This window comes from Fundulus heteroclitus, chromosome 5 (assembly GCF_011125445.2).
Source record: "Fundulus heteroclitus isolate FHET01 chromosome 5, MU-UCD_Fhet_4.1, whole genome shotgun sequence".
Lineage (NCBI taxonomy): Eukaryota > Metazoa > Chordata > Actinopteri > Cyprinodontiformes > Fundulidae > Fundulus > Fundulus heteroclitus.
Window position 1 is genome coordinate 8,489,138 of NC_046365.1, and position 61,763 is coordinate 8,550,900.

Below are 61,763 nucleotides of genomic sequence, written 5' to 3' on the forward strand. Positions count from 1 at the left end.
CTTAGGGAAGCATCAAAGACTAGATCAAGTAACTGGTCTACCAACTCCATGGAAGGCAATATACCTTAAGACATGACTCACATTTCTTGATTTCTGATTCTGATTGAAGTGGAACACCACAGCAAGGGTAGAGGAGATTTAAAAAAACAAAAAAAAACTCCAGTAAGATAGAAATCTAAATTTCTCCTCTTTAGGCTTTAAAAGGTAAAAAAAAAATCTAGTTTTTAACTATAGGTCATAAATTACATTTATTTAAGTCTTAGATACATACGCTTATTAATTTTCTGCTTCTTCCTTTTTTAAATATATTTTCTTTAAATTGTACTGATTACAATCATTAATTATGTTTTTGTTATTTTGGTTTCAAGTATTTGGATGTCATTTTATGCTAAGACAAACCTAGACCATTTATCTTACCTACAAACTCTTGAAAGAGTTCTGGTCCTAAGTTAATTGATTGTTTAGTAAATTACATCCTTCTTAAGGGGTAATATATTAGTTATTATTTATGTAAGCCGTTAATCCGATTTAAGTTATCTTTTGTAATTCATGTAGGTCTCCAATTTAAATAATGCGAGTCTCAAAAAGAAATCTCAAAAGGTCTTAAATTTAACCCTCAGTAACATGCAGGAACCCTGGCTCGCTTCCAGCTGGCGGTAAAATCAGGCAAAATCATTCGATCTGAGAATGACATCACCCCAACTTAGCTGAGTTCAAAAGTTCAACATTTGAAGACTAGTGGGATCTGCTAAATGAAATACTCAGTGACCAAGCTAACTACTATTAGCGATACAAGCTAACAGAGCAATGCAACATCTTCTCCAAAGAGAGTCGTAATAATGAATACAAAATTCAGTAATACGCCATCCAATCATCCAATGAGATTTTTTTACAGCAGCTATCTCTAAGTTTATACACGAGGCAGCCATGTTGGATTCTGAGGTCACAGTTGGCAAGAAACCTCCGACTTTCTTGCTCATAGTTCCAACTTGTAGGGACCTTTATGTCAATTTTTTTCAAACTTTAAGCTGGAAATTGTCAACATTTGTGTAAAAAGGAATGTATAATTTACATGGTATCCTTTAGCTAATTATGGAGGGAAATAGATAAGAATGTTTTCTTCTTTTTGTGCTGTTTTCATGAAATAACACAGTGTCTTAATGTAAAATGGTTTTAAAATGTCTATCGCATTTACATCTGTTGCACAATTTTGAACTTGGATGCATCTCTTTCTAGTCTCTTCATAGATTTTGTGTTCATTCCCATCTTGCCCAGCCATGATTCATATGTTAACATAAATCTGTAATCTCCTCTGGGTTAAGCAAAAAATAAAAGGTGTGCTTTTCACACTGTTCCTTATCTGAACTTCAGGGGCCTTTATTTTGAACTGGAATCGTGTGTGTGTGTGTGTATTTTTAGGTCAAACATTAACTCTAAGAGGATATGATTTGTGTTGACACATGCTCACGCTGCTACAACAACCTATTTATGTGGTGGATGGAAACAGACGGAAATGCTGATAACGTCTAGAGTCTGTAAATGTTCCCATGTGACGTTGCTTTGTCTTTGTCATCTGCAGATGCAGCTTTCACATGTAGCTCTTCTCAGTTCAAGTGTGGAAACGGCCGATGCGTCACCCGCAGGTGGATCTGTGACGGAACCGACGACTGTGGCGATGGGAGCGACGAACTGACAGCTGTGTGCTGTATGTGTAGTTTTTATAATCACCCCTGCTTTTAGCCACGATCTGAACTTAATTAGCAGAAAAGGATTTACAAAATGTACATCTCTGTATGTACACACAAATTTCAACCTTAATTCTTGATCCCTCCTCAGCGGCTAAAACCTGCATGGCATCCCAGTTCAACTGTGGGGCTCCATTAAACCAGTGTATACCAAAGAGCTGGCATTGTGACGGCAAAGCTGACTGCAGCAACGGGGCTGATGAGAAGAACTGCAGTAAGTAATCCCACCAGAATTGGCTCTTTTACCGGGTCGGTAACTGGAAATTCATACAGCAAAACGCAGCACAATCAATGGAGACTGAGATGTGAATTACAAATAAATAGTATTCTGAGACACAAGTAGAGAAATTCAAACTGAGGGTACTGAACAAAATGGTTATACTCTGAATCGCTATTGAACAATAAATATGCAGAGAGCGGTCCACAATCAATGGCAGCCCTGTGTTTAAAAATTTTAGAAAAAGCTATAAATTAAATTAAACTTTTAGCATTGAAGTATGACACCGCACTGAACATTTTACACAAATCCAACATTTACCAAAACCATAAATGAAGCATTTATTGCAATTCATGGCTTACATTGTTAAGTTAATGAGAGTGTCTACAGATTTTGAATCAATAATCCACGACGTCCTGTTTCACTGAGGTACAAACATGACATTAAATAGTGGCCTGTTTCTTTTAGCCACCCTTCAAAATGGATAGAACACGACGTTCAAGTAAGGCAGTTTATCTTCTAAATGAGGAAATGGCTACAAGCAAACAGCTCCTGTTCTAAACCTGCCCATATCTACAGACAGACCAATAATTACAAAACCTTCCTCCATGCACACAGTGAGAAGGATAAGGGTATAAAAGGGTTCTCTGAAGGCAAATTGGGGCAAAGAGTAGCATCTTGGGGTCACCATGCCTCCATAGCAACCATCCATCCATTGATTCATTGGTCAATCAGTAATCCATCCATCCATTCATCTTCTATACATGCAGGGAAGCTGGCCCCTGTCTCCAGCTGTCTCCATAGCAAGCATTTATATAAAAAAGAACATTTTACCCATTTTTCCAGGGGTGTCAACAATAGTGGGGGTGCTGTATGTGCTTATTTGTATGTGTAGTAGCAAGAAAATGTACTTTTTATAAGCTGAAATTATGATTTCAGAGTTTACAATGGGTTCAGATAAAATGTATGTTTTTGTAAGTGCAGTTGTACCATAAATCAATGTGTACACGTACTCAAATCCCATTAGCTATAATGTATAGCTAGACATAACCTAGAGATTTTCTCTGACTTGTTTGTTGGGATCCTGGTCATCACAATGTCTTCTCTTTGCGTCAACACAGCCCTAAAAGAATGCAAGGCCGAGGAGTTTCGCTGCAGCAACGGCCAGTGCGTATCCAAGGCCTTCGTTTGTGACAAAGAAAACGACTGCACTGACGGCTCAGACGAGGTGGCCTGTCCCAAGCCCACCTGCAGCCCTCGGAACTTCCAGTGCAACAACTCCGTGTGTGTGCCATTGATGTGGAAATGCGACGGGGACAGGGACTGTCTGGACGGGTCCGACGAGTGGCCGGAGAACTGTGAGGGGAAGCCGACAGAGAAGCCGCAGCCGCTGTGCCGTGCCGATGAGCTCCAGTGTGCGAACGGGGAATGTATTCCCGGCAAATGGCGGTGTGACGGCGCTCCGGATTGCCCGGATGGCTCTGACGAATACAACTGCAGTGAGTTGGGCCGCTGACAAAAAACAAGGACTGAACGGTACACTCAAAGTTTCTAAATAACCTGCGTCATTTTTCAGGCAGGCCGGCATGTGGTCGAGGCGAATTCCGGTGTGACAACGGCAGATGTATCGCCGAGAACCTGAAGTGTAACTCGGCGAACGACTGCGGAGACGAGAGCGATGAGAAGGGCTGCCAGAGAGGTGAGCCCCTCAATCAGCGGAGCTTCACACAGAGGCCGACGTTCTCTGCCCCAACGCCCCTGGAGTGTCCAAAGCTCTTTGCCCTGCAGTCTCACATGATCGCACTCCGTTCATGTTCCCAATTTCCTGTTCTGTTTCCACAGGTCACGTGTGCGAAGGCCCTGGCAACTTCACGTGCGGCGGCGGGGAGTGCATCAGCGCTGACAAAGTGTGCGACTCAAAGAGGGACTGCAGCGACGGGTCTGATGAACCACTTGAGTGTGGTGAGTTACCTTCTGGTTAAACAAACCTCTGCAGAAGGGACAACCGGCAGTAAAGTAGTGCTACCAATCAACTGCCACCAACAACTGCCCGACCCGACTTAAACCTGCCGTATTTTGGTCCACAGGCAGAAACGAGTGTTTAGCAGCAAACGGCGGCTGTTCCCATCAGTGCAATGACCTGAAGGTTGGCTACAGCTGCTCCTGCCCCGCTGGATACAGGCTTAAGAGTGACAACAAAACCTGTGAAGGTACGACAAGAAAGTGTGTTTTTGGAAGGCCCAGCCCAGAAACGGCAGGCAGCCTCTCTAGTGTAGCGTCGCTCCCACTGTGCTCACCTCTTGAACCTGCGTTTGCCCGTCTGCAGACATCGATGAGTGTGAGGTCCCAGACACCTGCAGTCAGATTTGCATCAACCTGGCCGGAAGTTACAAGTGTGACTGCGACGAGGGGTATAAGATCGATCCAGTGAGCAACACGTGCAAGGCTGAATCAGGTGACCACACAGTGCTCTGCCGCAATGCTTCATGCAACACACAAGATCTCCATAGCCCTGGCTGAAAGCTAAAACCGGTTCTCTTGTGTTCTCTGCAGGGACCGTGGCCACGCTCTTCTTCACCACCAAGCACGAGGTCAGGGAGCTCGCTGTGGACCGCAGCGAGTATGTCCAACTGATCCCGGAGCTGAAAAACGCTTTGGCTCTGGATCTGGACATGTTGCAGAAGAGGATCTACTGGTCGGACCGGTCTCTGAAGAAAATCTTCAGGTAAGACTTTATTTATTTGTGTGTGTGTGTTACACATTTTCAATTAATTTGGCCTTCTCTAAGTGCTCGCTGCTGCCTTCTTCACCACAGCTCAAATATAGAAAAGGCGGGCAATTCTGCTAATCACGTGGAGGTAATTCAAAGCGGGATTGAAGCCCCAGAAGGCCTTGCGGTGGATTGGATCCATGGCAACATCTACTGGACTGACAGCACCCTGAAGACCATCTCTGTGGCGACTACAGTGGGGGATAAGAGGAAGACCCTGATCAGTGAGAAACTTGGGAGGCCCAGAGCCATCACAGTCGACCCAGAAAACAAGTGAGCAAAATGGCCTTTGAATGTGCTACAGTTTGATTCATTTAAAATTCCAGCTTTTGTCTGATAAATCCTTTATTTTTTCGTTTTGTGTCCTCTCCAGCTTTATGTACTGGACCGACTGGGGCGAGGAGCCTAAGATCGAGAAGTGTGGACTGAACGGAGCCGGCCGTGTTGCCCTGGTGAAAGACAACATTCAATGGCCCAACGGCATCACCCTCGGTAAACATGGAAATCCTACTTCAAACAGAACATGTCATTTGCCTGTCTAATGAGTTTTGATCACCACATGTGTGCCCTCGCTCTCAACAGATATGGTCAGCCAGCGCCTGTACTGGGTCGACGCCAAGCTGCACGCCATCTTCAGCATCGACGTGAACGGAGGGTCCCGACACACGGTCATGGTCAGCGAGGAGAAGATCCGACATCCCTTCTCGCTGGCTGTCTTTGAGGTCGGTGAAGACACCAGTTGTCCTCAGTTAACACTCAGCTGACTTAACCTTGCGTGATTCACTTTACCGTTTTAAGCGCCTTCATTTTCTTCTACAGTAATCAGGATAGTTTGTCAATGGCTAAAGGGAGTAAACAAAGCGGTGTCGTTTGTCTTCTAAAACAGGAGAAGGTGTTTTGGACAGAAACCATCCGAGGTGTCGTTTCCAGCGCCAACCGCCTGACGGGAAAGGACATCAACGAGCTGGCGACTGATCTGCAGCATCCAGAAGACATCGTGCTTTACCACAACCTCAAGCAGCCAATCGGTGAGGATTCATTTCTACATTTATATGCACACACGCACAATGCTATAAAACCCTTGTTTTTATTTATGTCGCACCGGAGAAAACACAAATTTAGCTATTTTACGCGACCCAAATCCGATCTTTTTGCCTATAAGTGACCCGTATCCATGTTTTTCAAGGCTTGACGAGCCTTGAACCTTTTAACCCCCTAAAAATCTGATTACTGGTTCCATATGTGGTACTAATTTGAGTACATATCGGATATTTGTCAAAGCGTCCGCAGTCTGAACGATCATGCTGCATTTTATCCGCTCTTTACGTCACTCTCCTGGCTCTCACTACACATCCACACACAGCAGCAGATAGCGCTCCATAAAACACAGTTGTTAGTAGCTGTGCTGCTTTCTTTTTACCTTCTTCTTCTTGCTATGACGTGGTCTTCATTTCAGCAGCTCCAATTGCTCAATCACCTCATAATAACACAGACACTGGTGGCTGGTGTCTGTGCTTTTTTTTTATTTTTATTTTTTTTTAATCAAAGCTTTATTGAGCACTTCTTGTAACAATTACATCCACCATTACTTCCGTAAACAGTATGCTGCTGAGTGATGTTGCCTTGTTATCTGTGCATGTGGGTTGCAGTCTGACGGCGGTCACATTTGTTAAGTAGTATAAATGACCGCCTCCCAAAGAAAATTTGATTTAAGCAAAAAATTGGAATTGAGCATCAAGACCGGCAGTGTGGACGTAGCCTTTGACAGGTGTAGGTCATTCTGCTCCTTAGCCATTTCGAACATATGTTTTGGTTGTTTCATACCCTACTTACTAGGAGCAGGAACCGTCCGCCACATGACGTCAATTCATCGCCGCCTTTTGTCAAACTGTCAAAGAGGGGATTTGACTCTGAACTAACTTTAGTAGATAACAGGAAGGTTGATTTCTACAACAAAAGTGATGCTTTCATCCGTTTGAGCTTCCAAACTCTGTTAAACATGCTGGGTTTGAAAATGCTGCTAGCCTTTTGAAATCCAGGCAATAGAAATAGACCACATAGAAAATAACCACAGCAATCCTACAGTAATTGTCCTAATTGGGCTAATTGTTAAGACATGATGTTAACGGCAGCTTAAATTGTCACCGCTGTCATAATTGTTGCTTAAGATAAATAGAAAAACCCTGTTTTAATGCAAGCGCTCTCTCACACACCGTTCGATGTCCTTGTTGCTCTTAATTAAAAGTAATAAGGACCACTCACAGCTGGAAAAGCTTAAAACATTCTGACTACTAGGTCACTGATCAGTGTATCTCTGTGGAATATACCCCCTAAAGACGATTTCCTTTGAATGCTTTCTTTTAGGCATAAACTGGTGCAGAGAAGGCAACAGCATGAATGGAGGTTGTGAGTTCCTCTGCCTTCCCGCTCCTCTGCTCGGCGGGGGCTCTCCTAAGTACACCTGTGCCTGTCCAGACGACAAGGTCCTGGCCCCAGACATGAGGAAATGTGTGGCAGGTACGTTTCCTCTGCACAGACGTTTAAAAAGAGAGCCTTCAGATGTGTCTGAGGGTAACTCTTATCTTTTGATGTGTTCAGGTACGCCCCCTGCCAAGAACAGGACTGACCTACCTGCAATGGGCAAAACGACCCCCGGCCAACCAGCTACACCTAGAACCACCGGAGCTGCTGGGATGCCCAAAACGAGCTCGTCTGTCCAGTCCAAAGAGGCCACGGAGAATCCCGCTGGCACTGCTCAAGGTAAAGGAAAAAGGATTAAATGATCCAATATAAACTGACTGGAAATTATTATTATTATTTTTTGTTTTGCAAGCTGTTCAGAACCAAAGATTTGCTAAAAGCTAAGATGTTTCTTTTTTTCCCCAGACATATGTTTTTTAAGTTTAAAAGAAAGTATTTTCTTTCTGACAACCGTCAAAATAATACATTTTAGATCATGTTTTTTGTTTGTGATAAAATGGGAAAAAACGGCTATATAGAAATAATCTAAGATGTTTTTAAAAAAAAAAACTTTATTCTCACTTTTCCCTTTAGTGTTCCGACATGCCCTGATGCCCGAAGAAGCTCCCCCATCTCACCCTGTTGCTCTCTACGTTGTTCTGCCGCTCGGTACGTTCCGCCTGTCATCCCTCCCAGATTAAAGCCGCTCTCTTGAAGATTATTGCTTGGCAGTTTCTTAATTCCCTGTCTTCCTTGTCATCTAAAACAACGTGGCTGTGTTATTCTCTCTTCTTCTGCAGTGGTCATCGCTGGGCTGGTGTTTGGAGCGGTGCTGTTTTGGAGAAACTGGCACAGGAAGAACACCAACACCATCCACTTCGCCAACCCCGTGTACCAGAAGACCACCGAGGACGAGATGCACATCTGCAGGAACGGCTCGGACGGCTTCGTCTACCCTGAGGTAGCGGCACGTCGCTCTCCGTTAACCGCTCCTGCCATGCGGCTTTAAAACGTTGCAAATGAATCTGAGGAACCCTGTTGTCCTTGTTTTTGCAGAGGCAGGTGGTGAACATGGACGACACGGATATTCTATGATCTGAAGAACCTTAACTGGAAGTTTTCTGCTCCTCTGAAGAAACCCGACCGGCTGCTTCACCCCCCCCCCTCCCCCCGTGACCTCCGTCTGTGTTCTGTTCTCAGCACTGTGCCGTCCAAGCCTGCTAAAGAGCTTCTCTTAAACTCTAGCACGGCAAACACAAGCATGAGTACAGCCAGAACACTTTTCTGTCCTCCCTGAATGAAAAAGCAACGCACGGTGTCAGAAGATGACGCTAATCTGGGGGCTATGACTCTTTTGATGCTCGATAAACGTGCTCGGTAACACAAACAAGAACACTGAAATGGGTCCTCCTCATCTTGCCCCTCCACCATTTCATACTTTTGCAGTTATGGCTGGTACGCACCCGACTTTTGGGTTTAGGGAGGAGCTGTTTTCCACGGTACGCTTCCTTTTGAATGTATCAGTTTGTCAACGACCAATAGTTTCCTTTAAATCATTTATTTTCACAATCTACTCCTAGTTTCCTATAAGTAAGTTACAGTTAGCTTGTTGTCAGTTATTTTGGTTTGATCAGGGGACATAATTGTCATATTTAATTAAAGTCAACTGGTTTTATTGTCATTGAGAGCTAAATTAAACAATTAGTTTTCTAAAAGTAATTTACAATTCTTCAACAAATCCTGAAAAACGACACCAGTTTGTTTATGGGTAATAAACACAGGGACTAAAGGATAAAAATTAAAACGTATGGAAGCAAACTGGGGAAGTGGCGAACTGAACCACAGTTTACGGAAACTCCCAGATTACATTTATTCTATTTATCGTCCAATACCTTTTTATTACTGCACTGCACATCTGACTTGAAAGTGCTCAGCTGACAAGTCTTACCAATTCATGTGTGCCTTGTAACGATGCTCCAGTAGTTGGAAGAGATTTCTCAAAAGCCTTATCGATCCCTCTGCCTTCCAAACCGTGGCCTTTTCTCTCTTTCTCTTTCTCTCTCTCTCTGGGAAACAGGGTTGTGCTTTTTATTTGTCTCCCATGTCATACAGCCTGTTTTTTTGTGATCTGTAACATTCGTTTGCGGTATCGTTACGTTGCTGTTTTAGTCTCGTCCATTCTCCGAAATAAGTTGTGGCTCTTCGGAGCTGCAGGTGGTTTACATTTTGAAATGAAGAAGCTGCTGATTCTTTTGTGACACCAACCAAAGTGAAGAAAATGTTCTTTTTATTTTTATGAACTGATTGTAGCAGATTACCTTTTTTGCAACACTGTAAATAGCTGTTAATATTTTGTAAAATGTCTGCCTGCTCTGTTGTCCACTTGTGTAAATAGAATCAAGAATTATGTGACCAGTTATTTAATTTATTTATGGATGGTCTTGGATTGTTCCCAACTGGTTGTAAATGGAGTAAATATTATCTTTTAAATGGCGAAGTCTGACCTTAACACTGTGCGGCTATAATTTAACTCATGTCAGTGAAAACCTGGCCTGCTCGTTCGGTTTCGTGTATGAGTCACTGCAGCAGGGTCAGTGCTTTACTTTGCAACAGAGAGTGACTCTTTATGGCGTCGTGGCGAGAATGAAGAGACCTTCTGTTCCTCTTTCCATTGTTTGTTGTCTCTCTCTCTCACGACTCGGATTATTTATTGTGCTTCCTCCATTCTGTTTCTGTGATGTTCAGTTTGCATAGTGGGATCATTGCTGCATTCGAGTCGCCTTGGAAGTCAGAACTCTGATCTGGGAGGGGCCTTGAGCGCAACCCGTAAACCGGCTGGATTTACTGATTGTTTGACATTTAGCTAGCCCCATTCCGTGCTCTGAAACGCTAAAGCAAGTCCTCCTAAACAGAGCTGGTGCAGTACAAAAATGCAAATAAACAGTATATTCCTGAAACCTTTAGTGTTTTACATGCACAGCAGCCACACGAAATCTGAGCTGCTTGTGGACGTCCGACTTCCCAGGTCAGAATCTGTTTATCTATTTGTTTTTGTTTTTTTCCTGCTTGGAACTTGGAAACTGACTTCTAGGTATAACTCAAATTCAGTATAAGATTCCGTTTCCACCCCCAAAGCATCATGTTTCCCTTCGATGCAGAATGTACTTTGAAGTTTGTACGGCCGATGCACAGCAATCACCTTGTTCATGCACATTGCTCTGTTCACTTTTGTTTGAGGTGTTAATTTTGTTTTAAATAAAGAGTTGGAAAATCTACCTGTCTGTCTTGTAAATTAAACGACTGAGATCAGCTCAGGGTATTTCACAACAGACAGGGTGGTGTCTCCTGTCGTCATAGTCATCTCAGACAGTTCGTTTGTGCAACATGATTAGTCTGGCTTGAAAGTATTAGTCTCTGGTTAGTCAACAGGACTAGCTGTTTGTAACACACACACATACACTCAAAAAGACTGATATTCAAGTTAAGTCTTATTTTTGCAGTGACACATGCAGAGAAAGAAATACACATCTTTACATCTGTTAAAGACATGCAAAGGGGCTTCAGATAAATCCATCATTCATTGCAACAGCACAGTGTCACACTTAAAGGTTTAGACACGTTTAATTTGAGTATATGAAATCCTATGATAATTGTTTTTAATATAATTGCCACTGGCACAATCTTTTGCCAGTAGTACGGGGCCAATCCTAAAATATTTCACAAAGTTGGAGCATCAATGGAGATTGGGATGTTTGACCAGTCCTTCATACAGAATCACTTTAGAATGAGCCATTTCTGTGCTGATTTGGATGTTTTGGATCATTCTATTGATCACATGAGCGGTCAATAGTTCCTAGTAAAGCCCTTTTGATTCTTATTCGGTATCCCTTCCATGACCTCTAGAAGAAAAAACAGGCCCACAGTGTCACAGATCCTCCACCAGATAGCTAATAGTGAGCATAAGGTGCTTTTTCATATGTTTAGACTTGGTTTCATGCAGAATACACCTTTAGAGCAGGGATGTCAAACTCCAGTCCTCAAGGGCCCGTGTCCTGCAACTTTTAGATGTGTCTCTGGTCCAACACACGTGAGTCCAATAATCAGGTCATTATCAGGACTCTGGACAACTTAACTCCATTGAACACCTTAGAGCTCCTGTTCATTGACCTTTCATGGGGTCAAGAGTAAGAACTCTATCTTGGGGAGGAAAGGAGCTTCGGACTGCTTTCCCGATCCTGGACAGCCTTTAACTCCGCCGTCATTACGTGATGGAAATGCACATGGATGAGGAGAGTCAAAACCGGGCCTACAACCTTCTGAAAATGAACCACAAAGTGCGCGCTCTCTTCTCTCTGGACATTTTTTTTAATTTTTGTGAGGTGGCCTTTGTTTATATGTCATGTCATGATACGGAAAGGATTGTGGGATTCCTTTTAGCTCCTAAGCACCTGTAAGGTACATTGTGAGGTTCCTTGGCTAAATTAGCTGTGAAAGGACGCATACAGTCTCCTTTTCCTACCTCCTTCCTTGCTGACTGCAGTACTCAGACAGCATTTATCATGGCTGACAGACTTCTGCTTTGGCTAAAGAGTTCTTACCCAATAGAGATATTTGAATGGACCCCTGACTGTATGCTGACAAACTAATTCAGTCATTTTATTCAGGTGTGTCGACACCTTAAGAGTTGCAGGACGTTGGCTCTCGATGACTGGAGTTTGACGCCCCTGTCTTACAGAGTATATTGTATCTGTGAAAGTGGCAAGGGTCATGAGAATCTCTGTGGGCAATCCTCCCAAAACAAGCAGCCAGATCTGTTATCAGGGCATGTTTTATAATAACTTCACTGAAATCACACATCCACCACACTTGCCTTGATATGACGTGTATCATGACTCGGCACTATATAAATAAAATGTAATTGAAAATTTAATTGAATTAATAAACCTCTGGCATAAATGATGTCTGATGGAGGTGGCTTTCTGTAGCAGCCCTGATCTGAGTGCTCTGAAAGCAGGGAAGCAGAAGAAAAGGGTTTACCATCAGTTTATTCACAACAACAAAGTAGGAAATGAGGACATTTTAGCACTTCAATATCCAATCATTTATAAAGTGTCACTTTTGAGAGTTGCTGAGAAAGAATAATATAAAAAAAGGATTAAAATAACTTCTCCGTTATTTTATTTTTTTGCTCATTCTGTTACATGTGTTTTGTTCAAATGTTGTGACTTAGAATTCATCCCATTAAAGACATCTGGGGGGAGGGAGGCATTTATGCTATCATGACACGTATGAAGTTACTTTATAGAGATCAGTTACTTCTGACTTGTGCCCTGTGATGGATATGGACCATGTGATTAGCCACCCAGACATCCACTGAAAGAGTAGCACAAAAGCACCTTGAGGCAAAAAAGAAAAGCAAGAGTTATGTTTGGTGTAATTTGGAGAATATTTTGTGGGTCTTCTTTGCCCGTCAGATCGTTTGTTGGTGGGCATCCTGCTGTGTTATGTCCAGTTTAAAATGGACATAACACATCGTGCTCCGCGGCTGGCCAACGATGCAGATGTTGGTATTTGATTCAAAGCTCTTCGGATTGTTCATCATCTCGAGTTCAGTATCTAAAATACTGGGACTCAGAGAACCCAGACTGATTTGTGCTACATCAGAGACTCTAAAGCAAAGATGGTTAGTTGTTTTCTTAAAGAATACCGCTGCATCGGTCATGTGTCCCTTTTTAAGACATCTGGGCCTCAGATAGAGACATATAGACTAGTCTGGACTAATTGTTCTACACTGAATACAAGTGCTTTAAAACACGCCCTGTAGTTGGGCAACTCCTCAATCTGTTTAGGAAAGTTTCTTAATTCTACTTTAAAACATTATATGTGGGGGACAGGATGGGGAAAGAGTGATTTATTCCGGATGCATTCAAGCAAGATTCATCACTGTGGCATTCAAAAAGGAATAGTTCTCTTTATCTACAGCGTTGACAGCAGGAGGCTTTTACTTAAACAACAGATGGATGAAAAATGTCTTTGTGTCTTGGGTTTGTCCTTAAGAACAGGCTTTGTTTGGGGACATGTTGAGCCATCTGGAAAACTATGGAATGCTGCCTGTCCAGATCTGGTTCCACGTTCCTGGGCAAAAGACACCACACCCCCATTGGACCTGATTGAGGATGATGATACATCCCAGTTTCACCCACTTTGTGTTTTGTCACTAGCAATTTCGTTAACGTCTTAAGTAAAACCCGAGGTGTAAAGCTGGTTTCCCCATCACTGTCAGCACCCAAGAGGTTAAAGAAAGCTACCAGTGAGACTCAGGTGACAAATGACACCTGTGGCCTGGTGGCTGTCATCTGCATCCTCTCCTCATGATTTACATAGTGGATTGTTGGGTCTCCCATTGGCCAGGTGGCAAAAGCAGGGTGGAGCCTCATCTCACACCACCGATTCGTAGGCAAAGGGGAGTGTCCTTAGAAATTAACAGCGGGAGGAGACAGGGTGGAGGATGGAGGACTGATACTCCATTGTTAAACCCCTAACAACATAACAAAAGGCCCTAATGGAAAGTAACACTGATCCCATGTTTGCTCTCTTCAGGACAGCCTAAGGTCCCAGCAGGTGGGGAGAGACTGCTGCAAGAGACCAGAACACGCAACTGATAGGTGGCCAAAAAGAACAACAAAAAAAAGTTGCTCAGTTTCATACCCTGGGAACAGAAGGGTTGGTGTGTCTGTGAAGGCCACAGAGCTCATGAGAATCTTCGTAGGAAGTCCTCCCAAAACAAGTCATTAATCTGTTATCAGGGCCTGTTTCAGAATAACTTCACTGAAGTCTTTTTCACTCACGTCCCCCACACTGAGGTCCCGGTTTCTTCTTTTCACACAACAGTGATCGTACAAAATTGCAATGATCCCCTGAAGTCTAGATTCTGTTCAAACCTTCACTGAAATACTAAACAGAATCTCCACATTCAGCTTCATCTAAAGTATTTAATATTTCTTAAAAGAGGGGCCCGGGGTTTAATTAGCAGCTGATTTCTCTCCTATATCCTGCAAGATGAGGTTTGTACACTCTTGAAAAGTGCAGGGTCATTTCTTTAGCTAAAAATGCTTCCGTCATGCTGTTGGGCAGTTTAAAGAAAACCTTGGGTCCTACATTGTGTGATCCAGTTTATTTGGGTTTAGAGACAAGAAGGAGCCTCATCATCCCTCACACACTGGCATTCTGATTGATATAAAGACCTGTAGATTTGTTTCAAAATAGATTATACAGGTTTTAGCTTAGAAAGGGCACTTTATCACTACGTTAAATATATATTTTTGGAAGTAATAGTATTTCCTGTTTCCTATTAAATATTTATTGACCTGGTGATGGACTGGTGATCGATCTAGATTGGATCTCATCTTTTACCCTCAGCCTGCTGGGATCGCCAGCAGGCCAAACAAATGCAGCTACAGCCAAACAAATTGAGCTACAGGAAATTAGTCAATACGAAGATCTTATTAGAAGTTATCAACTATTTATTTGTTAAATTGAAGAATATGTTTTCTCACAATAACAAGGCCCTTGTTCTTTGCATTCCCCTTTTACTCTTCATATCAGTGTCATGAACCGTCATGTTTTTGCAGGACCAAAATGGCAACAGGATATTGGAAGTCACATAATGCAAATAAGTACTAAAATAATAACTCCAAAAACAAACTCACAAAAAAAAAAAAAAACATTGGGCATGGAAAAAAAAACTGCGCAACAGGGACCATGGAGCCAAGGAAGTAAAAGGGAGCAAGAAATAAAATGGAAGAAAGCACCAATGAGATATGAAAACCAGGGAGTTTAAAAACGGGGAAGAGGAAAGTGTGGAAAAAGTGAAGAAGAGTAGGTGAAGGTAATCAGGAGGTGAGGAACAGTGGAGACCAATGAAGGCATATGAACTGAGGGGAGGAAGGAACAGGAACTAAAGAAAAACACACATAGGAAATATAACAGGAAATATATTTTTTATTACCTGTAAGACTAAAAACAAAATCAACTAATGAACTAGAAGAGCAGCAGCTATAGAATATGAGCCGCAAAACTCAAATACTTAAGAGTGCACATGAGGAAATAACAAAAGAAAGCACGACCTGAGGAACATAATAACAGAGAAACATTCAAAAGAAATAACCAAAATAACATCAAAACCCAAACACTGGAGATCGCGACAGTGTTTGTCACGACTGTTAGAGACTTTGTGTCTTCTCTCCTTTTTTCTGCAGGAATAAATATAACAAATGTATTCACTGTATGTATAATGTATAACACATTGTAGGTGTTAAAGAACTTTTTTTTTAGTTTGGCATAAAATCACGATGTAGAAACCAAAAATAATGTGCATCCATACTAAACAATGATTGATTGAGGGTAATGTATGTGATTTATTCATTGAGTTTTCTTAAATGAGCTAAATTATTATCTTGTTCTTTTGTACATTGACAATAAAATATAGAAAACTGGCAGAAATATTATTATTGTTGTTGTTGTTATTTATTTATTTATTTGTTTATTTATTTATTTATTTTACCAGGAGAATGAGTTGGAACTCAGGACATTACTAGCCCTGCTTGTTCCACCATGTGACAGGAACTCTCCTTACAAACAGATAAAAATGCAGCTATCAGTGACAGCTTGGTGTGTTATTGGGAAATAGACATAGAAAAGTTTTCTCTAGTACCTGAGTCTCCCTGTTATTGCAGACATCAAGAACATGTGCTTCCACATGACCATGTTGGACCATAACTGCAGGATCTGGATAATGAGAAACACATGAAAGAATCACACTTATTAGTCAGGAGGCGTTAGGAAAATCCAAAACATGCATCTGTAACCAAAAGGTAAAACGGTGAAGAAAAATGGTCTGCCTGTACACCCAATGAGCATTTAGTATTTAAAACACAAAAAATAAATAAAGCTTTACAAAGTATTATAGAAATCTTTCAGATGAAGTCGGTGATCATGCCACGCAGTTTTTTTCCCAGTATAATAGCCTATGGCTTGTATCCAGTACAAGTACAACAACATAGTGTGTCATTTACAGCCCATGCAGATAAAAATATGACTCACAAGATAAACAGGGGTCTGATAAGGGAAGCCTGGCTCATATGGACAAAAGGAGTGGGACACAGGAAGCCACTGGTCTCCATCTGGACCGTTCAGTCCATTCTGTGGCACACATATTGTAAACCCGGCCAAATGCGTAATTTGATGGTAATTGCTCCACTACACACTACTGATAAGAAGCAGAGGCCAGGATCTGGTTTATAATAAACACAGAGAGGATACCAGAGGTTTATGGCTCAAGAAGAGCCTGAGCATGAGTAGAAAATGTTATGTTGAAGGCCAACCCCATATGTCAGGCTCAAAGATAAAAGGTACATTTTAGGCCAGATAGATAACCTTGTCTTTTAACAAGTAAAGTACATCTACTAATAGAATAAAAAGGATCTGTAAAGTCAATTTATGTGCTACAGATGTTTGCTGAATCTATTGGGCTGTTTATCAATGTCAGAATCACAAAGAGGAACTTTCGGGGTAAATTGATGCAAACTACTATAATTTTTAATTTTTCACTTTTACCTATGTCACAGGAAGACAATCTGAGGGACATCTTAAGAATTACCCAGAACATGAGCTGTTTCAATCTGCTAATTTTTTTTTAGCACAAATTACTTTAATGAGTAATGTCATTATATACATTTTCTTTCAACACATTCTATTTTTTTTTAATTAGATTTTGTGACAGCTATAGCATCATTTCAAACTTTCACTGGACTCATTGTCCTCCCTGACAGCGATCCACTGTCTCATGTCTTTTGTGCATCCCCATAGCTTGATGCTGCCAAAACTCTGTTTCACTGTAGGGATTAGGGCTAGACAATGTAGAAAAAAAGCACATCAATAAAATATAAATCAGATCGATCTATATTGATAATAATCACAAAAATTCAAAACATATATTTTAAGTGCAGCCTTGGCCATTTTATTGTGTTGCTTAGTGACCTATTTTTAAATAAAGGACACTGCCTTTAAACACAACCATTTATTCAACCAAGTTTTTACTGAAACTGTAAGTCTTAAAAAAAACAAGAAAAAAAAACAACAACTCGTGCTCTCTGAACTCTTTGAAGCTCAGTGAAGAAGTTTTCCTGGGTCTGTGTCTGTGATTGATTGGGAGGATGCAGTGACTGCAGTATTAACCTACAAGGTAGGCTAGAATGCAAAAGGAAGGAAAACTGTTGTTATATTGAACTTTTTGACCCCTTTTTTTCTGTTGAACCACACGTCTATCGATCAATATATATCGTTATTGAATTATTGTCCAACACTATTCGGGATTATGGGATAAGTATGCAGTGTTAGAGGTTTTTTTGCCTTTTACATGAAAGTTAAACGTTGATATTTGGTCTCATCCAATCCGAGTGCCTTCTTTTTGACGTGTGCTGTGTCTTCTACATGATTTGTGGTAAACTGTAAATGGTACATTTTATGACATTCTTTTATCAATGAGTTATTTTCTCACCACTCTGTTACAAAGGGAAAATTTTTGCAATTCACTGCTTCTCAGTGAAGGCAGACACTTTTCTTTTCTTTCCTCTCCTTTTCCCTCTCCCTCCCCTGCTTGCTTTGATCAATCTTTTTTGGAGCATTTTTCTTTTTACATATCTTCCAAATTGTTATGGATTATGAGATTACATAGACTGGGCTGCGAAGGGCAGTTACCATGGAAACAAGAGATAGGCAACGGACACTGGAGACACAGAGCCTGACATACTTGGACAGAATGACTGATTCGGGGAGGATGTGTCAGCTAGGACTGCATTATAGTATGATCTTCTCCACCAATGTGATGAAAGGAACACTGATATCATACTGTGCACGCCCCTTAATGGGTGTACACAATTGGTCCTACTTAATGTCTGTGTGAGTATGAATGGGCACTCTCTGGCATCCAGAAATCTACCAGTCTCAGATGATTTCTGTATGAGAGTCCAGTACTGAAGCTGTGAACATCTCTCTGCCTTTTAGATTAAATATGGTCAAATATAGATCCGGTTTTACGAATCTTTTTATTACTTCAGAAGACTACAATAGAAACACCACATTATTCAGGAAAAGAACTTGGGGTGACCGCAACCAGGTCAATTCTTAACAAAATTATAAATTATTGATCTGGTTAGCTGGACTCTCAACACAATTGATGAAATTTTCTCAGTGAGAAGACTGGGTGAAGGGGGAGCCCTTGTGCAGACGGGACATGTGCAGCTGGACACACGGTGGGAGGAGGATCGTATGTCTGTCCATTTTGTCAGTCGAGGATGTTGAAAATGTATTCAGAAATGGATTTATGATAACAGGATTTCTGCTTTTTTTTCTGCTTTTTGTAGCTGGTGGTTACCTGGAGTATAGAGAAATTGTGAAAACGCCGGCAGCTGTTTCAGCCCATGTCAAGGCTGCCTGAACTATGTGAGGGATATGTCCGCTACCAGCTCTCAGATTGAAATGCTGTGTAAGCAGAATTGCAGGCCAGCTGTGGTTTCTGAACTTGCTGGTGGGATTGGAACGATCTTGGAGAAAGCTGGAAGCTGGACCCTGGCAGAATTACCACAATTTTAGCTGTTTTGGAATCAAAGTACCAGTAAGACTTTAAGGGAGACATAAAAACAAGGGTCCGTCTGCCCAAAACAAATGTTGCTATCCAAACTGGCTCCCCTGCAATCTTAATTTCTCCTGGATGTTGTGTAAACAAGACGCTCTGACATCTGTGACCTTGAACAGAGCGCTACTGGACTGCCTGCTAACATTCCATCACCATCAAAGACTAATGGCTGCAAGTGTTATCTGGGACAGTTCACAGACAAACACACAGGCACACGCACGGTTACACTAAAACACACAGGCACACACACACACACACCACCTCTGCTGTCCTTTTCCCCTTACTATGGTGCTTTCTGTTTTAGCTGTAGTGTCAGACAGATTAGATCAGAGACCTCAAGCTTTTGCTTTATGAATATAAACAATTAAGCCTTGAATTTAATGTATGAAATAAGTCTAGTTGATGATTTATTAAGCTTATTCCTTTGTTTTTCCTATGTATGTCTGCAATGTTTTTCTGTTCATGTGCAGCACTTTGTTGCTGAAAGGTGCTGGATAAACAAACTTACCTACCTTACCTAATAGCTGTCCTCTCGACAGAGTATCCCATAGTCATGAGCTGTGGCTTTCTGCAGCTCCTCCAGAGTTAGGATGACCCTTGTGCGTGTTTTGTTGATTAATGCTCTCCTTGCACGGCCATGTCTTGGTAGGTTCACAGTGGTGCCAGCCTCTTTCTGTTTTCAAATGATGATGCTTGATGACATGATTATGAAGCTGTTTTATGACCAAAAGCTCTCTGCAACGCTATACCTCACCTGTCTGGTGTTTCCCTTGGCCTTTGGGGGGTTGGTGGCTGCACAACAGACTTCAATTTACTAACTGGATGAATCCTGGCAGCATTTAGTTGCACTTGATTTTATTTAAGTCAGTCTGACTAAAGGGGACTGAATACAAAAGTATGCTACTTTACTGAAAATGTTGGATACCATGCATCCTTTACTTCTGGTTCACTGTTATGCACATGTACTTGGTCTTCATTAGTCCATGCATAGAGTCAATTAAAGGCCTGATAAAACACACTCAAGTTCCCGGTTGCAATGTAACAAAATGTGGAATGTGAAAAAAAACGTGAATACATTTCTCGCAAGTCACTGCAGTCGTAAACACAGTAAACTCCTAGCACTAAATGCACCACGCTGTGTGATACAGCCGTTTTGTTTTGTGCATGTTCCTAAATAACCCCTATAGTTAAAACTTAAAAGCAACATCTGAAGGCAAAAAAGATACAAACTTTGGTATGCAATGTTTCAGAACAACCGATCAAAGACAATGTCTAAAATTTTTTGCAGATCTACCTGAGTCAGATAGCATGAAGTCAGAAGAACCACTTCCCCTCCCCTCTGTAATATGTGTACCTCTGCCTCCCTCTAGCGGTATTAGTGAGCATCACCGCCTCCTCAGCCAGCCGTCCTCTGCTCAGGTGAGCTGGTTAATGTTTCACCTGCACGAGACCACGTGACGGCGGCTTCAGGAAAAAGCCACGGTGGCCTCTGTGGTCCCACAGGACCGATGCTTTTTCTCGGGTTTTCATCGTGAAACTCAAGTCTGACGAGCCGAGCCGAGCCGAACTTTACTCTGAGTTGTTGTTGTGTTTTTTAATCCACCTCCCGAACTCTGTAAAGTCGAGTGCCTTGCGTACCGAGCGCCATGTCTGCCTCCGCAATATTTGTGTTGGATTTGAAAGGAAAGGTAAGCTCAGTGTTGGGGCTGATATGGACACTTTTAAGGGTCTTTCGACGGCAGGTTGGTGTTTTTTTTTTTCAACACGGGTCTAAAAGGTTTTTCCTCAAATCCACTGATTTTACTGCTGCCTTACCTGTAAAAGATTAATGGGGTCGTTAAAAATTAATGAAAACCTTGCGTCAGGCCTATTTAGTGGCCTTTTCTCGCTACTTCCGTATTGAGTTGAAGACCTAACGTGTGTAGCCTGAGAAGTGTGTAGCCTGAGAAGTGTCCAGCGGAGGTGAACCCGCGGCTGCTGGAGGCGCGTCAGCGTCACGGTCCTCCTTTCATGGTTTCAGACAGGTCTGCCTTTCTGTCACCAGGTGCACGTAACACGACACGCGTGTTACTACTCTCAATAACGGAACCGCATAATACTTTGTTTCATTTATTTTTGCTGAGAATATGACGGTGATAATAATAATAAAAAAATGGCAGTGGCTCAGATAAAGTCCAGGCTGCTTGGTGCTGGGCATGGGATCAGGTTGGTCGGTTTTGAATAAGCTTATCTCTGACATCTGCTCCCTGCAATGTGTTGGGCCTTTGTTCACAAAGCAATGGGGACATTTTGGTTCCTGTTTCATCCTTCCAGCAACATATCCTGTTCAATGCACAACTGGGTGTGTTTTCTAAAATGCATTTATTCCTTGCTTCTCCTTTTTTGTTTTGTTTTTTTGCATCTTGTGTTTGCAGCATTTTTAATTTAACCTCCTAAGACCTGACAATTTTGGTCCAAACACCTGAAAAATGGGCTAGAAAAAAAGTTCCTCTTCAAACATATATGTTTGGTCAATTGCTAAACCTCATTTACAGAGGTTTTAGACATCAAAAAGGCAATGTTTAGACAAACATTAAATTTTTGCAACCAATGAGTCTTACTTTTTACACTGGCATTTTTCTCTAGGTCCAATTTCATGTCTTCTATCGCTGAGCATGGGGAAGACACGGAGAAAGGAACAAAGATGTGCAGTTCTCCAACCTATTATATTAAAAGGTCCAAACCAGATTTCTGAATAATGTTGAAGGTCCAGAACAACTATGGATGAGCAAATCCCATTGGTTAAATTGGATTATAACTCACTAGCAAAACAAATTACACTTTATTCATATAACTGTTAAGTTTTTACTCTAAGCTGCTCTAATTTCTGTCAGTAAATTTTAGTGAGCACTCAAACGTTTATAAAAAAAAATTACTTAAAACTTGACAGTTGCTTTCTCATGTTTAGACAAATGCAAGTGGCTTATTTTACCTGTAAGACTAAAGACAGCACCGTGTCTATAAAAGTATCTTGAACTGAAGCAAGACACGGTGACACAAAACCCGGTGTCAAAATTTCAGCTTTCTCCCCCCGATGAGCTGGCTAAACCAGGACCCCATAAAACTCGTCTTTATTTTTCAAATTTAACTTTGTTATATCCCAAATTATGTTTTTATAATTCCATATATTACAATGTAAACACAATTTTAACCTCAGAAAATGTTTAATCATATGGTTGATATAATCATGTTAAATAGTTCAGTAGTAATTGCACATACCTATTGGGTATCTAATGTTTTTTTTTGTAAAACTCAAAATAAAAAAATAAAAAACCTGAGAGTTAAGCTCTTAAGTATTTTTGTTATAAAATAATATCCCATGATTCGAGTGAAGGTAATGAAACAGTCCTTTCTGAAACTCTTCAGATATTTACTTAAATCTCCCACTTTCAGTGTAAGACGTACAATAAGTTTGAATGTTTCCTAACTTGTGCAAAAAAACAACTGTCAGGATGTTTTTCCTTCAGTTTTTTTACAGCGACTAATGGTTCTCTTTGACATTTCTGAAAAGGCACATAACAAACTCAAAAGAGCATTTTTCTAGCGTCATAAGCAAAGCACATTACAAGTCCTGTAGTTATTAATAACCAGTGTTGTGCTGCTGCCAGGTCTCTGTGTGAGGGGAACTCAAGCCTAAACTTTCTACACCAGAGCCTGGGTCCGGATTGGCATGTCGTTCGGTACTGAAGAGTTTCACATGAACCAGTTGTGTCCAGACTTTTTGTTTGGCCATTCCAAATAGTCAAGTTGAAAGTACTTGTGGACCACAAGATTAGTCTTAACTAACAGGTGTCCGCTTCATTTGTTTACCCTCTGAAGTCAGAAAAAAATAAGTCATGAAGGAGAAAAATATCCTCTCCCAAAACTAGTTTGGTTAAAAACAAAACAGATTAATAATTTTTCTACTTTCATTCATGATGACTCTCAACCCGGGTTGAAACCGTCAAATAGCAATTTTTATGATTTTTAACCCCTTTAAAGCCCTTTTTGATGGCTTGATGTCACTGCTGTTTATGATCAAAAGCGCACAAAATAATGTACATCACATATCACAAATGTTTTGTTTTTTTATATTTGAAAAATTAATCAAAGTATCCTTTTCGGATTCATCATTAGTTTTTTAGTAGCATACAGTTTTAAAATCGCTCTCCTAGGGCAGTGATCCCTAACCTTTTCTGCACTTTGGACCTGTTTAATGTCAGACAATATTTTCATAGACCGGCCTTCAATGGTGTAGTGGATAAATGCATCAGAATAAAATGATGACCAGTAGAAAAAATGTAGTTTTCTAAATATAACAATATAAATTTACAAATCTAAAGTGCATGAAGAAACACAACTCATTATAATGCCGACTCAGCGGAAGCCCTGAGAGTTGTTTAATCTGCAACGAGACGGTCCCATCGGGGGGTGATGGGAGACAGCGACACCTGAAGTGTGATGCTTTTCTCTAGTTTACTTGTTAATTTTTACGTTCATTTCATTGCAACAATCCTGATGTACTTTTATGGTCGACATTGCACAGCCGCTCCTGGACATTCATGACAAATGTCTTTAGCGGCACACAGGATCGATTCTTCACCAGTAGAGAGTGGCTTCTTAGCCTTAGCAACACTGATAGCCACCAAATATGGCGCCACCAATGCATTTGTTCATGTGACCAACACATGCGTCAAAAGTAGGGTTGTCACGATACCAAAGTTTCAAACTTGATACTGATACTAAGAGAGATACTTGGCTCTCGATACCACTTTCAGTATCGCAATAATGCTTTTTAAAGGCACAATATTTTTTTTCTGGTTAAGAGCAGGGAATATGATTAGTAACGATATGACATACTTGCTTTTATTTTTTCTTAATCAGGGCTAGACTAACTCAGCCTTCGTGTAGAGCCCTAGTTCTCAGGAGCTGCTGTCCTGCATGATGTCTCTGCTCCACCACACCTCAGTCAGAGGATGCCTGACCTCCTCAGCAGCCATCAAGGCCTGCAGAGGCCTGTTGATCACCCATTTATCTGATTTATTTGTCTGAACGTGGCAGCGACATCCTGAGGACCGGGGTTGAATAACCCTGGTTTAGAGAAATATAGAATTTTAAGTGACACTTCTATGTTTGGCAAAACAGTAGACTAGATAACAGTATATGTTTTCCTATTCTTTTATGGAAGCGTGCAACTTTGATCCAGTCATGCAATTATTTTTTTTTATAATTGCTTATCTTTAGTGTGTAACTATCAATTTGCTGATGATACAAATACATTTCACTACTGGGGGACAAATGATTAATAATTCTGAACTAAAATAGTCTCAAAGCAAACATGGATCTGGCGCATACAAAACATTTTTTATGGCGTAAACAAAGATCTGGTCCATGCAAATATTTTCAGCAGTATCCCAGGCCCCTGAACAAGTTCTGCCTCTGTTAATTTTGCATAATATTTTCTTAAGTGAACTACAGCAGCAGGGTTGGTGGTTCTTGCTCCAATTGTCAGCCTCGCTCTGGCTCCACCATAATTTGAAGAATACCATCATCTTAAGTTGAAGACACAAATGTCCCGGACTCCCATTAAAACCGTAATTTATAACATCCAAACATAAACATGTGTTGCAGGATTTGAGGATTTATTTTTGATAAAAATAAAAAAAATAAATTAACTTTTTTTTTTTTTTTTTTTTACTAAGATACTATTGCATGTACTTTCAGTAATAAGTGCCAATAACTTCAAGTTATTATCAAGTAATATCTCAAAGGCTTTTCAAAGGAATGTGACTCTTGCTGTTAGACAAGCCTAAAACCAGCTTCTGGTATGATTTTTATCTCCTTTTATTAGTATGGAACCTCTCATTAGATTCATGGTTTGCTTTGAAGATCTTGCAGTAGATTTCCAGTTACCAAATCTTTGACATTTCAGTGGGTGGCTTGTTTTACCACGTAACAACCAAGGCAGTCGATCAGTAGGGAGGGAAAACATTTGCCGAATCACGAGAGGGAGTTGGGTCATGATTCAGGATAATGATGTGTGGTTACCCACCCTCCATTGCTATCCAGGCATTTAATTTTACCTGCTTGTAGTTCATCTAGCCCATTGTTTTTGCAAAGATTTTACATTGCCACCGATTTCCGTTAATAGTGGTCCTGATCTGGACCTGTCGACTGTAATGAAGGACAACGTATTGTGACCCACAACAAAATGACTACGAGGCGATGGAGAGGTGATCAGGACCGTGACTGATTACTTCTCTGGTTTATGCCGTTCTGTTCTCCCTGCTCAGGTGCTGATTTGTCGGAACTACAAAGGTGACGTGGACATGGCAGAGATCGACCACTTTATGCCTTTACTCATGCAGCATGAAGAGGACGGCCTTCTCAGTCCTGTGATGTCCCACGGCAATGTCCACTTTATGTGGATCAAGCACAGCAATCTCTACCGTATCCTTAGACTTACTGTTACACACATTTTATCGAACATGCTTGGCTTTTCCAATTTGGTACAACAATTTAACTGTGGGAGACCAACACAAATTCTACCTACATATGTAGCATAGCGGTTTTACTATCCCTAACTGTTAACAGGCAACAACGTAGATAGCATAATAATCCTTGACTTGCACGATTTACAGTTGTGGCTACCACCAATAAGAACTCAAACGCCTCGCTGGTGTACTCATTTCTTTACAAGATAGTTGAGGTAAGTGAGGCATGTAATGCAAATGAATTGTTTGAAAGAAAAAAAAAACGTTCTCTTTCACAAAGGTGGTAAGTTGGTAATCAAATTTGAGGTTTTAAATGTGAGTTCCAAACTTTGTGAAAAGTCTTTCACAAAGCTTCCAAAGTTTGCGTTGTGTGTGATTTCCGCAGGTCTTCACAGAATACTTCAAAGAGCTGGAAGAAGAGAGCATTCAGGATAATTTTGTTGTTGTTTATGAGCTGCTTGATGAACTGATGGACTTTGGGTTCCCCCAGACTACTGAAAGCAAGATCCTGCAAGAGTGAGAGTCCCATACATATTTACCCATAGATTAACTCAAAAAAAGGCTTTTGGATCATGATGTGGTTGCTTTGTTTTATTTATTTATTTATTTTTTTTGCAGATACATAACTCAAGAAGGCGCTAAGCTAGAAGTGACAAAGACCAAGGTCCCCACCACTGTCACCAACGCCGTTTCCTGGCGTTCAGAGGGCATCAAATACAAGAAGAACGAGGTTTTCATTGATGTCATTGAGTCCATCAATGTCCTGGTAAGATGAAGAATGGGGTGCACTAAGGTGGATGCAGTTTCTGTGAATCACACAGACTGTAAAGTGCATACGAACTGACTCAAAATTATAGTGGACTTCCATAATCAAACGGATCGTTGTGCAGTTATTTATAGATTTGTCTCTTATTGGCTGCTATACCAAAGCAGTTTGTCCAGGTCACTCATTGCAGTTTGTCCAGGTCACTCATTGAGGAGTGACCTGGACAAACTGTTTAAATTACTTATTTTTTAAACAAATTAAGCAGAAACATGGAAGCATAAACAAGACTATGCTACTAAAAAAATCTAATGAACATTAACTCCATGTCTGCCAAAGTTGTCCCAAATTTTACACATTACAACTTTAGTTTAAGTAACCATTTAATCTTCCTTTCCCAGTCATAAGCAAATCAAATTTTACCCAAGGGTCCAAAGAAATTAGCATGGCTGTTTATACCCTAATGTGTGTTGTGAATTTGATTTATTTTCATGGAAATATATTCTGCAGCTGCAAAAATAAATCTAATGACAGTAAATGTATTTTATTCACACAGGTGAACGCCAATGGCAGCGTAATGAGCAGCGACATCGTGGGGAGCATTAAACTGAAGACCATGCTGTCTGGGATGCCTGAGCTGCGCCTCGGCCTCAACGATCGCGTGCTTTTTGCCCTCACTGGACGTACGGTTGCACCCTTTAACATTATTTTAAATATACTTATAAATTCAACCCCCAAAAACAGTTGAGACAAGTTCTTTTCAGATTATTTTTAAACTTTCCGTAAGTTCTTGAGTTTAAGGCCGATGGACTTTTCTTATTTATTGAAGATACTTCACCTACTGTCTGACATTCATGCTAAACTGATAAAAAAACTGGTGAAACAAGAAAAGCACCCATGTTGCCATCTATTCAAGCTCTTAGATTGCCATATCTAAGAATCTATTCTATTATTTTAGATCTAAAGTTTTTACTGTAAATTAGTGACGTTAACTGTTGACGCTAAAACAAGGTGAAGCATATTCATTTTGTACATTAAATAGGAGCATCCAGTGTGGAAGTGCATTGACTGTGGTCTTTCAGGTGACAAGGGGAAAACGGTGGTGATGGAGGACGTGAAATTTCACCAGTGTGTCCGTCTCTCCCGCTTTGAAAGCGATCGGACAATCTCCTTCATTCCTCCAGACGGAGAGTCTGAGCTGATGTCCTACCGCATCAATACGCATGTATGACGCGCTTCAGCATATCTGTAGCAAGTACTTGTTACTCGTGTTCATTGGGCTACGTAGCCAGACATAAACTGCAGGAAAGTTGTAGCTTTGTTTCGTCAAACACTATTTTTGTCTTACAGGTGAAACCCCTGATATGGATTGAGTCTGTCATTGAGAAATTCTCTCACAGCAGAGTTGAGATCATGGTTAAGGTATTGTACAAAGGGTTGTGCCTCTCCTTTTGTATTATTCATGTTCCGCCACATTACATCCATAGACTGTTGTGTTTTATTGGGATTTTCTCTGGATCAGCAGAAAGTTGTCCCCAAAGGCAAAGTGGAAAGGAATTGATATTTATGTTTCTTTTTTTTTCTCTTTTTTTTACTAATGAAAAAAACAGGAAGTGGGTGGTGTATTGTTCATGCCCCTTCACTCTGATACGCGTAAATAAGATTCTGTGAAATCGGTTGCCTGAAGTCTAATTGGCCGATAGAGGATACTTGGAATTTAATCTTCATATAATTTCTGTGAAAGCTGCTGTTTGTTAGACCACAAACAGTATCAAGAAGACCAAGGAACACACCACACAGATTAAGGATAAGGTTCAAGAGAAGTTTAATGTAATGTTATGTTAACCTCTTAAGACCTGACAATTGTATTATAAACAAAGGCTTTTTGATGCCTGAAAATAAATGATCAGTTAAACTTCAACCATATATCTTTCTTTCCGTCAGATCTGTAAATGAGGTTGACATTTGATCAAACATATGCGTCTGAAGAGGAACTATCTTTTTTCAGATGTATTAAAGCCTATGTTTGGACCAAAATGACTGGGTCTTAAGAGGCTAAATAAAGAATGTTGCATACATAAGATGTAAAAAAAAACCCAAAGTGCAGCAAGAAGCGCATGCATTTTAGAAAACACCCGGTTTTGCATTGAACACATGTTGCTGTGAGGATAAGTCGAATTCCAAGTTGTCCCCATTGCTTTGTGTGCTGAGTATAGATGCTTATTTGTAAATCTTTCTAAATATTTTCCCCATTCCACTTAACAGTTGTATCATGTCCATCTAATTTCCCAGTTTGTGCTACTTTATGTGGTCTGTCATATGCAATCCCAATAATTTTATTTATTTTTTGGTTGTAATGTGACAAAATGTGAATAAGTTCAGGTGCTTTGTATATTTTGAAAGGTGCTGTAATTGTTATTCTTTATTTACTCTTAATTTCAGTTCTTTTTTTTTTTTTTATAAATTATGTCCACTGTCCAGGAATGAAAATGCATAGTAACCCCCTAACCCCAATAAATAAATGAGATTCTAATGAGGCTGTACCCTCACACACCCTACACAGATGTACCAGGCAGTTTTCCTTTTGACCAAAGTCACAGTTCTTCACGCCACATTTTTTTCTTTGTCGTTCGGTTTCAGGCAAAAGGACAGTTTAAAAAGCAATCTGTGGCCAATAATGTGGAGGTGAGGGTCCCCGTCCCCAGTGATGCTGATTCACCCAAGTTCAAAACCAGCACTGGCAGTGCTAAATATGTACCCGAGAAGAACCTGGTGGTGTGGACCATCAAGTCGTTCCCTGTAAGCGAGTCGCTACGGAGCGCTTCCTGTTAAAGCTGCCAGTGCCTCTGTCCCCTTTGATTTCTTTCTCTGTGCGCGTCTGTCAATGCAGGGAGGAAAAGAGTTTCTGATGAGAGCTCACTTTGGTCTGCCCAGTGTGGAGAATGACGAGGCAGAGGGGAAACCACCCATTACCGTTAAATTTGAAATCCCCTACTTCACGGTCTCAGGCATTCAGGTATGTGTGAACAGGGGTCCATGTTTTTCTGATGAGATAAGAATACAGTACATCAACCCATACACAGCCAGATAATCTGGAGGTGGAGTATGCTGTGGATCTTTTGTTCCACGGGGTGTTGCTTTAATTTTAAGCTGCTTGTACTCAGTTTTTTTCTTTTCCTTCTAGGCATTTTATAGTGAACATATTTTAATAGTCAAGTCAGATCATGTAATGGGTCTGGTTGGACTCAATTAAATTTATCGGTTTTCGTGATGCACGCTGCTCTTGTCTCAGCATGCTGTAACTCTCCTTTGTGCTAGGTTCGGTATATGAAGATCATTGAAAAAAGCGGGTACCAAGCGTTACCCTGGGTGCGCTACATCACACAGAGTGGAGGTAGAGTTGTAACTTTTCTTACAGTGCTCTCCAATCTTTACATGAACAGGTCATGTGCTGTTTGGCATATATTTGGTAACGTTTTTAATGTTTTAAACGGCCTCTATGTGTGTTTTCTTCATATTCAGATTACCAGCTGAGGACCAATGTGTAAAGATCGAGGGATGCTCTTTTGTATCCCCCCAGGACTTCCAATGGAGCAAAAAGATCACTTCAAATGCACTGGAAAAAAACATATTTTAAAACTTCCCCTTCTGTTAATTTTCTGTTTTTAAGAAGTTTTATGAAAATGTTTGAACTGACTTTAATGTGTATTCTGTATTATTACATTAAAATTATTTAAATCATACTTCTTTAAAGCGGTGTGTGAGTGGTTATATAATGGATTTCCTCTTCCTATTGCCTGTGCTCACTGCTGTTTAGCTCTTTGACATTTCTCTCACACCTGCAGGCACGCATTTCGCAATCACGGTCGATAAATTCCGCCCAAAAAATTACAAACTGGCACATGACCCGCCTTTTTTCTCCTCACTGCGATCTGCAGGCGTACGAGCGAGGGATGGAAAGCTGAATGAAGACGCCAACGTTTACAAATCGCCCGCTTTCTTCGCTTCGGCCTCTGATTGGTCCGATGCCGATGTTGCCACTGCGACAGCGTAGTAACAATGTTAAAGCGCCTCCTCTTTGACCATATATGGACGAACTACGCCTACTGGGCCAGTTGTGATTGGCCAGCGTATTTTCTCCCCAATGTTTGTAAATTGTAGACTGGAGGGGGGGGAGACGCCGCTATTCTGGAGCTCAGCGCGCAAATGTATTTTCTAAAGGTTGATAAACTCTTCTCGTTTGAATTGTATCTGAAAATAACCGGGCACTAGAACCCACGGACTGGAAAACCTCCACGACGCCTGGGGATATCGACGGACTCAACAAGGTAGGCGTAAAAAAACTGCCGCCGATGACCCGTTAGCTCTTTTAGCTCGGAAGCTACTTATTAACATTGAGTATGTGTGAGTTATCTCTGTCGAGACGGCAGCCATTCCTCTGCATCTGAGCGCTTTAGCCGCAGCTTTGGTTAAACATGCCGGCGGAGCAGCTGGGGCGGACCAGCCCAGGAACATGGCGTCAGCGGCGAAGCGCTGTTTACGTTAGCCGGATGCTGTAGTAACGTTAGCTAGGTGTAGCCGACATGGCTGTGCCGGCTCGCCGAGCTATACGCTCCGTTTCCTCCGCCCTGACGAAATGTTTCGGCGGTGTGTTGTCGAGCAGCAGAGACGCAGAGCACCATGGTCCTGAGCCAGATGGACGCGGGCAAAGCGCTGACGGCGGCGGCGGCCAGAGGGAATGCCGACGAGGTGCAGCGGCTCCTGGAGGAATGCAGGGTGCATCCCGATACGCCCAACGAGTTCGGCCGAACCGCGCTGCAGGTGAGCTCCCCGGTCCATTATCTGCTCACACCGCTGCTTGTTTTCACAGCCGTGGAGGAGCTTATTTAGTCGCTGTGTTCAGGAGGTTCTCTCTATGTCCGCCCTGTTATGCTGGCGATAATAATTACATAATCCCTTCTTCACGTTTCTTTTTTGTTTCATTTATTTAGAGTAGGCGCTTTATTAGTAAAGCCGTTTTTCTTCGTTTAGATATACTATCTAACATTTATAGAATTATTGCGCTGCTCGTGCCTTTTGTAATTTGGGTTGTTTGGTGTCAGACATGTTCGGCCCGTTGCTGGAAGGAAACACTATCCACGGAGCTAAAGCTGAGCCGGCTGTTTTCCCTGGCAGCAGGGACGGCCCTACAGTTCACAGGCAGGGGGGCTCGGCCCCCTGGGCTCCTGATGTATCCGGCTTACATTTAAACTGTTTGTCATCAGCTCCAATGAATAATTTTATGTTTTCAAAGCTGGCAAAATTAACTCCTCAAGCTGCAAAACATCCTGTGAAAACGGCTTCATTTTCCACACTTAAGAGCCTAACGTGACCAAAACTACAAAGGCACGACAATAGAGTTTCATGGCTACCCACTTTGATGACATGCTATTCAGTATATATATATATATATATATATATATATATATATATATATATATATATATATATATATATATATATATATATATATAAAATAGCCGTTTGACCAGGTATCCAAGACTTCCCAAATTAATGGCAGTGAATTGCAATTTTTGTTTCAGATAGTTTTGTCATTCATTACGATTCTTAACTAAAAATACACTAGTTAGCAATAGTTTGAGTACACGGGTAATAAATGGGTTTCTTCCAGGTAGAAAATTAAAGAAATAAGGGACTAAATGGAAAGATGTGGGGTATGACTTGGGATTACAAAGTTACGTGGGGGTGGAAATTATCTGGAGATTTTGGGATCTTTTTATTATTTTTATTAGTAGAAGTTGTAGTAGTATTTCAGCTGATGTCTTTTATATAAGAAACTACATTCCAATTAAATTAGTTTTCTGCGTTTAACCATCACCCTCAGGGAGCAGTGGGCAGCTTACAGCGCACAGGGAGCCTTCTGGGGTTGGGGGTCTTGCTCAGGGACCCATAGTGGCAGTCTGTGGGGTTTGAACCGGGCACTTTTAGCCTTCTCACAACGCAAACGCATTGTTGTAGTCACTAGGCTACCACTCCCCTCCCTTAGATTTCCCAAACTCAAAAGCTTTAGAGATTTTTCTATTATTATTATTGGGGAAACATCTGGACATTTAAATTACTTGAACCACCAGAAATGTAGTTTAACAGAAGCCTCGCTTATGAGGCTGCCTGGATTTTTATTTTCTGTTGAGATTTAAATAAATGTAATTAAATTAAAAAAAGATGTAGAAATCGTATTTAACATTTTTAAAAGCTCTGGAAACAAGACATATAGGTTAATTATTTATCTTGTATTCAATGGATGGAATAGAGTTGGGTTCCTTACAGATGTCTCTGATATGAAGCTGAGAAAATAAGAAGTTTGGGTTTACACCTTGCCAGTTTAGACAGACTGGGGAGCTCTATATTCATGTCGTTTAATCTCTCCTATCAGGTGATGATGATGGGGAACTCCAAAGTAGCAGGGCTGTTGCTGGAAAAGGGAGCCGAGCCCAACGTCCAGGACAAATACGGCATAGCGCCTGTCCACGACGCAGCACGGACGGGCTTTCTGGAGACCCTGCAGGTCCTGGTGGAGCACGGGGCTTCAGTAAACCTCCAGGACCAGAACGGCGCCCTCCCCATCCACATCGCCATACGAGAAGGCCACCGAGAGGTGGTGGAGTTCCTGGCTCCGCTATCTGACCTGAAACAGGCCACTGTCAGCGGTCAGACAGCAATAGACATGGCCCGAGCTCTGGGGGAGCTGGACATGATGAACTCGCTTTTTGCTCACATTCACAGTTAATAAGAAGAAATAATCCTCTGCCAAACTCAAACCTCACTTTTTATTTTTATTTTATTTTTTTATTTTTTTTTTTGCTTTTTACCTGGTGACTTGAATACATGAATCTGTTTTTGGTGGCTGAGCATTAAAATGTGACGGGACGTGTTGTCTTGGCAGCTTCATTTCAGTGGATTGGTGGCTATATACTGTAGACACCTTTTGCACAGTGCAGTTTAGGCACCTTATATTTTTTCTTTCTTTCCCTATTAATTGGGAGTGCACATTTGTAGATAGTTGTCCTCCAGTGTTATGTGATTTTTACATCATTTCTATTATGTGTGCGTGTGTGTGTATGAATTGTAACATTTCCTACACAGGTATTTTTTTGTTTTGTTTTTGTAATTTGCAAAAAAAAAAAAAAAAAGAACATAGTGCACCCTGATTGCTTTGCATAGTTGTGTTTCTCTTAATTAGATGTTCTTAGACTTTGAATTTGCTCTTATTTATTGTTGGAAGAAGAAATTATCTTGTGACTTTGTAAAACGACAACTTTTAATGTGATTTGTTGAAATGTTATTTATATAAATGCTTTTAAGACAAAAGTGAGATTATTCACTGTAATATTTGATGAAGAAAACACAAAATAAAGTCTTGAACTTAAGTCTCGTACTTTTCTTCCCCCTTTCTGTTTTGAACTTTGTCCTATTTAGAAAAAATACGAATTTATGCATCAGAGGCTAGATTAAAAAAAAAAAAAAAAATCAGATTTGATTTTTTTTTTTTATTTCTTTATTGCATATAAAAAAGAAGGCTTTTAATTTTTAAAAGGCTGACAAACATGGAGATAATGATCGTTATTTTAAAACGGGGACTCTCGTACTGTTTAGTAGTCCCTTAAGGTGATCCATGAAGGACGGCCGGAAAGTCCATGGCAGAACGAAACCCTGTTAAAGGTCGCGAAGATAACTACCCTGAAAGTGAATGAGAGCCCTGTGAGTGGATACTTTGCTGCTGTTTTTGTTCAGGGCTCTCCTGGAACAATGGCTATTTTGTTTGCTTGTGAGCCTCCTCCTGCCAGCGTCACCAGAAGAACGAGAAGATACAGTTCAGCTACTGTGCTGCTGCTTCATTGTAGAGAAGGACGTGGTCACAACTCTCATCGTTTAAGTATCCGTTCTGGCTTTTGTTTTCACATTTTGCGAAGTTTCATTACAATCGCCCACTTCAGTGAATGATATTGGGACTTTACGTGCTAGACCAACAATACTGCATGAAGTACATAATTGTAAAGTGGAAGAACACCTGTCAGAGAAAAGGAAGCCCGGTTCACCTGCACGCTACGCTCTTACTTTATTTGTAAAGAAGCCAACCGTGAACAAGACAGCTATTTGTCATGCACTTTACTTTGCGCTAGAGCCGCCTGTACGTCCGTAACATAAGCTATAAGTCCCATTTGCAGGTGGCCACAAGCCATGCAGAGGGCACAGTACACATGTGGATGAAGGTTCCCTGGTCAAATGAGAGAAATGCATGTCTGTGGGAATCACTCCAAGCCCAAACCTAAATCCAAATGCCAAAATTTAGTTTCTGATGTGTAAACCTCTCAGAGAGACCCACTTATAGCAGAGACCAGATCACATATAATGAAATGTGGGACAACAGGTTGCGTGTGAGGGCTGACCTCATACATTTTTATTTAATACACGTCGCACATTGCATTAATCAATCTCTGCCTGTTATTGCACAACAATGAATTATCACAACTCAATATTTTATAAAAGGCATTAACTTTTTCTGAGGTTTAATAAAACTGTTAAACTTTAGCCTTGTGACTGGCGGCGACCCGTCCAGGATGGACCTGGCCTCTCGCCCACTGACCCCTGGAGACAGGCCCCAGCCCCCCAGCGACTCTGCATGGAAAAGCCTAAAGTTGCCATTCTGTTGGCCCAGGGGGAACTGACAACATTCTTTTTCAGCTGTGTGCTTCTTGTGTGACTCGCTTCTACAGTTTTCCTTCACATTGTACTCTGTGAAATTGAAAAAAATTATTTTGGCAGAGTTGACAAAAAGCTCTCTGAGAATCAGCGTTCTCTGGCCTCACACAGTTAGAAGCCGTTCTCCAGTCTGTGATGTAGCTACGGTTTCCTTACTTTGACGCAGTTTCCCTAAGATTCTGTAGCATCAAAATCTTTTTCGTCTTATTTTACGGGCACCCTGACACGCAGCTGCTCGAGGTGGGATGCTGCTGAGTATTTTGATCGACAGCCGACGCAGCCCTCATATACGAGGACTGCTGCTCTGCGTTCTTTATTTCAGAAAAAAATCGCACGTCGAAAACATGTTTGATGAATCATTTTTCCAGTTTGTGGTACACCGGAACGAGAGTGAAAAATACGCCACAGTGCAGCACACATCGAGACATCTGGTCACGCTACCGTACAGACGTACAGCTGTAATTGCAGAGAAAAGTAATTCTGCAAAGTATGGACTGAAAGGTGTACACCACACTTTTCAGATTTTTACCGTTGGGTGCTCCTTTGTGTTGTCTATCAAATAAAATCCTAATTAAAATATTTCATTATATAATTGCAACATGGCGTAATACAACAAATTCAAGGTTTTTGCAACTCCTGATCAATGCTTATCTTTTTTTTTCTTCTTCTTACAGAATACTAGTTGTATTGTAATAGGGCTGTGTTTAATTCTATCTTGAACTTCACAACTAAAACAGAAGAAACTATAAGTCAATATAATATAGTGCACATGATAGAAAGGCAGTAGTAAAAAAATAACAACTAAAGTCAGGTTAGGGCACTCAGCCAGCCACTAGGTAGAGCTCAGCTGCTACCGGGCAGAATGCAGGTGTGTTGTGTGTGCAAATACCTCCAGAGTAAACGTAGCTGTGGCATGCTGGTTCATGCAGGTAATGGTGACAAGTCAATGTTTAGATTTGGAAATATGTGATAGTTACACAGCAGAGCGACAAATGGAGTCATAAGGAGTTTTTGTCAAGTAAGCATGACAAAGAGATGACATGTCCTGTCTAATTAAAATTGAGAAACACAAACATTTAACGAATTCGCTGCGTCACCAAGTAATTCAGGAAGTACATTTTCTGCTGATCAAACAGCTCAGGATTATCAGGGGGGAAACAATCTTGTCTCGTTAGAATAAATGTTGTGACTACCCCTGGGTCAACATAACGGTGACCATGGGCATGTCAACAAACATCTCCAACACACCTATAAAATTCATTACTGTAAACAAACGATGGGGAAAGTCTGTGCCATAGCCTCTGTAACAGGTTTTCTTCCAACATTCTGCCGTATTCAGCTGCGTCCACCTTCCCATTAACCACGAAATGTGTCTGTATCCCAGCTGAAGCACAGCACCATCAGATTCTGTATTGTCCTCTTAAAGATCCCAGCATCTCTCTTTTGTTTTTCCCCCTTCATCACTATTATTGTAATGATCTAATACCCGGTGCAATTATGTTCATAATATTGTATTGTTACAAATAAAGTAAAGAAAAAAAGCAGGTTGGAGGCTGTTGTGTCCCAACCGTTGTTTTTCATTAGCAGTCGGTAGCAAGAGTTTGCAACTGGGCCGGTGATCAGTTCACGCTACTTGACGTCGTCCAGTCTGACCGTGGCTGAGATCGGGTCAGGCAGGTTCCCCTCACACACTCGCAGACTCCAGGCTTCAAATCATACCAAGCCGACAGATTTTTGTTCCTACTCCTAGTAACTGATCAGAACTACCCGCTGACGCTAACCTTTACCGTCTGAAAATGGGCGTAAAATCAGGGATGGTGGACTGAACTGTTCCCTGTAAGAAATCAAAGCTTTGAGATATGCTTTTAAAACTTAGCCCTGCTTTAACCTTCTCCACAACTTTCTCCCTGACCTGTCGGCTCTGTTCTTTGCCCTTCACGACGCTTCCCGTTCTCAGATATTATCTTACAAGTCTTTCAGGTTATTGGTTGCCCTGGATTTTATACAGGGGCATCAGAGAGAAGAGGACAGAAGACAAATGCATGTCGTACCTTTCAGATTTTAATTTGTATAGAAAAATATAAAACAACACATCATTTTCCTTCCGCTTTACATTTTTGCACTACTTTGTGTTGATCTTTCACATAATATGCTGTGAATTTCGTGGTCCTAACATGACAAAATGTGGATACGTTTAATCGGTATGAATACTTTTGTAAGGCCGTCAGCCCTACCACCTTGAAGAGACCATCTAGAAAACCATACTTGTTTCTCTCTCATTTAATACAGGCGACACACTTCACCGCTCCACCAACTTCCAAGGAAGCGAGCTAATGATTGACCCGGTGTGACGGCATTTGGCGCATACCGTGCAGCTACTGTTGTTCAAACTTCTCCAGGACTTGCAGATTCACCTAAATTACCATCTGGAACATAGTACCACGGGCTATAGCGAGGGCAGGTTGGCGTTAGCTTTTACGGAAGAGGCACGTCTTTTCATTCGACGGCTAGGATCCTGTTTTGTAGTCACTTTCAACAAGCCAGTACACGACTCCATTACGCCTGAGGGCACAAAGCAGAAACTGAAGAATTCAGGTTTGTTCTGGGTTACTGGGTAGGACCTCTGCTACACTCAGAGAGAAAACCAGGGATTTATAAAGGGAGAAAAGAATGCAACTGAGTAAAATTAATCATTGTATTTAGTATAAAGATCTTCAGTTTAGTAGAGCAAGCCTCAAAACAGTCAGTTGTAATTTTACTTCAATACTTTACCCACAGCACAAATGAATAATACACAATGAAGCCTTTGAAATAAGTAGATTGATGTTGACTGTCTGAAAGGTGTTGTCCTTTCTTCATTTCTTTTGAAACCTAAAGGAGGCAACATGACCTAATCTATTGCGGGACACTCCTCGCCAGGCTGTAAAAACCGGTTCTTCAGGATACCTAACAAGCCTTCTCAGTCAAAATCAACATGGGCCTGGGACAAGATACTGCTCTACAGCAGGACTCTTTGATTTGACCATGCATAAAGGGAAATCCTTTTGTCCAATACTGTTTGATTTGGGCCGGTTTTTCAAAAAGAATATCTGGAGAGATGTTTTAATAAAAAGTACAAGATACCAGCACATATGTTTCTCTACCTGACTGCGGGTACATACGTTTTTCCAGACTTCAGACACTTTCCATACAAGCAAGTCAGAACACCAGAGCCTGGCTGTCTTTAGCTTTGGGTTTCAGCCTTGACTCAGCTTGTTTTGTAAGTCTGATGGCAGCAAGTTGAACAGGCTGTCCTCTACTATCAATCCAGCGCGTCTCAGCAGAGGACAGTCGGCTACCTCCACAGGCAGAGACTCCAGGCGGTTTCCCTTAATGTCCAGTCGCACCAACTGGGCCAGGTTGCCCACTTTGGGGCTAAGATACGTAAGGCAGTTGTTACCCAGAACCAGCGTCTTTATCCGTTTACAGGAGAACAGCTCCTCTGGCAGAGTCTCTAAGGAGTTGAAGGCAGCGGAGAAGAACTGGAGACCCTGCAGAATGTTCACTTCTGGAGGAAGAGACGTGATTTGATTGTGCGAGACATCGAGGTGCCTTAGTTTGGTGCAGTAAAACAGCCGAGACGGAAGTTTTTTCAGCTTGTTCCAGCTTATGTCGAGCGTCTCCAGCGTGCGCAGTTTAGTGATGTGTTCGGGGATGTAGGTTATCTTGTTGTGCCACAGACGGAGCGTCACCAAACGCCGACAATGCTGCAGGCTCAGGATCTCCTCCACAGTGGTGAGCTTGTTTTCCTTCAGGTCCAGCTCCTGTAGGTTGTTCAGGCTGAAAACGGCACTTGGGATGCGTTCCAGCTCACACCCTGATAGCTCTAATGAAACTAAGTTTGTTAACTTCTTTAGGCTGCTGAACGCCTGGAGCTTGACTCCTTCGTTGTTGATGTATAACCCCTGCAACTGTGACGCCAGGTCCCCGACACTGGGTGGTATCTTTCTAAGGTTGGAGCGTAGACTGAGGAGCGTTAAAGCGCGGAGCTCTCGCAGGGATTCCAGGACACCACTTCTGGACACCTCATTGGTTAAAGGACCAGTCAGATATAACTCCTCCAGGCAATGAAGGGTGTACATCCACAACGGGAGCTCCTCTGAGCTCTCAAAAGTCAGACGTAGAACCTTTAATCGCTCTTTGAGGTGGTTCATGGCGGGCAGTTGCAGCTTTGCTGGACAGTAGATCAAGGTTAGCTCCTGTAATGAATCAAGCTTTGTCACACTAGCTGGAATAGTGACGTTTTTGACTTGCTCCAGTTTGAGCGACTGCATTTCTGTAATCTCAAAAACGGTATCTGGAAGACCGGGCAGCCCTAAAAGGTAGAGCTCCAAGTTATCATTGGCGTTCTTGGCAAGGTGGGTGCGCAGCTTTTTATTGGGCCACTCATAGTTAAGGTTGAGCTGATGAAGGTGGCTCTCGCTGACCTCAGAAAGGAAGACTGCGAACCTTTTAGGATAAAGAGCGTCATACTGGTCCACCAGGTGAAAGAGGAAGGCAAAGTCGTTCTTTACATCCGGGATGTCGTTGATACCCGTCTCCAGTCTGACGTACTCAAAGGAGTACTCCTTCAGAGGTCGGTGGAACACCCAGTACAGGGTGTAGATGCACATAAGTCCATACACTCCTACGAAGCAGATGTAGCAGTAGGCAAGCTTGGAGAAAAGATGGGCTTTGGTGTGGTTGCAGCAATAGATACTGAACCCGGTTAGGTCAGGAGGGACATCACATCGCACAACTATTTCAATGTTGGGTACCAGGACTGCAGTGTAAATAATGATAACAAGGAACTTGAAGACTTTGAGAGAGGTTTGAAGCACATACATTAGGTACAATATGTCTGCCTCCTCTACATGAGTTCGAAACTTCTTCACTTTTTCAAAAAGAGCTTTGGCCTGCTCTCCCTCCTTTTTGTCCAACACAGACGGGGTAGACTGGGGTTCTGGGCTTTTCTTTTCTGAATTAGACTTTACAGAGGAGGAGCGAAGAAGCCCTATATTCTCCTCCTCATCGGGTCGCGATTCTTTGAAAGCCTTCGACATGGTGTTCTTCCTCAAAATCACCAGCTTCTCCTCTCCTCTCTCCTCTGAAACTTCACTCAGGGCCCTCGTGGTCCAGGGCGAGTCAAAGCACTTCCCCAGGATGTTGACGAAAATGTCAATTTTAGAAGACGTCCCAGGGAATTTGAACCAGAAGCTGCTCGCTACCATGAAGATCAAGGTGTGGATCACCACAAGGTACGGAAAGTACTTAGCGTACCAGTGCACAAACTTCTCATAGCAATAGTGGTTGACAAACACGTATTGGTGAATGTCCAGGTTATTCTTGCGTCCAAACACCTCCTTGACGATGGGGCTGACAGGCTTGGCCAGGGTCCTGTCCGACGTATCGTTGCCTTCGTAATCATTGATGTAGCTGCAGTTTACTGGTTCTTTCATCGGACTGGTGATGTGGCTGGGCAGGCAAGCAATCTTGTCCTGGGTGAGCTGTGGAAATTACATGGAAAATACATTGTGAATCAGCTAAAAATGAAAGCATAAAGACTAGAAGATTGCTAATAAAGTGAAATAAACAAATTTTTTGCTATTTAAATGTTAAGTCTCATAATTCTGTTGAAAGAACCACAGATGACCCATTTGGGTCAACCAGATGCTTTTAAAATCTCTTGGTATTTTGCCGAGCTCTTGATGTACAGTATTTTAACAGGAAGAGTAACAGGCCCACAGCATCACAGGTGATCTGCTGTGCCAGGCAGTGGGTTTTTCCACATATTCATATTTTGCTTAATACCAGAACCACTTGGAGAGTTTGTTGCCAACAGTTCCAGTTCAACAAACCCAGTTAAAGTCCCAGCAGAATTTAGCAAACTCAGCATAGGTATATTTGTAATGATAAGAAAGAAAGTGTTTATTCTGACAACAGTTTGCATGGTTGGCATGTATATAACATTTAATGTTTGCTATGAATATTTGTAACCGTAAGATATCACTCTTCTTTTCAAATGTGCTTTAATTTACCTCACTAGAGGTTGCAAGATAAAGAAAACTGACAAAACATGAGCATCCGTGTTACATGTGTACCCAAGGATACAAGACGTCATGGATTACTAAGCAGAAGTTCCGACAAGCTCTGATCAATTAAAAAACGAATCATGAAAAACACAAATGTATTTGTTTTGCTGGAATTGGATAGGGCAAGATTGTAACAATTTCTTTATAACATTGGATTTCCACCCACTGAATGAATGTACCAAAATTAAAGGCTGGATTTTTCAGTGTGACACTATGTTACTGTAATAAAAGATGAATTTATTCCTAGGCTATTTACACACATTTAACCCAGTTTGTCTGTCTGCAGGCCACTAGTGCCAGTGCTATGTGTGTTTCAACCCCTTAACTGTCATGAGTAGGTTTTTCTCTGGGAGTTAATTTCTGATTTGGCCTTTTGGAGGTGATAGTTTAAAGTGGCTTTGAGTTCAGAGACGGCATTGCATTTGCATTCGCACCTAGACCGAGAAAACGGGTGTATGGGGAATTCAACATTCCTCCACATCGTTCCAGGGTGCAACGACAGGAACAAAAGAAGCTAATGCAAATAATTAACCCCAATAGGAATGTTAAGTTGCAGCCATTAAGTGAGTAACGTGCTGTAAAGTCATCTTTCATGCTGGCAGAGACCTCACCTGCAGGGTGCAGCCAAAGACACCAATCATGAGCATTGCAATGCAAAGGTACTCCGACAAAACATCCCACCACGGTTTCAGCACCCGGAACTGGGAGTTCTGCTCGATCCCCAGGGATTTTAATTCCCCCACTGGGATCATGGTGCTGCTGCTGCTGCGTTCTGGTGAGGGAAGAACACCGGAGGTCAGTACGGCTCTCAGTTCAGTGTAGGCTTCAAGGCTGGGCAGATATATGACAGAGAGAAAATAAAAAAAAAATGTCTTAGAACTCAAGGTTAATTGTCTGTGCTTATGAAAAAATTAGCTAAGGAACATTAAGCGCTGCCAGAGAGTTTTCAAAGGGAGGACACTTATAATCTTATAAAACCAAAAACCAGAACAGGGTTTCCAATTTCTCTTTTTAACCTTACTTGGTCATAGGCTATATGTGTATATTGTCACATACAGACACTCCTTCTCAGCAGGGAGTGAGTAATAAATATTTATCACTACACTATATTTAGTTCATGTAAAATGACTTAAGAATACAGAAATAAATGCTGTAACCTACTAAAACATGTGCTCGCCCATCTTAAATGTATATCACCTATAAGACCACATGGCTGAGAGTGGGGGTGGCCAGCATGTGTATGTGGGTGGCAATAACCCAACACACACACACACACACACACACACACACACACACACACACCAAGTGGAAAACTAGTTAGACAAGAAACTGTCCTGACTGAAGGAAGGGTTAAACACGCCATAAGAGAAATCAGTTAAATATTTCTAAGCCATGAGCGATGCAGAAAAATAAAGATAACAAATAGCCTTGGCAGTAAAGTTTATCTTATCCCCATTAGCAGCAGATCTGAGCTTGCTTTCACTGAGCACCTTTAACAATTTACCCTAAAAGGGCTGAACTTTACAGAAAGTTACAGGCGCCACTACTGTCTGCAGCAACCTGAGCTGCATTGATTCTAAAGTCCTGACATTATTTCACACCACGGCTACCACGAAGTACAGCAAAGGCGAGCGGTGACTCTCCCAGCCAGGTGAGTCAGCCTTACCTGCGTCCGGACAGGATCCGAGGGAGTCCGGTGATAACCTGAGAACTCATCACCTCACGGGAGCGCACCGGTGTGAAGCGAGGGACAATCACGGGACACTTCCGGTAGGACCTTCAAAATAAAGCCCACTCCTGCACGCGTCTGAACGCTGAAATCGACACCGGAAACAGTAACTGCGTCAGACGTTGTGTGGCCTCTGGCCTGGTTTTTCTTGACACCGCCTACGTGTATGGAGATACGTGACTTTTTAGCCGCTTCAGTTTCGCGGACGGCCTGGTTTCAGTCTCCTGAAACCCTGCTCCTTCCTCCAATGCTTACTTCTCTGGATAATTGTGTTAAGGTCTTAAGAAATATTGGAAAGTATTATAAAGATGGCTTTTCAGCATACTTATATATATGTATAATTTTTTTTAAATCGTTTTTTAAGGGATCAGAAAAAGCTGTACTTTAACATCTAAAATGCTTAGAACAGTCAAACCTAAACTGAATTATGCCAATTTGTGATGTTTGTTTTCTCGTTTAGACCACCTGTGGTGTGAAACTAACTTAAACATCAGTGATTTAAACTGCTCGTTCCTCAACTGGATTATTCCGGAATCAGGACAGATTCTTTAAAACACTTTTTGGGTTATTGTAACGGTAAACGTAACAAAAAGTTTTTGCCTTTTTCTGCAGGACCTACTGACTTCATGTCATCCTCTGACCATCAAACCTTCTTAGTATGGCCAAGATTGTTCTCAGGGTTGTATTTATTGTTCTCAACAATAAATACTCTGAAATACAATGTATGATCTGTGAAAGGCGTGCTTTAAGTAATAGTCTGTAAAAGTAAATTATGATTCAAGCTTCTTTTTTTTTGAGCAGTAGCACCAATTCCAAATTTTTCCTCAACAGGACTTTTGAAATAATCTTTGCTAAAAAGTTTAAATTTCCAACTTTGATGTTTGAAAAAAATCTCATGTGTGAAAACCAGGTTTTCTTACCAACCCTGACTTGAAAATCCAATATGGCAGCCTTCTATGTGAAAGTTGGAGACAGCAGCAGCAAATAGCATGTTGCCAAAGCTTTTGAAAGTACAAAAAGCTGAAAAAAGAAACTTGTGTTGGTAACAGTGGGTAACCTGATCACTGAGAATATCTGTCAGAGGTAAACTGAACACATGAAGCATGGAGAGCCAACAGCTCTGTTCCTGCTTCACACTCGCCCGCTTCATCGCAGACCATTTGTTTGTCTTTACCTTGCAAATAAATTATAATCATCAACATTTCCTCCGGTACTGCTGAGGATTTGGTGAGATTACAGCCTAATGCTCGTGTGAATGCGCGCAGGGTGGGATGCTTCCTTTCGGATCATGTAATAATGGTCTACACAGTTTCCACCTGGCACACTGGGCCAGGAAGTGTTTCCATGGGTGGTCGATTTTAAGGCACATCTTCACGTGTACATCAGTTAAATCGAGTTAAAATTAAGATAAAAAAACTTTCCAAACATAAGTCACATATATGTATGGCTCCATTTAAACTGGCGGCCCTGAAATAAGAAAAAGGTTGCTAGGATGAAAGATCTTTGGCTCCCTCTAGTGTCTGCTGACCGTAAAACCATGTTCTCTACACAGGTCAAACATAAATAATTAGAAAATAATGGTGCTCCAGGAAGGGTTGAGGAGTCAGCATTCCAGATTGTTTTCATGACTTAAATGTACATTTGGCTTTGCAGACAGTAACCTTCTTGAGTGTTTGGACCAGCCAACATAAATAAAAAGTTGAGTTGGCACCAAAAGGGCGGTAAACTTTGTTTTTACTTCAGCTTTTTAAGCTTTTTTTTTTTTTCTGGGTTGACCGGTATTGCTTTAACAAATAAAATCAGACCCCGGCATTGGGTCAGACAGCAGAGTATTCCCTTTATTATCCTTGGAAAACTCCTGGATTAATTTCTAAACAATTGTCCGGCTGCACCATGAAGAATAATCCGGGGGGGGGGGGGGGGCGATAAAAGATAGCAGCTCCCCAAATGCAAACAGGAAGGTGCTCTGGTCAGATGAAATTTAAAATGTAACTTTTTGGCCAGCAAGGAAAAACACGCTGGAGGTTTCTGTTACATTGTCCTATTTGTTGTTTGCTTCACAATAAAGCTTAAACATCTTCAAAACTCTAGGTATGTTCTCTAAATTACACGGTCAGAACGTTTAATCCATTTTAATTCCAGCTTTTGAGGAAACAAATCATGAAGAATACCAGGTGGGGATAAAAAGGTTTAGGTGTGAGGATTGTAATGAAGCGCAGCATTACGACCACTACGAGTTTGCCGTTTGGTTCATACCCAGGAAGAGTTACGGCAGACGCTTGTTAAAGGCTATAAAAAGCATGTGGTGGACGGAATGGGGTATGACTAATTTGGACAATGTGCGGTTAAAATAAAACTTATATAAACTATAAATTCAAACTTCTGCAGCCAGTTCTAGTTAAAAAAAATTCCCAGCCTAGAAAACTGAAAGGCCAAAATTAAATGAATCTATTTGTCATCTGACCAGAACTGTAACTGCAAGGCCCAGTTACGACCAGATAGTGTTTTTTCTTGTCCTACATGGATCAAAGTAAAAAAGTAAAGTAATTGAAGAGCATATAGTTTACAAACATTACTGGAAGTTGATTTTTTTTTTGTAAAACTAACAATAAAACCGTCTAACTTCTTAATAGGTGGCACTATAAACCCAAGCAGCAGGAAAAACAAAGAGCACAGCAGTACAAGAAATATATTTATTATTGTGTTTTTGCAGAAAAAAAAAATATACAAAGCAGATGGATATTCTAATTTCCATTCCAACTACTGAGTGGACAGGAGAAAGCAGTCCCTTTCAATGTGAAGGTTTTTTTTTTTCTTTACACAAACATCCAGATTTAGCACGGACACATCCCCACTGGGTTACAATGCATGCTAGTTATTCAAAAATACTACACCAAGTCAGATTTAATACAAAGCTGATGTCAGTTGAAAGCAAGCAGGAGAAGTCTAAAAGGGTCGGAACAAATAAATAAAAAGAACAAGTCCGCAATCCTGTACACAGCGTCTCAGATTTTCAATGTACAAAACGTCTCTAAAAAAAGAATGTCCGTAGCTTAGATGGCTGTTCCAGACGCGCTCACTGAAGCAAGTCTGTGTCACTAGTATACAACAGGTCTGCGGCGACGCAGCAACGTGTCTGACGTCTCCTGGGGGGGGGGGGGGTCTGAAAGGAGTCCGTCTGCAGGGGGACCTCCTCAGTCCCCGTCACCGGTTAGTGTTTCTGTTCTCAGTGTAGAAAAAACAACACCACATTCAGCAAAACGTCTGAATCCAGGTCTTCAGACGCTACTGGTGTTTCTCTTCTTCCAAACTAATGTCAGGACCCGCTTCAATCAAAATTTTGTTCCCCTCGCTGTGACTCGACAGAGAAAAGGCCTCAGTTGTTACTGTGCGGCTCCCTTACAGCTCTGACTTCCCTGTACCGGCAACCAGAGACAAAGGGAGAACCTAGATCTCCTGAGTGATATTCAGCGGGTTGATATTCCTCTGGAACCCAGCGTTGCATTGTGGGAAGACGAACGGCACAGTCCGCCGGTCACGTGGAAACCTTTATTCTGGCAAAGGTCAGCTGGTGGACGGAGCCAGCTGCAGCTCCACCTTTACAACCACCGGCAGCAGCTTCCGAGGTGGCGAGTCCGATTCCGGGGTCAGAACAGTGTCCCTGCACTGGTTCTCTGCTCGCTTCCCACAGATGCCGTCGCTTCCATTTTGTGATCATGTTTGTCAGATTAATTACAAAGCAGTTTTTACATGGCCTTTAGAAGGGAGGGAGGGGGGGGGGTTAAGAAAAGTGCTGCTGACGTGTGAATTAGGCTGTCAGAGGTGTGCGGGTAGGAGGCCGGCGTCAAAGTAACAGTCGTGTGAGCTGGCCGGGGGTCTGCTCTCCCCCGGTAACCAGGTGAGTGACCTGTGCTGCCTCTCAGTAACCTGCTAACTGCTGTTCTGAACTGACGGGAAAGAAAACCTGAGTGTTGCACTGGGAGCTGATGAGTTCCCTGTACTGTACGGTAAGGCTGATTAGCCTTCTGATCGCAGCTTAATGAATGAAGAACCCCCCCCCCCCCAGACACAGGCCAATTCTGGCGCATCGACGTTAAAAATAAGCGAGAGGCTTGAAAATAAATTCATCCTAGATTCAAACAGCATAATCCAACACTGACAATCCAGGGTGGGGTGGAGGGGTCGGGGTGTTTAGCGTCCGCTGAACCACTTCTGTGTCGATGTGTTTGATCATTAAACCCGGGGCTGACCCATTTTCCCTTCTCTGACAGAGTTCATGATGCCGCACACTTTAACAAAAGTTTCCAAGGCCATCCGAAAAGGAAAAAAACAAAACAAAAAAAAACAACCCCACAGCCAAACTGGAGGAGCAGATTGAGTTTTTTTTTAATCTCCCTCATCCCTCCGCTGCCTGTGGGTGACAGCAGGGGCTAAAAAAACACACAGATCTCTGCGCCGCGCTACATTCAGACAAAGGTATTCATCAATAATTACAAACTCGTATACACTTTGATCAACCTACCAAAGCATAGACAGAAACTGCTTTATTTACATTATTTTAGAGAGATTGTCACCAATGCTGATAATTGCATCACTGATGATTTTGTAAAAACAAATACTTGTTAACATGTGATATAGATTTTATATTTTACACCACCGGACAGGTTTGTTTTTTACGTAAATGATTTACAATGTTGGATTATGCTGCTACGATAAAAGATGAACTTCTCCAAAGGCTCTTCAACATCTTTACCAGCAGGGGAGCCAGAGGCAAAGAAAAAAAAAAGAAAGCCATTTTGAATTGACGGTTTTTACACACAGAACAATTGTTGCTACTACCCCCCCCCCCCCAATACTGCTAGAAGCTGCAGCTTGTTATGCGACCCCATCGACGACTCAACGCCAGGGCCAAACAATGTTTCTGTATTTAATGTGGATTTTGTACACCAGTCTGGGGGGTGGGGGGGGAGTGTGTTGTGGAACGCTTCAAAACATTCATACATGAGGCCCAGTGTCATGTTAGAGGCCTGTTCCTCCCCAAGAAAACTTTATACTGACAGAAGTTAGAATAACGCCACCCCCACCCCCAGGCACTGGAATGGCACTTTAAATACTAGGGCCTGCAGATAAAGGCTACCTTTAGTCCTATAATTGAACACTAGATTTAATCAATTAAAACCAGGATCTGGTAAGTGTGAAGAAAATACATTTGGGTCTGCTGCCCTCAGCCCATCTCTAAAAGATGTCGTGTTGGCTGTAGGAAAGCAGATGTCTCACGGAGGAGAACCAGCAGAGCGCCGACAGTAAAACACGGCTGATGTCGATTCATCTACAAACATCTTCTGCACACGCCTGCCTTCATTTTATCCAGAACAGAGCTGGGGGGGGTAGGGGGGGGTGGCGAAGGAACACAGATACGGCTGAACTTCATGTGCCTTTGCTGAAGGGTCCACAGTGGCTAAAGTCCGAGCTGTCGGACTCAACCGTGGACCCTTCGAAGCTCTCAGACTTCTCGTGCTGAGACAGACCCTTCTGGCACGGCTCCATGGTGACGGCCACGCCCACGCCGCTACGCCCCGAGGTCATGTGGGTCACCTCCGACCAGCTGTCGGCGTCTGGGTCGTAGCACTCCACGCTGTCCAGGAAGGTGTTGCCGTCGTACCCTCCTGCAAAGACAATGGTCGCCGGTTTACTTGATGGCCGCGTCTGCTGGCGTTACGACGTGGCTGATGGGCGGCGTTTTGACCGGAGCACGGTGCAGACAGTGTTTCACAAAGAGCTCAGATGGTGCACAGTGCCTTAGGTGGCTCCAATCTGTGTTATTGGCATTTTATGCAATAAACCAATGCTTGGTGCAAAACATTGTGAAGTGGAAGATAAAAAAAAAAAATGTGTGGGAAGCATTTGTATTCATGGTTATCATATAAAGATCATCATCCAGGAAGCTTAATACATGACGCCCACCCTCATCTTTCAGATTTTTTTATTTGTTAGAAAATAAGAAGATAAAAAAAAAAAAGCTTAATTTAGTTTCAACTTCACAATTATGAGCTCCTTTCTCTGTAAACCTGACAGCTCTCTGGATGTGATTCAGACACAGCTGAGAACTAAAGTCCACGCAAAGAAACAAACAAAAGGACTCTTGGACTTCAGCTGCAGTGTTTCTACAACATGTTCAAGGCCAACCTTCACTTACGATCCCGCCGCCACTCACCCAGTACGTAAATGCGGCCGTGCAGCGCGGTGACTCCCAGCGCGCTGCGCCTGTGCCCCATGGAGGCGGCGACGCTCCACGTATCCGTCTCCACGTCGTAGCGCTCCACCGTGTTCAGCTGGTTGGTGCCGTCGTAGCCGCCCATCACAAAGATCCGATTGCCCAGCGCGCACACACCTACGGGGACAGCAAGGGCACGCTTCTTGTTAGCTCACCTCACATCGTCTGGAAGTCAGACAGCACAGTTTAGACTGCGTTTGTACACCGTATCCAGATGTCTTGACATGCTGTTAAAATTCCCTTCTGACAAGAAAAAAAATTAGCATTTCTTCAGTAAATAGTTTAGGAATTGTTCACTCTTCATACTGTTGTCATCTAAATGTGACGGCAAACACTAGGAATGGCCACTGCCAGCCTCCTCTGCTGATCTGATCAGCAGAGGAGGCTGGAAGCCCCACATGGGACCAAAGCGAGGACAGCAGAAGGCATGAACTGTACGTCCATGTGTCCCAGGACACAGTAAGCCAGTCCTCTGCTGCCTTCTCAATCAGTCTAGCAGCACCCAGGCTCTGGCATCTTGGCTCCGTTCCCAGGGAGTGGCTGTTATGATTATGAAACTACAGAGGAAGTTTCATTTGGTGCCAAGACCTTTACATAAAGTCACCCTTTCTATTGTGCTGTTATTAATAACATTTTCTAGTAACTAAAAATGCGGACTTTATTCAGACCAAAGCCAACCAACAGCTTGCTAAAATGTGTTCAGCCCAACACAACACGTCCCGATCAGTATCGGACCAAAGGTTCTGATCAATTACCGTATTTTATGAACTATAGGGTGCACTTAAAATCCTTAAACCTTCTCAAAAATTGATGGTGCGCCTTATATACGATTACCGTGCTGACTGACTGATTTTATGTGGTACAATTGGCTAAAAAATCTGTTAAAATGTGTAAGTATGACTTTGGTAAGCCGCTCTGCTCAATGGATATTCGGAGCATTACGGTACACTGTGTCACTAGCTGATCGGACCCCTGAGCTGTCTGCAAGACTGCCTGACTGTAATGTCAAAACTAAAAGTGGATTCATATAAAGGCCCCCACATACTAAGGCCCAGTTCTCTCAGAGGAGGTCCGCGCGTACAGCTACGTGTCACATTATAAACTCCTCAGCGGCAAGTAGTCTTTACATTGAACTGTTTTATATGTGACACAGAGCTTGATTCACTGAGCTGCTCCAGGCAGGCGGTCTCAAGGACGCGTGGCATCACAGTCCCTCTTGTTCTCACTGACAGGTGTGCGGTGGGAGGCTGCTGGAAAAGAAACAGCTCTAGGTGCTCAGCTAGCTAATCACACATTTTACCATCCGTTCCGCTGCTTTGTCTCACTGGCAGAAAGTGTGGGAATTGTAGGAATTTGCCATAAGAAATGTCGGCAGTACCCTCAACTATGAAGGGTAAAAGGTCAGCGGAGAGTCAGCGCAGCTCACAGTGTGCGCACAGTACGCCCAAGTATGTGGGAGCCTTTAGGCAGCTAGCAATAATAAACCTAGTAAGTTAATTCAATCTAAAAGTTACGTTTATTTTGGTCTTATGTTAGAAACAGGCCAGTGTAGTCCAACTACTCTGTCCTCTCAGCAGAGACGGATAGCTCTCTCTCTCAGGTGAGAGAGGCGGAGTGATGTTACACACTTGGGAAGAATATTTAGTGCGCCTTATGGTCTGAAAAACACGGTGGTTCTCTGGCCAAACGTCTCCTCTGGTATGTGCCGCTGCCGTTGTGTTTGTTTTGCCCTCTCGACAGTGACTCAGGCGTCCCGGATGTCTGCGGAATGTGATCCGCTCCGTCATTGACGGAGAGAGCAGGGCAGGGCTGCTCCGCCCATGGTTATCTAGAACCGTACTGAAACCTGTTCCAAGCTGAATTCATAACAAGTCGCATCAAAACAGAAAGCAAAAGCGCCAACGTTCGCCCAACATTTTCCCAAGCTGCTCGGCATAAACACAGTGGGGCGTAAGACTCTAGCCGTCCTGAAAGACGGCTACCGCAGCGTCCGTGACGTCACCGGTGACTGAATAAAGGGTAAAACTGAAGAAATGGGGCGTTTCATTTTACTTTAAAGCACAAACCGAGCACTGCTTTTGATAAACTATCAGACCTGCTCAGTGTTTAGGAACACCAATTCTTAAAAAGGACTCAAATGCGTATCGGGGACAAAGAAAAGCACAAAGTCCATGATTGGGACATCTGTGGTCGGACGTGACCGGATTTTGGCAACAAGTTGACATTTTTGGCCAAAATTGCAAGATTATTTGCCAGCTATAATCTTGGCAACTCCTGGTTTTGCAATTCTAAAATATTTAATCTGTGTCGCCAGCCTGCAGGTCACCCACCTGCAGGACTGATCTTAAGTTTAGTTCGTTTTCTCTCCCACTCTGAACCGGATCAGAGACAAACTGGATTTGTTTCACCAAGTGTGATGAGATGACATTTGGTCTGAAATGGTGCCACATAAATAACCGAAGTGCCTTCTTAAGAGAAAAAGCAGATTTTTAGAAGGAGGTTGGTGTGCCAGGAAAGTTTCATGTCCCGCGTTCTCATTCTGACCCGGATCAATCGCTCATTGTTCTTGTTAACACGGAGTGAAAGCTCGTGTGAGGCAGATGCTTCTAGAGCTTAAAAACAAAGCGGGGGGAAAATTGCACAACTGCTTGTGTAACTCCCCCGAGCTCAGAGTTCACGGAGTTTATCATTACAAACACGTTTCTCCACTCCTCCTCCGTGCTTACCGGCTCCAGACCTGACCGTGTTCATGGGGGCCATGGTCCTCCACTCGTCCCTCTCCGGGTAGTAGCACTCGCAGGAGCTGAGCCGGTTGGCGCCGTCGAAGCCGCCGACGGCGTAAAGCAGCCGGTTGATCACGGCGACGCCCACCCCTATGCGGCGCGTCAGCATGGGGGCCACCAGCTGCCACTGGTCCCGCTCTGGATCATACCTGTGAACAGATGACTGCTTTACGGTGCCGCCGTGACCCGAGCAAACAGTGGGGCGGACGCACTGTAGGACAAGCCAGCACGCTTTGGTTCAGTTAATGCTTGAAATTCTCAGACCTGGTTATTGCTTCCCATCTGCTTATTGTTAAGCAAGGAGTGTGAAGCGGCACGTCTAACAGACGTCTGCGGTTTGCAGATTTGCTGCAGCAAGTCACATGTTCTTCCGCGCGGGTCACTACCTGACAGCTCAGGCAGGTCGGGTGTGTTGTTCCTCTTTCAAACGGATTCTGGTTTGATCAGGAAGTGATCGGTTGGCTTTGGACTGATGCCAGAGTTTCAACCCCCCCCTCCCCCCAGACTTAAAAGCAAATGTACTCAAAAGTCACTGTTCAATGTATAACGTAACGTAGTTAATGATTGTGCCTCACATCCATGACTGCTTCTGGCTCACACTGCAGCTCACAGACCTACGACAGATGCCCACAGGGAGACGAATCAGCTGGACCCCCCCCCCCCCCCCATCCTGGATCGGATCAGGACACGTGAGCGGCAGAAATCAGCGCAGGAACTACAGAACCCAGCAGAACTAATTATTCATACCACTTTGGCTTTGTGTCACGTTACAACCACAGACGGTGTGTTTCGTTTTGGATTTTATGTGATATACAAAAATAAACTATTTTCAGTATACATTACATATTTTGACTTTAAAGGTGAATATATGGAATATTTACTGGTATGACTGCACGCGGCACGCAGATCAGGAAGGACTGCTTCACCTGCAGTGGATGTTTGCCAGTGATTTCAGGGTCACACGCTGAGGCTCTATGCCTGTAATACATTTAGTGACACTTGTTGTTTGGTGCAGCTGAGATTTACAGCAGCTGATCAATACATGAAGAAACTACAGCGAGCTGTTGCCACATCAGCCTCTGCCTGTACAGCCTTGCTGCAAATAATAGCCTTCAGGTTTCTTTCCAGCAGCTGCATAGACAACTCATTAGATGAGGTCTGTGTTTGCTATGAGCCTAAAGCAGAAAGGCGTCGGCCTTTAATGATGGGATCATTTATCCCAAGCGATATCGTTACGGTGACATTCGCCACTATTACTGGCCTCACGTTTTCCTACTGTGGTGCAGCCTCCAGCAGGTTTCCTTTCATGACTGCTCCGTAGTCGGCTCCATCCGGTCGGACCAGCATCCCCACAGCATGATGCAGCCGACACCTAAGAACGTCTATAATTTTTTCCACACTACTTTGTGTTGTTCCGATCACATAAACCCCCCCATAAAAAGCGTAAAGTGTGGCTGTAAGGAGATTTGGCATTTTATCTAAAAGTTTGATCCATGTCTGCAGGCGGGACTGCAGCGGGGTTTTTCTGCCTCAGCCATTACTGCAGGTGCTATGGCCCAACAACAGGAATCCCTCTTATCTTACACTCTGTGGTATTGCATATTATTATGTTCTAAGAATTACAGAAACATTGGAACTGGACTATTCTGCTTTGCAGCAATAAAACCTATTAATAGCTTAGATTAAAGCTAAATAATAATAAAACGGATTGCAGGAAGTGGAACGTCACCGGATACTTTCCAGGAAGTTTCCCTTACTTATGGTCAGGCTGCATTCCAAATCCGTCAGTCTGGGCTATAAATATCACCTTGTGGGAAGATCCAAACCACAGAAACTCAAGCGTAATGACACGAAATCCTCCTGGGTCAAGAAGCCTCAGATTGCACCTGTTGGGCTCCAGCCACTACTCACCGCTCCACGCTGTTATGATGGATGCAGCCGTGTGAGCCGCCGACCGCATAAATCATGCCGTCGATGACGCCGATCCCGATCCGGTTTCTCGGGACGCTCATGGGCGCGCACGGATGCCAGCAGTTGTTCATGGGGTTGTAGCAGTCCAGCGCGTTGGAGTCCATGTTCCCGTCAGGCGCGTTGTTCCTGCCGCCGACGGCGTAGAAGAGGCCGCTGATCACGCAGGCCGCCAGCCCGCTGCGGGGGACCTGCAGGTCAGCCAGCCTCAGCCAGGCTCCCGTGCAGGGGTTGTACGCCTCCAGGTAGCTGAGAGACTGACGGAAATATCCCCCCGCCGTGTAGATGAGCTGCGGCACCTTGGGCGTCCGGCACGGAACCGCTTTGGTGGGCTTGTGGAGTGTGAGGTCCTGGAAGATCTGCGCCAGGTAGTCTTTGCACTGAGGGTCCCAGTCCAGAGACTGGAGCTGCGTCTGCAGGAAGTTGGGCGTGAGGGAATGGCAGCGGACAGCCTGGAGTAAGGCCTGGACGTACGGCCGGCGGTTCTCCTGGTCGTAGTGCACCCAGGCCACGCAGGCGTGGAAGACCTCGGACTCGCAGCGCACGTTGAGCTCGTCGCGGCTGATGAGGTTGACCAGCTGGCACTGGGACAGGTTGAAGAACTCCTCCTGGGTCGCGACCTGCGAGGGGGAGCGGAGATTGTGTCATCATTCAGGAAGTCAGACACAAAACGACGCAGAAGCATCCTCTCTGGTGTGCTCCGACCTCAGGTAACGCCCGTTATGGGAGACAGTGACTCGTCCCATTCAAGAGGCACAGAACCAGAAACCACTGCTGATGAACTAAAAGGAGCACGTCCTCGTTTAACGCACAAACTCATCTTAACCTTCCTAATTCAGCTTGAGCTGACCTACACCTCGTCTGTGCCTCGGTTCTTTCAGGGGAGCTCCACAGCGCTTGGCCGTACCTGGCTGAAGTTCATGTAGATGTATTCTCTGGCCTTCTGGTGGAGCTCCGTGCAACCGATCTGCTCTGCGAAGCTGGCGATGCCGATGGCGTTGCTGGGGTCCAGCTGCTGGACCAGGAAGTCGCAGCAGGCCTTGACCACGCTGTCGATCTGGTACATGACGGCGCCGTTCATCACGTGGATGACGCACTTCTCCCCCACGGAGATGCTGGCAGTGTAGGCGAACTCAATCAGTCGCTCCATAACCTGAGAGGAGAGGGGGGGGGGTGGAGAGAAACAAAGTCGGGTATTCACACCTGTTTTCCTCTATCTGTAATGTTACCAATCACCGACTCCAAAGATTGTTACTGTAACTTTTTTTTTGTGAGAGCCCAACACTGAGTAGTGCGGAGCTGTGATTTGGAAGGAAACCCACACATGGTTTTTGTTAGAAAAAATTTAAATGTAATAATTTTATTTGTATTAAGTTACAGGCATTTGGTCTGTTTCAAAAGCTGGCTTGCAGGAATGTTCTGCTGTTTTAACTTCAAACAGTGTCGATTGTTCTGCTAGACAAGGAAATGTCTTGCCTTATCCAGCTGTGCATGTTGCAGGTGACTGATCACCACCCGCAATAAACCTGCACCCCTCTTTCTATACCGACCCACATGTAAACTCCTGACCCCTTCTGTTCCTTCTTTGAAGTCCGATAATAAAGGCAGAAGACAGAGAATGTCCCAGCAGGGTTGAGCAAAGACATTCAGGGAGTATCATTCTGCAGAAAAGTAACTTGTGTTTTGTGTTGGTTTCTTTCTAGGACAATAAGGGGTTATTATAATAACTAACGGTTTCTATCATTTTCATTTTACAACTAAACGTTTTGAAAAGTGTGGCATGCAATAATGTGAGACCGCTTAGTAAATCTCAGAGCCACACTTTGCCCTTGAGACGTTTCACATGGCCGCTAATTTCACCAGAGAGGCAGTGGCGGATGGACCAAGTAGAAAAACCTTGAGAGTATCGTGGTTTTCCTCCCATCTCACGCCGACGTGTCGCTCTGCCACACAATGAAGGCCAGTGTTTGACAAAATGAGGCAAAGATCAAGTGGTATCAAGTGGTAGGGCTCCACGATATATATATAAAAAAAAAAAACGCATATCGATATCGATAATTATCATCAAATTAAAAATATAGATTTTAAGGGCAGTGCTGGCCATTTTATGACATTTCTTAGTGACCTATTTTTAAATAAAAGGTCACTGCATTCAAACACAACCCTTTACTCCACCTAATTTTTACCAAAACTGGAAGTCTCCCTGAACTCTTTGAAATTTGGTGACGAAGCTCTCCTGGGTCTGCGATTGGCTGTGATTGGTTGGGAGGATGTAATAACTGTAGTATTAACCTACATGAGAGAGTAGGCTAGAATGCAAAACGATGGAAAACTGTTCTTCTACTGAACTTTGTATTGACTCCTTTTTTTCGATTTGTATCGCGATATATATCGTTATTGAATTATAGTCCAGATAATGATGGAGAGCAGTGCTCCTCCGCCACAACACCGTCTGGGTCTAAAACGGGCGCGGACCGCCGGGCTTACCCTGGGGTGAATGCCTTCGATGGGAACCAGCTCCTTGCCGCACTCCTTCAGGCCGTTGGTGAACATGGCCCGGAAGACGGGCGACGACGAGGCCAGCACCACCTTGTGAGCCACGAAGTCCACCGCCTCCAGGTCCTTGTAGCGCACGCGCAGCGTGACGTCGCACAGCTGCTTCTCCAGCCGCAGCTCGTTCATGATGGCGAAGGCCGCCGACGTGTGGCTCTCCAGCGTGTAGCTGAAGACGCGGTGACCGTTGCGCGTCGATGGAGTCACCAGCGCCTTGCATTCTGTCAGGCACTCCGTCATTTCCTATCTGCCCGCTCCGCTCCACCATAAAGCTCTCTCTCTCTCATGAACTGTGCACGCCGTGTGGCGGCATCCCTGCGCCTCCTGCAGACATGGGGAAAATGAAGGGTTTCGAGGCAGGGAAGGAGGGGCGTGAGGTGAGGGGGCGACGGCAGAAAGGGTCACCAGGTTGGCCCGGATAGAAGTCTTTTTCTATTGTCTATTAAGGCATCACCACATGCTTGGGTCCCAGTTTGGCCTCACTGCCAGGTACGGCGTTGCACAGAGCTCCAACATGGCCGACTTCTGTAGCGCGAAGGAATCCCCCGGGAACTTTGCAGGAGTGGGCAAATTAACGCGGGGCCGCGGCTACAAAGCGATCCCGTTCAGTCCAGCTGTCTGCGTTGATGAGTTTCTTCTCGCAGAGGTCGCACCGACGTCTTAATCATTCCTTAAAAGGTAAAACGCAGGAGGTGGCGGCGGCCTCTCGAAAAAGTAAAAACAAAACAAGAAAGTGAGAGATTAACATTTGGTGGAGAGACGACGAGTCTCAGGCGGTCTGAAGGTTGCTGACTCTGAACGGCAGTAACACCGTCACAGTCAAGTGCCAAAGGTGTTACAAGCGGCACTTGGTGTCCCTTGGACCTGAGGCGGAGGGGCAGCTGATAGATGATCTTTGCTCAAAGGTGCCCGGCACTGGAATTCACACCGCTGTGTCAACTTCCAAGAAGTTGGTTTGGCTGACAGCTGAGAAGAGAAGAAGAAGAGATTTAAACATACTGTCTTACTAAAGAATCTTCTTGGCCCTAAAACCTTTTCACATCTTGCTGAGATTGCCAGAAACTTTAAAAGGACTTTATGTACGGGACAAAAACAAAGCAGAGCACGACCGGTAGGTGCAGGTTTTCCCCCATTTGCTTACATGAAGCAACAACTCGTGTCCCCTTAAATTCAATTGAATAAATAAGATGCCACACAAAGAAAGAGCCCCCTCCCCTTTTGGTTATTTGGTTCTGCAGAAATCTGTGATGGAACAGCTCAAATGTTTCCTTTAAGAAAACACCAGAGAACAACCAGAACAAGAAAAGCTGCAGTTTGGACTGGCTGCAACAACACAGAATGTGGAAAAGGTTCGAGGGGGTAAGAACATGAAAATGTTTAAACGACAGAACGTTTCCAGATCAGCGGAATCGCCCACTGATCCAGGACCAGCCCCACAGCGACACAAACAACAGCAACATGTGGATGGAAAGGACACGGTCCGGCCGTGGCTCTGAGGCCTACGGCTGCCGACAGGACAGAACGTGAGTCGGAGGTACTGCCAGTACTGCTTGGCTTAATCTGGGCCAGCATGACTTGCTTCTTTTTTTTTTTTTTTCTTACTCGGTCCTGTGACCCGTCTATCTAGGGCTGGAGAAGAAGGAATGTTTTATGCAACAACACACACACAGTCCAAGCACACTCCCACGCTGCCGTCTGACAGCAGTTTTAGCAGGATTTCCTTCCAACAGCAGCACACCTTGAACAAAGCGGGCTTTAGACGCCGTCTGAACCAGAGGCCGGGGACCCCACAGCCAGGGAACCGGACAGGTGAGGGCTGGGGCTGTGGAGAGAATCAACCAAACCGACGCATCACATGACCGCGGTTCTGACTTCCCTCTTTTTTTTTTTCCCAGAACCAGACCTGCCTGCAACGGCCTGCTGATCGGAGCAACAACAACGTTGCGAGGGTTCAGTTATGCAACCCCGGCGGGCTGCACCAGGGGACCCGGGGGCTCTAACGTGCGCACGCCGACCCCGGCTCCCGCCGTCGACGGCCGAAGACGTGTGAAAGAGGACGGCCAGCTCGACCCGGTGAAACCTGAAACGGGCTGCGGCTCAGACGCGCTGCTTTTCTCCCTGCAAAGTTCTGGGTAGAGCATTTTCAGAGCAGAACATATTGCTCAACTCCCCCCCCCCTCCCTCGCTGCAATGCTCAGAAACTTCTGAATGACAGCTAGGCTACTCATGTATCCCCCCCCCCTCCCTCCCTGTGCAGAAAAGCCCTCATGTTTGCATCATAGCTAATAAGCTTTGACCAACACTTACAGTTATCATAGCTCACTTTTATCAAGACAAAAAAAAAAAAAAACATGAGATCAAAAGTAAGCAGGGGGTTGGGCTCCAGTTTTCCACTTGCAAACGTGGCCCTTCTGAACAAATCAGTCTCCAGCTTTAACAGCTAAGAGGTTAGGGTCACAATAAATCAGAGCATTCGCTCCGAGCCCATTGCGACACGTTTATTTCCATCACAACAGACAGAAATCAGGGTTGATTGCCAGATGTAACAGCCGTGGCGACCGTCAGGCCTCTGACAAACCCAGCGGCTGCGTGGAGACGCTTCACTTCAGCCGAAACAGCGGAGCCGGCGGACGGAGCTAAATACAAGGAGGAAACCAGAGGTTCGCCTCCCAGCGTTCGCTAGAGTGGCCCAGTCAAAGTCCAGACCTAAAACCAGCGGGAACTGTAGATTAAAAGCCATAGGTGTGTGTCACCGTTTGAGCAGTGAAGTTGTGAATCAGGGCAGGGATGCATGGCATCAGCAGGGACCCGAGTTGGTCTGAAGAAGCACAAAACTAATTAGGAGGCCAGCCTGAAAGAGACCCTGTTAAAGCCTGAGCTGTACGTGTTTAGATTAAAGCGCAATCTTTGGTAAGAATGGTCCAGTCAAAGCCCAGACCTAAATCTAAGAAGAACTTGTGGTGAGCCTTAAAAAAAACACAGACATTACAGTGTGATGATGAGACACCCTTCAGGGCAGAGTTGCACGGCAAGGACCCGTCCATCAGCTGCAGCTGTGTCACACAACTCCGTGACCTGCAAGTCACTGCAACTTGCACGGAGTTCGAGTCCCGGTTCCCGGCGCGACGGGGATTCGAACCCGCGTCCGCCGAGTTTAAGTCGTTAATCCTGTACAGTCCGGGGAGGGGTGAATAATGCCACCGAGTTTTATCGCCACAAGCAGCAGCAGCAGACCGAGGGCGAGAACCAAACGCACATCTGGCCATTGTGTAACCCAGCGAGGAGCGCAGAGCCTCGGTGACTCATGGTGAAGTCCGCGCCGAGCCGAGCCGAGCGGAGGAACTGCGTGTACCACAGCCTGACCCAGAAGCGGGGCTCCTCCTTACGTAAGCCCCGCGCGGAGCTGCCGGGCTCCCGCGCCAGCCAGCTACCTGCACAGCGTTCACAACAAAGCGCCGCCCCCGCCCCGCTCTCCGCTCCCGGCACCGAGAAGGTCACCATCCCCCGGCTGTTTTCCCCCTCACAATAAGCCAAGAGGGCTGGCGGGGATCGGCGAAACAGGCGGTACGCGGTGGCTGACAGCCTGGGAGGAAAACCCTGCCGCCGCGCTTATAAAACAACGACACTAACCCCCCGGAACACAAATAAGAACAAAAATAAAACCCAGACAACATCGGAAACAGAGCTGCCAGCAAGGATCCTAATACTAGAAGGCTGCGACAGGCGCAACATCCGCACGAGCGTGTTAACCAAAGCCATACCTTCACTACTTCTACTAGAAACAACCTGCTGGCGTATCGGAGCGGCCCGTGGGAGCAGCGTTAAATGTCAGCGAGAGTTTCTGGTCCGGGAGAAGAAAGGGAACTCACGTAGTCTGGCTCAGTTCCTCCATCATGGTGTACTGAATCTGCGGCCACATAGGAAGGAGCTGTAACTCACCGTGACTAAGCAAGAGTGCCGAGCCTCCCCTGCTCCTTCACAATAAGAGCCTCCCGCTGAGCGCGAGGACGGCCTCCGTGACGCGCGGACCGGAGCGAGCGCGTCACGAGGACTGGGGGGCTTTTATTGGGGAGGAGCGCTCAGAGCGAAGGAAAGGCGAGCCAGAACCACTGAGCTATATTATACACTGGAGTGCTAATCACCGTCTGTTTGAACGAGTCGCTTTGAAGCCACCAGCCGCCATATTGGTACTCCCTATTTCCCCTCAGTAACTAGGGAATATGTGCACTACAGCATCGAATAACGAGGATTTTCTCATGTTCAGGGGGGGCTTAAAACTTTTAAATGTCAAATGCCATATAGTTTATGTTATGTTCTAAAAATATCAAGTACTGAGAAAGTCATGTGCTGAAATATTTAGCATTTACATTTACATATTAAATATATATTTAACATTATAAATATATAAATAACAATATACAAAAACATATATTTACATATGTGTATACATATATATACATATATACATATACACATACTTATATATACATATATATTATTTAATATGAATAACATGTAAAATATTTCAGCACCTATTTCCTAGTAGTTGATAGTGTTAGTACATCCACTGACTGTAAAATTACCTGTGAAACGTTTTCACTTAGCTAGAAAACTGCTTGTTGTTGCAACCAAATCCTATGGGATTCTGTGAGAGTAGGGAGTAGCAAGATGGCGGCCAGTGACTTCAGTTTTTCGGCAAAATCAGCACTCCAGTGTATTATATAGCTCAGTGGCCAGAACCAAGCGGTGCCAAAACGTACGCAGCCCCATTCATGGGCAAGTAAAGTCGGCAGCACAGAGCCTTAAGAGTCCCTACACACGGTAAATAAATAAATAAATAAAATAAAAATCAGATCAAATGAAAAACAAATATTAAACTAAAATGTAATAGCCATTGTATTCCCAGCAGGAAATGAAACAGCTTAAAGTTAGACCACTTATAAGCAATCTCGTAACCCGCACTGCTTGTTTATGTAATAACCCCCCCACACAGTAAACATGTTTGGGAACAGCTCCGACTAAAGTGCAGCACCATGAGAAGAGTCAGCGTGCCCTCTGCAGGTGCTGACGCACCACTTTTGTCACTCTTTCAGTGTGTATTTTTCTGGTTCGGGTCAATAAAGTGGCGGCGTACGCCAAAAAGTTCCGTTTGGACACTAGGTGGCGCCAAAGCGCAACTGTGCGTTTTCGGACGAAACGAAAGAGCTGCTGCTCTGACATCAGAGGAGTCACGTTAGACAGTAAACTCAGTAGCAGGGAGCTGCACGTGTCCCCCTGTGGACACTGATAGATGACCTTTTAGGTAGGATTTCAACAGAAGGAAGGAAGTCGTGGACTGCTTGACCTCTGTCAGCAGGCGCCCCCTCTGGTGGATACAGTCAACATCTGGGTGCACATCTGCACTGTCGCAAATCATTTTCAAAA

At 43.5% G+C, this 61,763-nt stretch overlaps 5 protein-coding genes across 7 annotated transcripts in view; 3 read left to right on the forward strand and 2 right to left on the reverse strand.

Moving 5' to 3' along the window:
• The window catches only part of ldlrb (low density lipoprotein receptor b), a 12,384-nt gene extending 3,596 nt beyond the window's left edge, over window positions 1-8,788 (forward strand). The window contains exons 2-18 of the mRNA XM_012850491.3: window positions 1,580-1,705; window positions 1,837-1,959; window positions 3,084-3,461; window positions 3,539-3,661; window positions 3,805-3,924; window positions 4,050-4,172; window positions 4,289-4,417; window positions 4,516-4,687; window positions 4,778-5,005; window positions 5,106-5,224; window positions 5,315-5,454; window positions 5,619-5,760; window positions 7,097-7,249; window positions 7,331-7,492; window positions 7,787-7,861; window positions 7,993-8,153; window positions 8,249-8,788. Of these exons, the coding sequence (XP_012705945.2) occupies window positions 1,580-1,705; window positions 1,837-1,959; window positions 3,084-3,461; window positions 3,539-3,661; window positions 3,805-3,924; window positions 4,050-4,172; window positions 4,289-4,417; window positions 4,516-4,687; window positions 4,778-5,005; window positions 5,106-5,224; window positions 5,315-5,454; window positions 5,619-5,760; window positions 7,097-7,249; window positions 7,331-7,492; window positions 7,787-7,861; window positions 7,993-8,153; window positions 8,249-8,287 (2,513 nt within the window). The 3' untranslated portion in view covers window positions 8,288-8,788. The remainder of the gene's footprint in view (window positions 1-1,579; window positions 1,706-1,836; window positions 1,960-3,083; window positions 3,462-3,538; window positions 3,662-3,804; window positions 3,925-4,049; window positions 4,173-4,288; window positions 4,418-4,515; window positions 4,688-4,777; window positions 5,006-5,105; window positions 5,225-5,314; window positions 5,455-5,618; window positions 5,761-7,096; window positions 7,250-7,330; window positions 7,493-7,786; window positions 7,862-7,992; window positions 8,154-8,248) is intronic.
• An 11,559-nt stretch (window positions 8,789-20,347) lies between these two features.
• ap1m2 (adaptor related protein complex 1 subunit mu 2) lies at window positions 20,348-29,789 on the forward strand. The gene is made up of 12 exons (XM_012850489.3): window positions 20,348-20,575; window positions 25,199-25,355; window positions 25,547-25,614; window positions 25,785-25,915; window positions 26,018-26,165; window positions 26,719-26,845; window positions 27,245-27,387; window positions 27,513-27,584; window positions 28,803-28,961; window positions 29,053-29,178; window positions 29,481-29,556; window positions 29,685-29,789. Exons 1-12 carry the CDS (start codon window positions 20,534-20,536, stop codon window positions 29,708-29,710), a joined length of 1,275 nt encoding a protein of 424 aa, XP_012705943.1. The 5' UTR covers window positions 20,348-20,533; the 3' UTR covers window positions 29,711-29,789.
• Window positions 29,790-30,267: 478 nt separating this feature from the next.
• cdkn2d (cyclin-dependent kinase inhibitor 2D (p19, inhibits CDK4)) lies at window positions 30,268-33,589 on the forward strand. The gene is made up of 3 exons (XM_012850490.3): window positions 30,268-30,490; window positions 30,826-30,983; window positions 32,596-33,589. Exons 2-3 carry the CDS (start codon window positions 30,843-30,845, stop codon window positions 32,947-32,949), a joined length of 495 nt encoding a protein of 164 aa, XP_012705944.1. The 5' UTR covers window positions 30,268-30,490; window positions 30,826-30,842; the 3' UTR covers window positions 32,950-33,589.
• Window positions 33,590-36,131: 2,542 nt separating this feature from the next.
• si:zfos-323e3.4 (volume-regulated anion channel subunit LRRC8C) lies at window positions 36,132-42,814 on the reverse strand. Of its 2 annotated transcripts, none has more exons than XM_021309492.2 (3): window positions 42,699-42,814; window positions 41,644-41,863; window positions 36,132-40,447 (listed from the first exon to the last, which is right to left on the reverse strand). In XM_021309492.2, exons 1-3 carry the CDS (start codon window positions 42,746-42,748, stop codon window positions 38,159-38,161), a joined length of 2,559 nt encoding a protein of 852 aa, XP_021165167.2. In that variant the 5' UTR covers window positions 42,749-42,814; the 3' UTR covers window positions 36,132-38,158. The 2 variants fall into 2 exon arrangements, with proteins under 2 accessions (XP_021165167.2, XP_012705942.2); XM_012850488.3 differs by having other exon boundaries at window positions 41,644-41,804; window positions 42,699-42,783.
• A 4,908-nt stretch (window positions 42,815-47,722) lies between these two features.
• On the reverse strand, window positions 47,723-60,284 carry LOC118556082 (kelch-like ECH-associated protein 1B). 2 transcript variants are annotated; one of them, XM_036136820.1, is made up of 7 exons: window positions 60,209-60,284; window positions 56,274-57,305; window positions 54,694-54,939; window positions 53,730-54,406; window positions 51,762-51,967; window positions 48,976-49,152; window positions 47,723-48,427 (listed from the first exon to the last, which is right to left on the reverse strand). In XM_036136820.1, the coding sequence occupies exons 2-7, from the start codon at window positions 56,577-56,579 to the stop codon at window positions 48,189-48,191; spliced, it is 1,851 nt and encodes a 616-aa protein (XP_035992713.1). In that variant the 5' UTR covers window positions 56,580-57,305; window positions 60,209-60,284; the 3' UTR covers window positions 47,723-48,188. The 2 variants fall into 2 exon arrangements, with proteins under 2 accessions (XP_035992713.1, XP_035992714.1); XM_036136821.1 differs by lacking the exon at window positions 60,209-60,284 and adding an exon at window positions 60,101-60,177.
• Between the last annotated feature and the right edge of the window lie 1,479 nt (window positions 60,285-61,763).

Excerpts from the sequence above, each read along its gene's own strand:
- cdkn2d (XM_012850490.3), top strand. The coding sequence starts at position 30,843 with ATGGTCCTGAGCCAGATGGACGCGGGCAAAGCGCTGACGGCGGCGGCG. Across the intron at positions 30,984-32,595 it reads TCGGCCGAACCGCGCTGCAG|GTGATGATGATGGGGAACTC; the intron begins GTGAGCTCCCCG and ends CTCTCCTATCAG.
- si:zfos-323e3.4 (XM_021309492.2), bottom strand. The coding sequence starts at position 42,748 with ATGAGTTCTCAGGTTATCACCGGACTCCCTCGGATCCTGTCCGGACGC. Across the intron at positions 41,864-42,698 it reads CGGATCCTGTCCGGACGCAG|CCTTGAAGCCTACACTGAAC; the intron begins GTAAGGCTGACT and ends ATATCTGCCCAG. Across the intron at positions 40,448-41,643 it reads TCTTTGGCTGCACCCTGCAG|CTCACCCAGGACAAGATTGC; the intron begins GTGAGGTCTCTG and ends TAATTTCCACAG.
- LOC118556082 (XM_036136820.1), bottom strand. The coding sequence starts at position 56,579 with ATGACGGAGTGCCTGACAGAATGCAAGGCGCTGGTGACTCCATCGACG. Across the intron at positions 54,940-56,273 it reads TCGAAGGCATTCACCCCAGG|GTTATGGAGCGACTGATTGA; the intron begins GTAAGCCCGGCG and ends CTCTCCTCTCAG. Across the intron at positions 48,428-48,975 it reads CGGCCGCATTTACGTACTGG|GAGGGTACGACGGCAACACC; the intron begins GTGAGTGGCGGC and ends TTGTCTTTGCAG.
- ap1m2 (XM_012850489.3), top strand. The coding sequence starts at position 20,534 with ATGTCTGCCTCCGCAATATTTGTGTTGGATTTGAAAGGAAAG. Across the intron at positions 20,576-25,198 it reads TGTTGGATTTGAAAGGAAAG|GTGCTGATTTGTCGGAACTA; the intron begins GTAAGCTCAGTG and ends CTCCCTGCTCAG. Across the intron at positions 27,388-27,512 it reads CCTACCGCATCAATACGCAT|GTGAAACCCCTGATATGGAT; the intron begins GTATGACGCGCT and ends TTTGTCTTACAG.